Source organism: Patella vulgata, chromosome 7 (assembly GCF_932274485.2).
Source record: "Patella vulgata chromosome 7, xgPatVulg1.2, whole genome shotgun sequence".
Taxonomy (NCBI): domain Eukaryota; kingdom Metazoa; phylum Mollusca; class Gastropoda; family Patellidae; genus Patella; species Patella vulgata.
The window spans coordinates 41,752,171-41,813,265 of NC_065885.2; the positions used below are offsets into that span (position 1 = coordinate 41,752,171).

Below are 61,095 nucleotides of genomic sequence, written 5' to 3' on the forward strand. Positions count from 1 at the left end.
ATAAGAATATTATTATTATGATACATAATATCACTCTGATCCGCAGTGAAAATTCGCTAGGCCGCAACAATCACTGATAAGGATGACATCGATGCGACTTAATGAGCTCCAAATATTAACTTTTTTCCTCCGACAAATTAAATTCTAAAACATTTTTTTTATGTATTAGAAAAATAAATAAAAACGTTTGAAGTATTTGTACGTAAAATTTTTTCCTGTTTTACTGTAAATAGGTATTAAAATGAGTAAAGGCGCCATTTTGCTCGAATCAGTAACGTCTTATGTAAACAATGCACGCGCCATTGAGCCAATGATTGACGCCGCGTGATATGACGTCATGTGTTGAAGGCAGTCATCTTTTACAGAGATATTAGAAGACTTTCATAATACTCTGTGAAACAGTTTGACATAATATAAGTAAGTTTACATGACCATTTCATTCTCGTAGATTATTACTAGCTAGTTTTTAATTGGCAACTTGATTTGCTTTGTCTGCCTTCTCTTTTTTTTTGTTTTTTTTTGTTAACGTCTTAATCAAACTAGAAATTAAGGCCCATGCCCGAAATGAAATGAAATGGGGTTTAACGTCCTACTGTTCTGCTCTGAACTGGGCTAATGAAGACGGGTATACGCCATACAGTGTGTTATGAGTGAAATTTTGCCCGGACACCTATGTGTACACGGGCCCTCGGTTTTTCATCCCATCCAAACGACTAGACAGTTGTCTTTGTCGGGTCCTGCGCACATGCCCAAACTATTTAGCCTGCAGACATGTAGCATAGTCCTATATATAAGTTACAATCAAATAAGATCAATAGTAAAACAGTAATACAAACAGTAATCATCAATTTATTACAACAACAATATCAATTTGATTAAAACAACAATATCAATTTTATTAAGATAACAAAATCAGATTGGTTTTGGTCTGAGTGGTCTTCAAAGAAAGCAATTGTATTAAAACAAGCACTTATATTATTTGTTGGGATGAGTTGTCTTATAACTTGAGTCTCTACCCATGTTTTTAAAGTTGGGATGAGTTGTCTTTTATATTGGGATGAGTTGTCTTTTATATTGGGATGAGTTGTCTATTATATTGGGATGAGTTGTCTTATATTGGGATGAGTTGTCTCTTAGTTTAACTGGTCGTCCGCATCAACCTATCCATCGTCAGGTATCGCGTGTTCTTCCAAGCCTTGGGAAAGGAATAAAGGTTACCCTCCGTCAGTCTCTCCGGACTGTCCGAATTACACGCACGCCAAGCACATCTCTTTACCATTATGACAGGTTGGTGGTTTACGTTGTTGTTGATTATTACAAAGTTAACGTCCAATACATAATGCATGATATTATGGACAGGTTGATTTAATTAAGTTATTTACATCTGAATGAGTAAAATATAGAAGATAGGTAAAAACACTAAATAATAAAAAGTTCTTGTATATCTAAAAGTCACTTTAAAACAGATTTAAAATAATAAAAAGTTCTTGTATATCTAAAAATCACTTTAAAACACGGTTTTAAAATCGTTGTCGTGGGAAGAGAGGGCGGGTCATCTTCTCACTTTGAATAACGAATAACGAATAACAAGGTGGATCACCTCGTTATTCGTTATTCAGCTTTTTATTCGTGATGCAAATATGCAGCTAGCCATGACTAGAATGATGGATGTCAAGTATCCCCCAGTAGTATAAAAGACAGTAAAACGACTTCTAAACGAAAACAGTCCACATTTTTATTCAAGCAGCGAATAACGAGATGTTTCTTATTCGTTTTTCACCTCGTTATATGGGATTCACATATGAAGGGGTTTACGCATCTTTAATGAGGATAATTCAGGATTTAATTCAAAACGATCACTATACAACAATAAAATAATGGATTGTAAACTATCCCCTAGAAGTGGAAAACTCATTAGTAGACGTATAGTCGGTAAATAAACCAGATTGTTATTCAAGCTGTGAATAACGAATCACGAGCTGTTTGTTATTCGTTTTTCACCTCGTTATTCGGGATTCACATATGAAGGGGTTCATGCATCATTAATGAGGATAATTCAGGATTTAATTCAAAACGATCACTATACAACAAAAGAATAATGGATTGTAAAATATACCCTAGCAGTGGAAAACTCATTAGTTGACGTATAGTCGGTAAATAAACCAGATTGTTATTCAAGCGGTGAATAACGAGCTGTTATTCGGGATTCACTTATGAAGTGGTTTATGCATCTTTAATGAGGATAATTCAGGATTTAATTCAAAACGATCATTATACATCGATAGAATAATGGATTGCAAAGTATCCCCTAGCAGTAGAAAACATATTAAATGACGTATAGTCGATAAATAAACCATTTTATTTTTCAAGCGGTAAATAACGAAACACGATCAATTGTTCCCCTTGGGACATAATTAGAGTATGTCAAAGGCAACTTTTCAAACACGATATCAAAGTAGATCTACAGTTGTAAGCGTATTTTGTAAAATAAATTGCTACCCGAAAATTAACCGATTGGTTGAAAGAAAACAGTTATTTAAAAATAAGGATTTGTTAAAATACTCTGTGAAGTGTTGGAATGTCGGTCTGCTGGGACGTCCGGATTGACAAATAAATTAGAAACGGAGAATGAAGAAATTGTATGTTTTTATAACCGCTAAAAAGGGGCATTGAAAGTTTGGTAGGATCAACCAGGTCAATTAAATTTTGTAAATTTTCTTTTAAAACTGGAATCGGGTGATCCTTACCGGCGACAGAAAAATAAAACATAGACTTATTGGAAAGTTGCTGATTTAAAACATGCCTATGAAACCGGAGCTGTGCCTTCCGTACCTCTTTCATTTCCCTATCTGTTAGTTGTAAAAGCCCATTTTCCATACCCTCTTTACTTTTCCAAAGACCCACCCCGATAATTTCTTTTTTAATTCATTCTTTTTCGCAAAAAGAACCGCTAGCTTTTTTCTTTCGATTTCTTCGTTTAAGCATCCATTAAGACCAAATTACGTTGATCAGGTGAAAGATTTTTTAGCCATTCATCAGATTTATTCATTTTATATAAAATGGACGCTTCCTTGCCAAAAATATTAGACGAGGGTGCGATCGAGATGACTGAACACGGTTTCTGGTAATTTGTTGTGAGGCATGGCAGAACTCGAACACGAAAGATTAAAGTCAAATTATGGCATTCTGAAGTGTATCTTTGATTTTCGACATCATACAAATTTACTTCTTCCCCACGAGGTTGGGACTTACAACCAGTTTTTTTATTTGTCAAAACTTTATTATTATTAGCCTTCGCGCGAATCAATTCTTTTGAGGTCTTCCTTAGTCGATTTTTTAAACGCAAAATTGTTAATGTATACCTATTGATCCTTCTTAATAAATTCTTATTTTTCCTATTTAACTTGGTCAAAGTCACAGCATCGACAGATGTCTGCGTCCCTCTATTTATTAAATGTATCGTGCTGGTATCTGCCGATGGTGTCTTATCCACTATCTCCACTATCCCGGGGAAAAAGAGGCTGTCGAGATAATCGTCATATAATTTTAATGATTTATTACAATTTGTCTTCAGTCTGACCATCCTACTTCGAATACCGTTGTCATCAAACGTCACGCTGTCGTCATGTAAAGCAGTAATTATAGACTGGTGCTCTGTATTGGTCGGAAATTTATTAATGATGCCTACCTAGTACCAGCCTATTTTTAATTTTTGCAAAGGGAAGTTTAGTTATTGTACCAAGATCATAGTGATCGCCCAAACAAATGCTGGATAGTAATTCATCTTTGGATATCATGCCTGCTAATTGAATCGATTGACAACAAATTAAAAAGAGTCCGACGGTCAATTCCTGAACAAAATAAAAAGAACTGTTTACCCTGAACCCTAAAAGCTAATAGTCTCGAACAGTAAATCTGGTCAATCGAGGCTACCCTTCGTTTCGATTAATTCCCGGTAGCAAATTTAAAATACGAAACAATTTGTTAAATTTCTTAACTTGGGAAAACTCGTCTTGGGCAATTTAACGACTATTTCACGAACCTTGCAAATTTAAAAGAAAAATACCGGTTGTACTCTTTTATTGCCTTACCTCTCCAGGTAAGACCAAATTTCTTAGAGCTGCTCGGGGCACCCTACTTTTAACAGATATCGATCCCCTTTAAAGGCGCACAAAATGTTGGGCTCGGTTTTTTTAATTTCGATTTCATTTTCGAGCAAATTCGATTAAGAGGTGAAAAAAGGTGTAAAATTGACCTATTTACAACCTATTCAGGCTTTTCAGATTTTAAAATATTTCTACGTAACATTTATAAACTTGTAGCTATAATCCATACGAAGAAAATGTATGTTAAAATTAGTTTGTAATATAAGAAGTTACCTAGAAATGGATAATTTTGCATAAGTCACTGTTTTCGTTATTTTGCCTGTAAAATAGTCAATTATTATTGGATTTTCACAAAAGTGACTCCATTTGATTCAAAAAGCAAGTATGCGTCTTATCAAATTGATTACAATTTAAAATTGAAACGGAAGTGACGCCATTTTGTAAAAAAAATGCATTTTTAACTTTTAAAATCAATATTTTTTTCAACCAAGAATTATTTAATATGTATTAATAATTTTAACTTTTGGTTTACATTCACATATTAATAAAATTCATACGGTCATATAGGTTTCACATAATTGTTTCTAACTTGGTCAGTTGCGGAGAAATAAGCGATTTTCAACAGGTCACTTTTCAAGGTTTTTGGTCCATAAAAGTGTCAATTATTATTCGTTTTTTATAAAATTTTCACTGTGTGATACCTAATGCCATTTACAATTTCATACAAGTAATTTAAGATTTTCATTATCACCGGAAGTAACGTCATTTTGGCAAAAACTGTATTTTTAGCCTTCAAAACAGATATTTTATTCAAATGAGTCTGATTTGTAATGTTTTTAAAATTATGATATTTGATTCCAATCACCAAATAGATTGAACCCATACGATCATACAGATACCAGAAAATGGTTCCTAACTTGTACGGTTGCAGAGAAATAGACGGTTTGCTACAAGTCACTTTTCAAGGTTTTTGGTCTATAAAAGTGGCAATTATTATTCGATTTACATAAAATTTTCACCATGTGATGCCTTATGCCATTTCTGATTTCATAAAACTAATTGAACATTTTCATTATCACCGGAAGTACTGTACACTTACATGTAACAAATGCATAAAATGAATTGATATTTCTGGATTTGGTTGATTCGGCGTCCATTTTATTTGATGTGTGCAATGCTTATAGACAAAATATTAACAAAAAAGTGGCTGTGGCACCATCCAAAGAGAGAGAGAGAAAGAAATGGGGTTAAATGTCCACTTGACACAAACTAGGTCATTTCAGAACTAACATGCAATCTGATTAAAACACAGATCCTATTTCGTTTCGTTTTTATAGTTCAAAATTTTGTTTTACTTGTCTTTACTACACTGGGATCTGGAAGAGTTGTTATCATTGGCGTGTTCTGAATGATGTGAGGGTTTAGCCAATGAAACGGTCTGTTGCGGCGAGCTTTAGGCGTGTTTTGCACGGAACTGTGGGTAATCCACTAGTAACATCAGTGCTGATTGGTTAATCAAATGTCTGACGTCATAGGTAGAAGGCCACTCGTATGACCTCTGACGCGACCTATCGCTACAACCGGTCAGATCTTCATGTAGTGTAGAACATCGAAAGTATAAAAAAACAAAACGAAATATAGATCTGTTTTTCAATCAGATTGGACTAACATATGGTTAAATTTTATTTCAATTATTCGCTAGCCCGTAAGGTTCTTTAGCAGTAGGAGGAAACCGGAGGACCTGGATAAAACCTATGAAGTTTGACAGGCGACCCTACTCCTTGTCACGTACAACCAGGTAATCAAAACCACACCAGTTGACTAAATGACATACCTTATGATACAAAGCGTATGCACTAACCATTTGGCCATCCACCCCCCCCCCCCCCCACACACACACACACAGTGCGCTACAAGGGACCAAATTTGATAAAAAAAAACAACCCAAAACAACCTATAGCCTCACGTTTGCTCAAGGTTTTCAAATTAGGTGGGATCATACTGGAAAGAAAATTTGTGGTATACTGAATATCTATGCTTCACACCAATTTTGAAACAAATGCGAAAAACTATGCACGTGCACGTAGGGGTCATTTGCAGTTGGAGGAAACCGGAGGACCCGGATAAAACCCATGAAGTTTGACAGGCGACCCTACTCCTTGTCACGTACAACCAGGAAATCAAAACCACACCAGTTGGCATACTTTATGATACAAATCGCACACGCTAACCATTTGGTCATCCAACTCCCCGCCAGTGTGCTACAAGGGAGTTTTATCCGGACAGCTGTGCTAAGGCCTACTCTTATATTGAATTCCAACTGCAGGGGATCTTTTACGTGCATGCCAATGTGTACATGGGACCTCAGTTTTTTGTAACATCCGAATGACTAGACAGCTGTCCTTGTCCTGCACCACTGACAAGCAAAAACCACGTCGGAAAATCCTGATTAAATTTCTCAGCCAACATTGGGAATGAGCCTGTGACCCCCAGTTCACTAGTCCACTAGTCTGCCACTATATAAAATACTATAAATATGAGTATTAAAGAAACCCAGTAGGTATGGTGACTGATATCACCCTTCGAAAGGCGATAACCCAACATCACGGCATTTTAACCCGAAATCACAACATTTTAACCATTATAGCATATGCCCTTCTTCATTAGCCCACTTGGAACAGAATAGTAGGATGTACAACCCATTTTAAATTCATTTTCATACTTTTCTGCACCAATCGGACTATTGAAGATAGTCATACGCGATGCAGAGTGCTATGACTAAAATTGTCTATGGACTGTGGCAGGGCGGAGGATCTGGCAAGGGATAAGGTATAGTTGTTCGGGTCGTACGAAAAATCAAGTCCCCATGTACATATTGGCATGCTCGTAAAAGACACTCCGATAGTTGTAATTTAATATCAGAGTAGGCCATAGTGCCGCTATCCGGCCAAAGTTTCCGTCAAAGTACACTGTATATAGTGTATGCCTGTCTTCATTAGTTCACTCTGACCAAAACAGTAGGATGTTCAATCTTATTTAATTTCATTTAATTTTCCTACTTTTCTGCACCAATGGGACTATAAAAGATAGGCTGGCAGGCGGATGAGTGCATTCGTTGACTATTGAGCATCATTTGCTTGAAAACGTTTAGAGACCCTCAACGAAACATCGCTTTAATTAAATGTAGTACCTTGCACCAGTAAATATAAAATTAATGATCCTTGCACCAGTAAATATAAAATTCATGATCATTATTTATATAAGGCCTTCATGTATGTTTGTACAAGTGTACATTCTTGGAATTGTATTACCATTAACAATATGGAGATCAATTATAATAACCTTTTGCCTCGTTCATGAATCCTTACATTTTTGAAGATTTAGTTCTTAATATGAAACTATCTAAATAAATATATATACAATATATAAAATAGGTCATGAGTCGATTGTTGCCGTTTTATTTTATTTCGAATTTCAAAGTTCAACACTTAATTATATAAGTTGTAAAACCATATAAAAATAAAGGTAGGGCCAAGACTAGTTCCATTTATTTTTTAAGTTATGAGTCTGAACAAATAGATAATAATGACCCAGTTAATTAACATAGAGATCTACTCTAGCCATGACTGAGTCCATATATTTATCGTCTCTCGATAAAAGACCTCTCTCTGAAAATTAAAATTCCCCGATTTGATTATTCTTTTAATATTACGTAATTATGTAACCTCGTATAAAATATGGTAGAGCGTATACAAACAGAATTATATGAATAGATTCATTATCAGAAATACACAGGCCTTTCGATTGAACAGCCGCCATTTTTAGACCTAGATGCATGTACAAGATATATTATTATCGTCTCGATCACGATCTTTTCACGGCTGATGACTGTGTTTAAATCTGTTTATATCATATTATTTCTATTCACATTACAATATTTTTTTATAGATAACGGTTATTGTTGATATTTATCTAAATTGCTTCAATTATTTATTAAATATTTTTTTGTTTGTTCGTTTGACCGGAACGTACGGAATTCTGGGATCATTTAAAATGGCGGACGATTTTTTACTTATCCCATAGAAGAAATGATGCCATGATTTAAAGTTAAATAAAGCTATTCCACACACACACACACACGATTTGAGGTTCAGCGAAGTAAAGTTGAAGGTAAGTGCAATTTTTATGCGAACTTCCGTTGACAGTATACGGTCGATAGATCCACTGTTGATTAAAAATAATCTGGCCGTGGAAAAAGTTTTAGTTTGCACGCAACTTTGTATATCTGATAGTCAGTATTGTTTTTTAACACGATGCAGTTACATTGTCCGTAAACCATACGATTTATAAACAAAATCAACATTGCTTTAAAGCGGAAATTGCAAATTTTCTAAGAAAGTCAAAACGTAATTATTTCTATGTCTTTTGCTCAATAGGTTGTCAACTTTCAATTATACGATCATAGGTGTCATTCTCACACCTACAAGTCATTTACACAGGAAATAATAACACAATTACCTCCCAATTACCTCCCTTGTTTTCTATTCTCCACCGTGGAGTAGCTTTTTTCAACGTTTGAAAATGAAGAGAAAAATGATATTTTTGCCAATTTCTCAGCTGCCAATAGTGAATTATAGGATTAATAGGATTATTCTTTAACAAGGTAGGACTGTTTATGAATACCATCTATTTTCAGGCTTTATTTTAATAAATTTTAAAAATATAACTTAAAAATTTGCCATTTCCGCTTTAAGTTATCGAAAGTAATACTGGTTCCAAAATTGTTTTTCAAAAATCTGGATCCAAAAATTATCAAACACATAACGAATTTATTAATGATGTAGACTGTTAAAATTCAGGCTATGCTAATTATGATATAAGTAGTATTTTCTGAACATTTTAAGGGGTGTTTCAGGGGTTTTGTTTTTTTGTTGTTGTATTGATATTTTTGCAAATTTAATAATGCATAATGATCTACATATTGTATGTACGTAGGTTAAGTAGGTATTTCTTGAGACTGTAAATGTTATTTTTTTTAATAAGACATTTAATGTATTAACTTGCCATGTCCATAATCAACTCTCAACACCATCGAGTGCTCGAGATGTTCACGGATTCAAACACTGGCGGTTAATTTTAATGATTTAATTTAATTGAAAAATGGTTAATCAAGACTTTAAGCTTATACATAGGCCTATTTATATGATATAACATTAAATAACAAGTTTGCCTGTACATACTTGTACATAAAGGTTTCAGTCCTACTCCCCAGCTTATTTTTTTCTTGCGGTGGCCAAACTGGGTGTGAAACATTGCGATCATGAGAGGACGAACCGTATCGATATTCAGCTTTTTATGACTTTCCCGTTCAGAGTTACCATATTTTTTACAGGGTATAAGTTGATACCTTTTTCCGCCTAAATACGACCTTCGTCTTGTTCTCCGCTTCGACTTATGGTCGGAAAAACAGTAAAATATGGCGATTCAACTTATATATGGCCCAACTTTTCTTCAGCGTTAACAGGCACGGTAAATATAAAATTCATGATCATTATTTATATGGCCCAACTTTTCTTCGGCGTACACGGTATTACACTAGGATAACAGTTCCGAAACACGATAATAGATTGGTACCGTGGAGTTGAAAAACATTCGTCTTATATACCGCTTCTACTTAATTATGGATGTAGTTCGGAAAAATGTAAAATATGGCAAGGTGACTTATACTCAACATCAACTTATACCCTGTATGGTAATGTGATGATGCCCCCTCTTCTAGACAAGACATATGCTATAACTGTTCTTAATGGATATTTTTCAAATGACAAGTGCTAAATGAAGTATTTATGTGGTCTTTGGTGAAAGAAATGAAATGGGGTTTAACGTCCTACTGTTCTGCTCCTAACCTGGGCTCATGAAGACGGGTATAGCCATACAGTGTGCTATGAGGGAAATTTTGCCTGGGCAGCGGCGCTACAGCCTACTCTTATGTGAAATTCAAACTGCCAAGGGATCTTTAACATGCACGCCAATGTGTACACGGGACCTCGGTTTTTCGTCCCATAAAGACTAGACAGGTGTCCTTGTCAGGCCCTTGGTCCTGCATCACTGACAAGGGGAAACCACGCCAGAAAATTGGGATGAACTTTCTCGGCCAATGCAGGGATCGAACACCCGACCTCCAGGCTAGCGAGCCAGCGTCTTACCCACTTAGCCACTTGATCACCCCCTTTGGTGAAAAAGAACAGAGCTGTGGCTAGCGAAATGAAATGAAACGGGGTTTAACGTCCTATTGTTTTGCTCTGAACTGGGCTAATGAAGATGGGCATACGCCATACAGTGTGCTATGTGGGAAATATTGCCCGGACAGTGGCACTACGGCCTTCTCTTATATCGAATTCTAACTTCAAGGGCTCTTGTACGTGCACGCCAATGTGTACATGGGACCTCATTTTTTTTTTGTCCCATTTTAATGACTAGACAGCTGTCTTGTCTAGCCCTCCGCCCTGCATCACTGACAAGGGAAAACCACGCCGGAAAATCTGGAGTAACTTTCTCGGCCAATGCAGGGATCGAACACCAGACCTCCAGATTAGCTAGCCAGTGTCTTACCCACTTAGCCACCGTTTCTGCTGCTAGAGTTATGGTGGGGTGGGTTGTTTCGATTATCGGGTGTAAAATTGTGAGCCCCATGATTCCAAGCGTCATTATTGGGTGGCTGATTGTTGTCTATAATACCATTGACTGGGCTAATATTCCTACAGTAGAGTGGTTCAATGGTCACTTATTTGTCCTTATATAAACATGCACAGGTCTCTGCCTGACTGCATCATCGGGGATATTTTCTGAAGTGAGCAATGTTTAGTCCCGCGAACGTGATTTTGGAGGTCGCAGCAAATATACGTCACAGATAGCTTTCCACGTGGTATTATACAAACATGTATTGGTATATGAATCCAAGTAAAAATACACGCATTACGCGCTTCGACTTTCGTGTTTATTTAATAGCGAACGTGAGCAAAAATTTCGATTACAACTCTTTGGTTTAATTTTTGATTTTGGGGTTTTTGGCGATTTCGGTACAGAGCTAGCTGTAATAGCTTCGTTTCATTTCTAACTTTTAAATCCATAAGATAAACTCATTACAGCATTTTGGGATTTTCTTTTATTTGGTCGTTACAACCTTCGTTTACGTGGCGCTCTATTTACTTTTGGAAATAAATATTTGATAGCTCTAAATACGCAGAACTATTTGAGACCGGAAAATAACCGAAACAAACTTTTTAGTGGTAGTCTTTATTTTCCAGACACTTTTCGGTAACTTGGTGTAAATTACTTTCATAATCATAGTATCTTATTTAATTATTCTGTAGCCATAAATAAACTAATAACTGCTCCACTGTGGCGCATATTAGAAAGCGGTGTTAATGCTCTTGATATGAAACATATTTATAAAAAATTACATGATTTTTTTGAAACAGCAAATTTAGATGACTTTGCAGAAGGTAAATCACACCCGTTTGAATCTCTGATTAAAATTGAAAACGATCCGGTCCTTGATCACTTAAAAAAATTAGATTTTAATTCCGATATTAATTCAATCCTCATCCATTTTTTTTAAATCCTCTTTGTCGAGTTTAAAAAGTACATTTCAAATATTTTACTTGAGTATCGAGATGACTTTAATCCTTCATGTTCGGGTTCTGCCATGCGTCACAACAAATTGCCGGAAACCCTGTTCAGTCATCTCGATAGATTAATGAGGATCGCGCCCTCGTCTAATACTTTTGGCAAGGAAGCATCCATTTTATATAAAATGAATAAATCTAACGAATGGCTTAAAACTCTTTCTCCTGATAGACGTAATTTGGTCATAATGGATGCTCGAATTATAACGAAAAACCAACTTTCTAAATTTAGACACAGGCGCGAAGAGATTGAGAGAAAACGGTTAGAGGTTCTTTTGGCGAAAAGGGATAAATTAAAAGAAAGGGGACAACTTGAGATTAGGAAAAAAGAGCGCCTAACAGCAGAAATTGCTGGGATGGGACTTTGGATAAATAATGAAGGAATGGGTGATGGGCTTTCAAAGTTTTCGTCACTCGGGGAAACAAAAGGGGCATTGAAAGCACAGCCCCGATTTCGTAGATACGTCATGAATCAGCCAGTTTCTGATAAATCACTTTTTTATTTTTCTTCGGCGGGTAAGGAACGTTCTGTTCCAAATTTAAAGGCAAATTTAGAAAAAAATATTTGTATGGCTCACCCTACTTAATCGGAAGAAGTTTACAATGCCTCTTTCTTAGCGGTAATGAAATACAGTTAATTGATTTTTTTTTATTTCTATGTCCTTTTTATTCTTCATTCCAGATGTCCCAGCAGACAGACAAAGTGAATACGTTTTAATCATTTAATACCCTCTATTTACAGTTTCGTTGTTTTCTGGTTCATTTTAACTGTGCATATTTATTAATTTATTAGTTTGTTGTAAATCCTTTTGTTTCAGGAAATATTGTGAACAATAGCTGACATGATAACATTGATTGTTATAAAAAATATCTGAACAGACAGATATATGGTTATACTGTATAAGTACATGTATATGATTTAATGATGTTGCAAAAGACAACATTCGGTAACAAATGCAGCTCTAACATACAGACATATTCATTCAGGGGGCGTTGGTCACGATGAAATGTGTTTTGGTAAATGTTACTGAGCGCTTTGTACGAAATAGAACAGATAACAGCATAAATATTCGTGTGTAAATGCTAGCATACCACACGAGAGAACGTGGTCCTAATTTTGAATTTGTTGTTAATATATTATCTTTTATGTTGCATTTACCCCTCCCCACTATACCAAATTCGAATTCAAATCTCCCTGAATCTCGATCTTTATTGTATTTGTAATACTTATAGAATATCGTCCCCATACTTTATCCGGCAATGTGTTTTTTTTTTCAAAACAAACATCATACGGCACAATATATTTATTTATCTGTGGGACAAAAAATAAAGTGTTAAATTAATAGATTTATAGAGGTCTTTATCCCTCACTCTCCGTATTACATGCCATTATATTTTCCTCGTACTTTATCCGACAATTTATTTTTCATAACAAATATCATGCTGCCCAATATATTTATTTATCTTTGGGATTAACATTAAAGTGTTATATTATTAGATTTATAGACGTCTCTCTCTCTCTCGCTCCGTCTGTATATAACATGCCATTTTAAACAGACCCGGTGTCTGTGGGTATACAGAAATGAAAGCACTGTTCTTTTTAATACATATGTTTGGCTAATCTTTAAACAATTCATGTCAAACGTCGATCGTTTCATATCCAGCTAAACGTGTATTTTAATTTTCACTGTAGCATTATAAACAGTTAATATTAAGACATGTGAAGGCGTGGATATATTGTTAAAACAACTAAGCGTTTGCGCATGCGTACACATGTTAAATTCAATCGTCTCGTAGTGTGTATTCCGTTACTTCGCAGCAAGGAAATAAACGATGTTTTCCGACTGCGATAATGAAATTTCGTTTCAGGGGCTTCCGTACCATTTTTACCGCGACCAAGGGACATAACTCTTATTCTCACTAAGAGTTATCTGCCTTGATTATGGAAGACGGGTAGATTTTGAGGCATTTATAACATATTTGCAAATGGTTATATCCTCAAAAATCAAATGTTGTCAGACTTCCATTGTAGAAAATGAAGTTTTTATGTTAAGTCTTATCATATAATGTTAAAATAATCCCGAAATAGTGTGTGTTTGTTGTTAAAAAAATTGAGTATGAACCACTCTACCTACAGCCTCTGTTAAGCCTCTGCCTATAGTAAGGAAGCCTTCAGTTAATTTTTCAAAGGCATTAACTGAGGCAGCCGATGATTCCCTTATGACATTTACCAAATCCCCTCTTCCTGACATATCTTCTTTACTTTGCTGCAGTAATAGACTGTCTCGTTGTGCAGCAGACAATCTGCGCTCCATATGTCGCCTCTTGTCATCAATAAGCTTTGGAACAAGGATACATCTTCTAAATTTATTGTACCAGCATCATCACTGATCTATTTTGGCCAGTATTTACAAACAACTGGAATATGTCTTCCTCGGTAGCATCGGTATCAATTCCACAGGTCAATGACTCTGCAGATGGCGAACCTTTGTAAATTTTGGCTAAAACATCGTAATACTCAATTACTATTCTGCCACTTCCAGATCGAGTACCCTTCTCAACAACTCAATTAAAACTTTGTCTAATTTCTTTTACTTTCTCCATGATTCTGTTATAGCCAACTTTAATTTTATTTTTCAATTCTGTCGGCTTACTTTCAAAAGTTACATTGTCATCCGATACATTTGGATGCGGCAAATCGCGGGGTCCAAATGCCTGATATTCGTTCTCAAGCAACAAATCAGTCATTGATTTTCTCAAACTTTCGTATTGCTGTGGTTTGTCTGCGTTGAAATCTTTCCCTTCGTATTCCATTTGTACCTTATAGTCAGTAAGGCTGTCAATTAGTGATTTTATCATATCTTGTGACCAAACAAAACGCCCTGCCTTGTTAGATGTTAAACAATCCCCGCTTGAAAACTTTCGCTTTTGTTTGTTAGTCGCCATATTTATTGTAATAGTGCCGTGCGCATGCGCCAGTGATGAAAAGTTTAGTTAAGATCGGAACCGAGATGAAAATATTTCCCATGCGCATGCGCCCGCCCTGCTTGTAACACACAATTTTGTTTATATGAAAGAAAGACTAGCCTGGTTAAACAGTGTTTTGCTTTTTTCATTTGGTTGCATTGCAATGACGTCATACCCAAGGCCCCCGTTTAGAGAAGACGATTCGCCCAACCGGGTTAGCCCTCTCCATGTAACCAGGCCCTTAGTTTGTATATCAGGGGAACCCTTCATTGCTATATTTGCTGCCATACTAAATAAACGTATTTTTAAAGACTGGTTTCTATCTCTCTGTGTGGAATATAGGCAATTAAATCTAACATTTAAGACTCGAACCCTCTATTTTGGGAAGTACAGTAAACTGAGCCAAGAATCGTGTACTTATTATTACAAGTAAGTGAACTGTTTTTGCTGTTTTGAAGATGGTTTAGAAATATAGGAAATTTATCGGAAAAGACATTTTTTAAAACCTGTCATGGGCCGTCCAGAAAGAAGACAAAGGGAAAAGAAACGGGCAGAGTGGATATAAGTGTAGGCCTACTGTTCTTTAGTTTTAAATATATTAAACACTTTATTAAATGTTTTTTTCTATTAAAAAATTGCTGTTATTGGTAAAAACTCCTCAGAATCGCTGAGATTGCATATTTAGACACCATTTTGTAACAAAAATTCAAAAAATTGTAAAAGCCCAATCCCCCGCACCCCACCTCTAGCAGCTCACGCCAGCGGCGTTCGATTATATAGTCGGTCCTTTTATTTCACAAACGAACCCGCCCACCTTGCTTCCAGCCTACGGACCCGACTCTGTATGAACACATAAATTTCTAAAGAAAATATTCTTTAAATTATTATTGGGATCGAACACTACTGGGAATGGAGGCGGAGCTGGAATCTCAGTAGTGTAAATATTTCTAGTTCTTGTAGTGTACATGAGAGAATATATCGTGAACGGTGGCTTGAAGATTTGTCTTTAGATTAGATTTCGTTATCATTTGCTGCCTCAGGGATTAGAATTGTTTGCCAGAAAATGATCCTGAAAATACCCACAGAGTGCGTTTTAGAGCGTCTAGTTTTCAAACAATTTCGGGGGCGGACCCCCAACCCCCCTCTATACCAATAGTCGCCCGCGCATGGACTGTCCCCACCACTAATTTTTTGCCGATCTGCGCCCCTGGGTTGACGTATGGACCATGGACACTATTTTAGGTGAAAATAGAGCTAATTATTTGGGAGTTACATTCTTTTACTGCCGAAATCTTTCCCGTAGTGTATTTGACATTTGTTTAATGGTTTTTGTGTATATGAAAATTTAAATCTCTAATATTTTACTGTAAACTGTCTCAATTTTAGAAATGTTCTGAATCATCTATCGCAGCAAAGCAATTATGTAGGAATAATATCATACAAAATATATCTACCATAAACATTTAAATCTTGATACTTGAACTGCCTTTCCTTGAGATATTCATATATACAATTTCAAAATTCTAAACTGATAGCCGAACGAGTAGGAAATAGGTGTAAATGAGAAATTAGATTATCATACACCCAAAACAAGGAGATCATTTCGGGACTAACAATAAGCATAAAATCTTCTTTATATCCCAATGATTCAACTACTGATCGAACCCCCACCCATTCCTCCTGTCAATCGTCCGCCAACCTGTTTTCCGCCCATCGGTTGATCTTAGATATACAATTCTTACCACTCTTAACAGCATGTTCCAGGCATGTTCGCATGTATGTACTTAACACATCTACTGACAGAGAAATTAATAGTAAATTCTAAATATCCCCTAACCCACTGATGGGCGACTAAATATATACGCTGACCCTTGTTTTAATTCATTGGTTCCCTGGCCTGCAAGCAAATGAACTCCAACAAAGATATGGACCGTATCACTCGGTTTTAAACGGATTACTGCATTAAAGCGTCCATTTGATATCACCCCATCTGTTTTTAACATCTTTCAATTTCACTAAAGCCCAGTACACACTATCAACATGTATAACTACAAATGTTTAATCGTGAGTATGTCTTTGTTAAGCAAGGCTGACACTTGCACGATTCCGTGGCACGCATTGCCACGACTCGAGTCGTAAACTGGCGTGAAGTGTGCGTAAACCCGTCGTGACTGTGTGCCATGTCGGGACGAGAATTTTGAAATGTTCAAAATTTTGGTCACGACAAAATTTAGCGACCGGTCGTGAACTATGCGCAAACTGTTCGTGAACTCGTCGGGACGATTCGGGAGGATGCGTGCCAGTTCGTGGCAGTGCGCGCCATGTCACGACTGTCACGAACTGCCACGACTAGTTCACGACTAGTTCACGAATAGTTCACGACTACTGCGCGACAGTGGCGTTCGCGTCGGTGTTTTTTTAGGGGGCGGGGGGATTCGAATAAATTCAATGTGCTGTCCTCTTGACTCCTTATAGTGGAATATGTTGAGGATAATATTTTTCTGTAAAGTAGTGTGGAATCTAGGACTACAGATAGAATTTTTATTTTTATTTTTTGAATGTTTATTTCAGAATTCATTGAATAATGCATTGTGCTGCTACAGAAAACTGGGAGGGCATACAAAGAATTTATAAAAGTAAAAAAAACCCACAACTCTTGAATGGATTATCAGATTCAACTCAAATTCAAATAATGTTTTAATATTCCTTGGCATTCTCATCTGAACTTACAATAATACATGGGTAATGCTGTCTTTAACAAGATTTGATGATTTCGGATTTCGAAAGTGGTGGATCTCTGGAACAAGAGACTAGGAATTCATGTGGATGTCTTATTAGATCTGCCCCCCCCCCTTATTTTTCACATGTACAGTTTGGGACGTCTTTTGCCTTTTTACTTCCATCTTAATAGATCCGACAGGTCAGTCTGAGTTTCAAAAATGAAACAACAACTGTGGATGCAGCTCATGGAGCTACTACCATTCTTTCTTGCCAAGGGACAGCACCAGCAGGGGACATGTAGTAATGTGACAGGTAGTCTCGCTGATCCTTTGCATCCGTCTGGGTATGATGGCCGGTTAGAGGCAGCACCCCCTGCAGGTGTCGGTCAGTCCTCCATCCACCAGGGATCAGATCATGTGTGTCCGGATCTTCGCGGTCCACTTCTGAAATTGCGTGTGGGTATCTGATGAGGATAAGGTTGTGCAGGACACAGGCGCACATGCTGATCAGGTTGATAATTTCGGGGTGCTGATGCATCGTCGTCAAGAAGCAACGAAACCTTTGAATTCTCCACGACACGTCGGGCACGAGACAACCTGTAGCTGTAAATGCGTTCTCGTAGGACCTGTGACCGATGGGAGAATGGTTTCATCATCCAGGTTCGGAGAGCAAAGGCGTCATCCCCTACGAAGTGATAGGACACTGGCTGGTCATCATTAGGGAGTGGTTCTGGTTGAGGCACCCCAGCTCTGTTCTCTTCTACAGCATCATGCAGGGAACAGTTACTCCATGTCCCTCCATCCGACGCACCACCCTCTGCCCCAACATCCACATAGAGAGGAACGTGTAGGTAGCATCTGCCACTGCAATCAGGACAATGCCGTGGAAGCCCTTGTAGTTGTAGTAGTAAGAGCCAGCACTGGGGGGCTTCTTCATGGCGACGTGCTTGCCGTCCACAGCCCCCAGACAGTTGTGGTAGTTCCATCTGGAGCTGAACCTGGCAGTAACTTCCTTCCACTCCTCTTCAGTTTTGGGGCAGCGCAGCCCCTCGTCCTTGTAGACTGCGATGATGGCTTTACACATCTCGGGTATGAACTTGCAGATGGTACTTGCTTCAACCCTGAAGCTGTATTTCAGAGTTGGATAGGAATTTCGTAAAGTGCGGGAAGTGCGTAAACAATGCGCAAACTATGCGTGAACTCGTCGTGCCAGTTCATGTCAATGTGGACACTGATGGGTACGCATTCGTGAACTTGTCGTGAACTCGTCGTGAACTATGCGTGAACTAGTCGTGAACAGTGCGGGAGCCTCCCAGTTCATGCCCCAAAATGGCACGACTTGCCACGACAAAATCGTGGCCAAAAGTCGTGCAAGTGTCAGCCTGGCTTAACCAGGTCCCCACTGTCACGATTCGAGCTACGATTGAATCGTGGTTTTAATCGTGGAGTAGTCGTAGTGATCTTATCAGGTCTTATCATATATTGTGGTCAGTCGTAGCAATCGTGTTGATCGTATCGAAACGTATCCGAACGTATCTGCACGTACCAGATCGTGGACTCAATAGGGACAATCCTATTGTAACGCATCGCACGACAGTGGAAACCTAGCACGACAAATCCCTAAAGATTTGGAAAAAAAATAAAAACAATATTTGTTGCTAGATTGCCAATGTTAGCCAATGATAAATGTCAATCTGGTGGTTAAAAATGAAAGACCACTATGCCCAATAATCACGCATAATGAAAAAATGTTGAAATAGTTTGTATACTATTCAAAAAAAGTAGGGGATATTTGATTTTTAAGTGTTATTAAAGTCACCTAATGAAACTGACGAAGAAACAAATGACAAAATGAAATGAAGTTCACATTCATCGATTTATTCCAAATGATCGTTAGACTAAGTAAGGCACAGACTGACCATTATAAGGGTAAAATGATACCCGGGGTCAAACAGCAAAGTTACCACAGCATCACAACCAAGTCAGTAACGGGTAAATCCTCCTCTGTTTGCCAAACAAGCATTGATCCGACGTGGCATACTCCTAATGAGACGTCTAAGGTCATTTTGGTCCAGATTGTCCCATTCCTGTTGCAACGCAGCAGCAAGTTCTTGGACATTGGCAGGACGTTGTTGACGTTGACGTAACCTCTGTCCAAGCATGTCCCAGACATGCTCGATGGGGGAGAGGTCGGGACTCAGTGCTGGCCAAGGTAATGTGGTGATGTTCTGTTGTTGGAGGTAACCTGTAACGATCCTGGCCCTGTGACATCTTGCGTTGTCATCCTGGAAGATGAAACGGCGGCCATGACGTCGTGCGAACGGCACAACATGGACTGCCAAGATGTTGTCCCGGTAGTACTGGCCTGTAACACCCCCTGCAACAACATGTAAAGCCGTTCTTCCAGCAACAGTGATGCCTCCCCACACCATAACAGAACCACCCCCAAATCGATCATGTCTGATGACGTTAACGTCTTGGAAGCGCTCGTTTCGACGACGCCACACCCTCCTACGTCTGTCCAAAAAATCAACAGTGAACCTTGACTCATCTGAAAACATCACATTGCTCCAGCGTCGATTATCCCAGTGTTGACGATCCCTACACCAACGACGTCTTGCCTGAATGTGATGATCTCTCAAACAAGGGATCACGCGAGGACGTCGGGCGCGAAGGTGACCCCTATGCAGTCGATTCCGAATCGTCTGGCCACTCACTCTCACACCAGTGTCTGCTTGAAGACGAGCGCTGATCTGATTTGCTGTGATGACACGATTTCTCAAGGCCAAGGTACGGATAAATCGATCCTGGGCTTGAGTTGTCGCCCTTGGTCGACCTGAGCGTGGTCTGTCCTGTACAGATTGTGTATCACGGTATCTGGACCATAGCCTGCTTATGACAGACTGAGAAACATTCATCGTCCGCGCCACAACCGCCTGTGTTGTGCCGATCTGTAGCATGCCAAGGGCACGTAACCTTTCATTTTGGGTAAGCTGACGCATATCAAAATTTGTTTTCTGGTCACTAAAACAATTAAACTGATGTTTCCACCCTCGATTTCAATGCCACAATGACTGTAACATTCAAAGTCAGAGTCGTGCAAATCTTGGGTTGGACCCCCATGATGATCCCAAGCATCACCTGCATTCCATGCGGTAGCTATTGGTGCGTTTGGGCGTCACATGTAACTGGAAATGTTTCTTCTGTTAGGTTCTATAGTGACTTTTTTCGTAGTCATTTGCATATTTTAGTATTATGCCCCCAAAATCAAATATCCCCTACTTTTTTTGAATAGTATATTTGTATGTGAATAAAAAAAAAAGTTGCACAAAGATCGACCAAAATTTGTGACCACGACGGTGTGCTGTCGTTTGACCTCTTGTCGGTCGGTTTGGGCTTCCCAGCGAAATTTTGGGTATTCGGGCAGTCGGGGAGTGACATAGGCGAGGGTGTGTGTGTGTTAAACTAACACTTCCGGTTTGGAGTTATAGTAATTTTGGTTCAGGAACATACCCGTGCAATGCCTGGCACATCTAGCACATTCCTCCCCTTCTCAATATTTGATATGTTTTGGTAGTTTTATGCATTTATTTACAATGTTATTCTAATTTACATGTATATTCATTGGTAAATATAAAAAAAAACGTATATCTGATCTGATATATTTATAGGACGGAATAATATTAAGTAATATATGAGTAAAGTCTTTTGAGAAAAAAAGAAATGTATCTCACCCTATGAGCGACACCCTTCTCTGTTAAACATACATTATGCAAGAGCTAAATCTGCCTATTGCAAGTCTTTATTTAGGCTTCAGATGCTATGGAAATTAGTAATTAAACCTTTATTTACACGATAATCTCAAAATCAACTCCGTAGACCCACGGATGGCTTGGAAACAGTTTGGATTTAAACAGTCGTCCATTTAAAATTAAATCAATAAATGGCGGACCAAGCTAACGTTTACCATTAGTCGATGATGTCACTACCGGAAACTGGTGATGAAAGGCCTGCCAAGCGAGGCTACCATAGCCATTGAGCATGTTACTCGATAATTGAGAATATGTGGGTGGAGTTATCGTCTGTCAATCAAACGATCGCCAATTCTCATAGACGGTGCAGACACAATTGATGCCTATATCTAGTCCAAACTTCCAACAGTGACATTTCCGTTCAGAACAAAGTAATTTGACTGAAATTTTCAACATTTACTTTTTTTTATCATCTATTTTTGAATTATTATAGCAAGAATGGCCAATTCTTTATAATATAAAACTCTTAAAGTTGCAATTTCATATTTTTAAGTTATATTTTTGAAAAAATATTAAATTAAAGCCTTAAAATAGATGGTATCTATAAACAGTCATACCTTGTTAAAGAATAATCCTATTAATCCTATAATTCACTATTGTCAGTTGAGAAATTGGCAAAAATATCATTTTCAACTTCAAATACAAACGTTTTAAGATAGCTATTCCATGATGGGAATAGAAAAACAAGGGAGGTAATTGTGTTATTATTTCCGGGGTCAAAGTGGAAGAATAATACCTATGATCGTATAATAGTGAGTTGACAACCTTTTGAGCAAAAGACATAGAAATAATTATGTTTTTTGACCTTAGAAAATATGAAATTATTGCTTTAACTAATGTATCTTAAATATTATTATAGCTTAAAGGGAAAATATGCTAAAAAAAAAAACTATCACACGAAACTCCATCTTAAAGACCGTTTAACTTTTTTGTGTAATATGCAATTTATAAGACAGATATAGAGGATAAGATCAAACTCAAAGGTACCGTGCCAGCAGTATTTAAATCATTAATTTCTAAATCAAGCTATATGACCGTCTTTAACTGTGTGACTTTATTAAACATACATTAGGCCTATGCAAGAGCTAAATCTGATTATTGCAAGTCTTTATTTAGGCTTCAGATGTCATAGAAATTATAAATTAGATCTTTATTTACACAACAAGCCCAAAATCAACTCTGTAGGCCCACGGATGGCTTGGATTCGGCTTGGATTTAAACAGGATTTCATTGACTGATTAAATTTTTAAATGGCGTCGTAACCGGAGATTAACCGTTATGTTGACGTCATACTCCCGGAAATTTTACATCGAGGCCAAATGATAGTGTACGAAGCGGGGCCGCATATCAGTCAATTTGATTGAAAGTTCGATATATACGGCCTTGATATTATGTTTAGTGGTGGTTAAAATGAGAGTTTGGATGTAGGTATTTATTATACGCGCTTTTGTCACTTGCGTTTACAGAAAAATTATGGAAATTGATAAACATCGCATCACCCTAGTTGAATTGCAGCCCCATTGGATCACTGTTTCCTATGTGTCTGCTTCGGGAGTTACACGTGTACAGGCCTACCAATTACAGTACAAGAGTACATGGGCGTCGCACATGGGGGGGGGGGGGGGTCTGAATATACTTGGACCCCCCCCCCCCAAAAAAAAAAAAAAAAAAAATTTACATAGTAGGCCCTAACTCTTATTTATTTACAACAATTATTAGGATCAGTTAAGATTCTATCTGTATAAAACAATGTACAAATTAAAACACAAACACTTATGTTTACTTTTTGAAATCCATTTATAATACACAAAATGTACAAAATACTTTAAATATCTATACAACTTTCTTGTAAATGTCAATGTGTATATGTATATAGTATTCTAGTTAACAAGGTGATTGTCAAATATGCATCCTCATAAACTAAAGTTATGTGATCAAGTTTTGTTTCATTTGGGTCCTCCTCATAAAAATTCCCCTACTAAACTCTCTTTGTCGTGTTGTTCATAACTCAAGCGCAACATTTAATATGTTATTTCAATGGGTACTTGTATTATTTTCTCTGTACGGATTCTTGTGGGGCATCCACATTCCTAAATCTTTGTTGTTTCTTTTATCAACAGTATGTTTTTCCGAACTTGGTGAGTTACTGGAACGAAAAGTATGTACAGGCTGCGTACGAGTCTTTTTGTTTGGCGGACCTGGCATATATCCAGAGTTCGGCTTAAAAAAAGTTGAAATGAAAGTACATTAGTGAAGTTACTGGTGTCTATAATGTCATAGATTTGATATTACCAGTCTAGCTATCAGATTGCTCATACTTCAGACATGTTTAGGTGTTTCAGACTGCCTGTCTCTGATATAATGTTTTGGAGAGTAGTATGCAAGGCACCCTAGAATGCTTAGGTCACCCTGAGGTATTTGATCTCGGGGGCACCCTGAGGTATTTGATATCGGGTCACCCTGAGGTATTTGGGCTTACGGCACCCCGAGGTATTGAGCGTACGGCACCCTGAGGTATTTGGCTGCGGCACCAGTAGTATGCAGACCACCCTAGGTTGGTTAGGTCACCCTGAGGTATTTGATCTCGGGGCACCCTGGGGTATTTGAGCTTACGGCACCCTGATGTATTTGAGCTTATGGCACCCTGGGGTATTTGGCTGCGGCACCCTAAGGTATTTGATGTCGGGGGTACTTTGAGGTATTTGGCTGCGGTACTTTGGAAGATGCGGGACTTTGATTGCTGCGGGCAGTTCAGGCGATTTACAAATGATCACGTGACAACTACTTAATTTGAATGATTGATAGAGGTCATCGGTTGTACTTGTTCATATGAATATGGGTTTGAATGGTGTGGTGGTTCGCGAAATGTCTTATTTGTTTTCATTAATTAATTATTTTTTTTTTCATTAATTAATTTTTTTTCATTAATTTTTTTTCAATATTTCTTTTTTATAATTATTTGGGATTTTTTTGTTTTAAAAAAATCTATTTTGATTTATTTTAATTTGGTGAAATTATTTACCGATCTGGTGACAGATTTTAATTTGAGTTTTTAATTTCACGACCGAAATAGGGTTCTTAATTAGAGAAATGAAACGAGGTTTAAATATCCAGCACATACTGGCTAATAGATCTAGATTAATACGTTGGAACTTGAATATTCTCAGATTTAACCAATCAAATAATTGTAGTCATTTTAGTATTAAATAATATGTTAATTAGTATATTAATTGTTTTATATTGATTGAGGTTGTTAAAAAAAAATACAAGCTGTATGTCGTTAAGGTATGAGAAATTTTTTTTTTTAAACTAATTGAAGTCATTATCGTATTAATTAATATATTAATAAGTATATTAATTGTTTTATATTAATTTAGGGTAGTTAAACCCCAATGTTGCTTTTTTATTCTAGCATTCGAAATATATTCAAGAAAAATAAAAGTGGTTAGTTCTTTAGAAACAAGGTTAATATTACATTATGTATTTAACAGATGTTTTTCGGGGTCGAAGGAGAACTTTTGACCGATATACTAAAAAAATACTATGGACCTATCTAATTATGTCAATACCCTCTGTATTCTTTCTATGCCAGTTTTTAATTTGAGTTTTTAGTTTCTATGACTAAAATTGGGTTTTATATACCACCAGTGAAACGAGGTTTAACGTCCATACTGGCTAATAGGGACTAGATTGATATACATGCTTTTTTTTCTTTGTTATTATCGGGACTAAAAAAATATATATCCTGGGTGGCAAAAAATTAAAAGGTATTAGAAATGTTTTTAAAAAGTAAACAGATTACTAGATAATTGTAGTCATTATAGTATCAATTAATATGTTAATTAGTATATTAATTGTTTTGATAAATTAAAGTTAGTTAAACCCCAGCGCACTTCACTAGAATGTTGGTTTTTTATTCTAGCATTTGAAATATATTTACGAAAAATAAAAATAGTTAGTTCTTTTAAAACGAAGCCAACATTGCATAATGTACTTAACAGATGTTTTAATAGATGGGTTTTTTCGGGGATCGTAGGTGAACTTTTGACCGATATACAAAAATACCATGGATCTATTTAAATACGTCAATAACATCTGCATCGCTTCTATCATTATATATTTTTCATTAATTTTTTTTTTCATTAAGTATTTATTTTATATATATATACTATTCAAAAAAAGTAGGGGATATTTGATTTTTAAGTGTTATTAAAGTCACCTAATGAAACTGACGAAGAAACAAATGACAAAATGAAATGAAGTTCACATTCATCGATTTATTCCAAATGATCGTTAGACTAAGTAAGGCACAGACTGACCATTATAAGGGTAAAATGATACCCGGGGTCAAACAGCAAAGTTACCACAGCATCACAACCAAGTCAGTAACGGGTAAATCCTCCTCTGTTTGCCAAACAAGCATTGATCCGACGTGGCATACTCCTAATGAGACGTCTAAGGTCATTTTGGTCCAGATTGTCCCATTCCTGTTGCAACGCAGCAGCAAGTTCTTGGACATTGGCAGGACGTTGTTGACGTTGACGTAACCTCTGTCCAAGCATGTCCCAGAAATGCTCGATGGGGGAGAGGTCGGGACTCAGTGCTGGCCAAGGTAATGTGGTGATGTTCTGTTGTTGGAGGTAACCTGTAACGATCCTGGCCCTGTGACATCTTGCGTTGTCATCCTGGAAGATGAAACAGCGGCCATGACGTCGTGCGAACGGCACAACATGGACTGCCAAGATGTTGTCCCGGTAGTACTGGCCTGTAACACGCCCTGCAACAACATGTAAAGCCGTTCTTCCAGCAACAGTGATGCCTCCCCACACCATAACAGAACCACCCCCAAATCGATCATGTCTGATGACGTTAACGTTTGGAAGCGCTCGTTTCGACGACGTCACACCCTCCTACGTCTGTCCAAAAAATCAACAGTGAACCTTGACTCATCTGAAAACATCACATTGCTCCAGCGTCGATTACCCCAGTGTTGACGATCCCTACACCAACGACGTCTTGCCTGAATGTGATGATCTCTCAAACAAGGGATCACGCGAGGACGTCGGGCGCGAAGGTGACCCCTATGCAGTCGATTCCGAATCGTCTGGCCACTCACTCTCACACCAGTGTCTGTTTGAAGACGAGCGCTGATCTGATTTGCTGTGATGACACGATTTCTCAAGGCCAAGGTACGGATAAATCGATCCTGGGCTTGAGTTGTCGCCCTTGGTCGACCTGAGCGTGGTCTGTCCTGTACAGATTGTGTATCACGGTATCTGGACCATAGCCTGCTTATGACAGACTGAGAAACATTCATCGTCCGCGCCACAACCGCCTGTGTTGTGCCGATCTGTAGCATGCCAAGGGCACGTAACCTTTCATTTTGGGTAAGCCGACGCATATCAAAATTTGTTTTCTGGTCACTAAAACAATTAAACTGATGTTTCCACCCTGGAATTCAATGCCACAATGACTGTAACATTCAAAGTCAGAGTCGTGCAAATCTTGGGTTGGACCCCCATGATGATCCCAAGCATCACCTGCATTCCATGCGGTAGCTATTGGGCGTCACATGTAACTGGAAATGTTTCTTCTGTTAGGTTCTATAGTGACTTTTTTCGTAGTCATTTGCATATTTTAGTATTATGCCCCCAAAATCAAATATCCCCTACTTTTTTTGAATAGTATATATACTTTTTTAAAAAATATATTTTGATTTATTTTAATTTGGTAAAATCATTTACCGATTATTTGTTGGAAATTTGATGGAAAGTTTGCTTCTGTAATCAACTGTTTGAATTTGGAACAATATTTTATCTTATGAAAGTTTTATATTTAATGAAAGGTTTTGATAAAATGTGGTGGTATGATGAATCTGTTTCAATATTTGAATTATGAAAACAGTATGACCAATATGTTCTTTATATAAATGGGTTTTATTTTCGTAACACAGTATTTTAGATATGATTTATATATTATAGCGGTGGTCACTGTTATCTTGTACGGATGACATGTTTTAGCTATCAAATTGCAGCACACGTGTTTATAACCATTCCATTTAATTTAATATCTGTGAGAACTAAAGAAAATGTCTTCTGCGAAGGAAATTTGGGGACTATTAGTTGTGAAATATGTTTTAATCATTAAATTAAAGTCAAGCCTCTTTGAAGTCAAATGATATTCTTGAGAACCAAAGAATATGTCTTTGGTGTAGGAAGGTTTGGTATGTGTTTTATAACCAGTTTCTTAGCTGTGTCAGATGGTTTAGCTATCAAATTACAAGGAAACAACACTTGGGTGTCATTAGACATTCTTGAGAACCAACGAATATGTCTTTGGCGTGGGTAAGCTTGGAATGTGTTTTATAACCAGTGTCTTAGCTGTGTCAGACGGTTTAGCTATCAAATTACAGGGCAACACCACTTTGGGATTATCTGATATTCTTGAGAATTGAAGAATTTGTCTTTTGCGTGAGAAAGTTTGACAGGCGTTTATATTACCTGTACCTTCGCTGTGCCAGATGTTTTAAAAGTTTTTGCTTTATTTTGTGACAATCAATGATTTATTTCGCCAAGTATCAAAATATTTATTTTATTTTGGGAGATGAAATCAAAATATTTTGGACAAAGAAAATTTGATTTTGTTAAAGTAAATCCAACTTAATGAATGATGACACCCACACACACAACCCTCCCAGCACACACATACCCACACACCCACACACACACACAGACAAAAACAAACACACTGCTACACCAACGCACAAATGCTGGCACATCATTTTTATCGTCAAATATAGAGAAATATATCGACGTTTTACAGTCAAATACATTTCCACAAATACATATAAATTTACGGGACGGCACAATGTATGCTGCACCAAACATGTAAAACTTATTTAGAGTGTCTACCGGTGGTATATTCATGTTATAAGGGAGCGAGAATCTTTACCAACTGACCCCAACACAACACATGGCACGAATCATATCGTTTGATATTACCCGTCACAAAATTTACACATGTGTCACTGCTTTGAAATATCTAACCAATCATAGACATGTACCCTGCACGGATTATACGAATTACATGTTATCTTTACATGTATACATTTTCTGTAATTTTGAAATATGTAACCAATCATACATTTTCCTCGCAAATATGGATATATTAACTCAATCAATAAAATCTACAAATTAGTTCAAGTCGACAATTAGTATAATTCAAAAAGTTAGATGTCTTTTAGGACTTACATACGTAATTGATGATGACATGTTGAATATAACTTTGCTTAAACGTAGCATAGTTCGTATCACTAAATCGACTAATGATGATATACACCCCTTCACATACACACGCACAAATATACATACACGCACCCACACACACACACAAACACGCACACCAGTCAACCAAAATATATAGCTTCACACACATCAACCCACATCGCAGTGCACATATTCACACATTATTTGTACATTTCAATCATAAATTAACCTATTCTTACACACAGAATATTCTGAATTTTAATGTATTGATAACTTTAAAAGGCGCTTACGTATACAATCGTTTACGTCCGCAGATGCTATAGATTTGCATTAGTTGCTTACCTTATAAACAGACGACTTTCAATGGTTTGTTTACTCACTGTTTGAGATTTTGACAGTTAGAAAGATCGCCTGGTTTCTTCTTGAGTGATTATAGTAAAACGGTGATATGTCAATGTGAAAATGTTCTGCTAATGATGGATTACCGTCCATATTGAAAGACAGTGCTTCAGATGTTATCGCGGGTATATATTTTGATGGCTTTGTGTTAGAACGTGATAGAAATAGACCTACACATTATTTGGTGGTACTTTTGTAGTCTAGATAATTAAAAGGGATTCCCGATGAATGATTTTTAGTAAAAATACAAAAATGGAAACCACCATTACTGGAACTCCAATGACTTCCAGTTCGAGCGAGGGTTCAATTTAAAAGCCCTGGGAATGGTTTAATTCGATTTATTCTGACAACTTACCTGAGTATTTAAAAGAACTCTTTGATTTCTATGCTCCCCGGCGATCCAACCTTTGTACTTCAAGTGATGGCAGCTTATCGAGGATTCCGAAATGTAATAAGCTTTCTGGTGAATATGTTGTATCTGTCAGTGCAGCTAAGATATGGAATAATGTTCTAAAACCACTTCCATCCAGGGCTTTAAGATTCACTCAAAAACACATTTTTGTGATTTAGTCGTGCACCTTGATCCCGGCCAGATACAAATTATATGATCGATCACGACTATGAACAAGATTGCTGTACCATTTCCGTTACTGTGAAAAGCACAACTCTCGTCAATCACATTTTTTCAGATTTAAGTTACATGTATATCAGAATCATTGGGTTTGATAATTACCACTGTTGTCTCATAAGTGTCTAAGAGGTTTGACTTTATTAAAAACACCCACGTCATAATGGCCAATAGTGTTAAAATATAGATATGCATTTTAAAATCATCTCATTTTTTAAAAAAAAAAAAAAGAAAGACAACTGTTGATAGACCTTTCATGTAAATGGATAAAATGATCTAGATTTCATGATATTTTCATAAATATGGATTTTGTACCACAAATTACTATGACAAATACTCTAATCCAGATATTTCATGCAAACGTGATGTATATCATTAGTACTATTATTGTTCGATGTTAATAGAGCTTCATTACACACGAGTGTTTCTAGGAGCATTCGCAACAAAAACGTTCAAAAACATTTTTTAAATAAATATGCTTTTAAAGGAATCTTAAAGCCCTGGATGGAAGCGGTTTTAGAATATTATTCCATATCTTAGCTGCACTGACAGATAAAACATATTCACCAGAAAGCTTATTACATTTCGGAATCCTTGATAAGCTGCCGGGGAGTTCTTTTAAATACTCAGGTAAGCAGAACATTTTCACATTGACATATCACCGTTTTACTATAATCACTCAAGAAGAAACCATACGATTTTTTTAACTGTCAAAATGTCAAACTGTGAGTAAACAACCCATTGAAAGTCGTCTGTTTATAAGGTAAGCAACTAATGCAAATCTATAGCATCTGAGGACGTAAACGGTTGTATACGTAAGCGCCTTTTAAAGATATCAATACATTAAAATTCAGAATATTCTGTGTGTAAGAATGGGTTAATTTACGATTGAAATGTACAAATAATGTGTGAATATGTGCACTGCGATGTGGGTGGATGTGTGTGCAGCTGTATATTTTGGTTGGCTGGTGTACGTGTTTGTGTGTGTGGGTGGGTGCGTGTGAAGGGGGTGTATGTCATCATTAGTCGATTTGGTGATACGAACTATGCTACGTTTAAGCAAAGATATATTCAACATGTCATCATCAATTGCGTATGTAAGTCCTAAAAGACTTTTAACATTTTGAATTATACTAATTGTCGACTTGAACTAATTTGTAGATTTTATTGATTGAGTTAATATATTCATATTTATGAGAAAAATGTATGATTGGTTACATATTTCAAAATTACAGAACATGTAATTCGTATAATCCGTGCAGGGTACATGTTTATGATTGGTTACATATTTCAAAGCAGTGGCACATGTGTAAATTTTGTGACGGGTAATATCAAACGATATGATTCGTGCCATGTGTTGTGTTGGCGTCAGTTGGTAAGGATTCTCGCTCCCTTATAACATGTATATACCACCGGTAGACACTCTAGATAAGGGTTACATGTTTGGTGCAGCATACATTGTGCCGTCCCGTAAATTTATATGTATTTGTGGAAATGTATTTGACTGTAAAACGTCGATAGAAAAGAAAGCAAAAGTTAGTACATTTTGTTCAAATTAAATTACCTTATCTATATTTGACGATAAAAATGATGAACCAGCATTTGTGCGTTGGTGTAGCAGTGTGTTTGTTTTTGTGTGTGTGTGTGGGGGGGGGGGTATGTGTGTGTGCCTGTGTATGTATGCATGCCGGAGACCCAGTGAGTGTTTGAGCGTGTGTGTGGTGGGAGGGTTGTGTGTGGGTGTGGCAGTCCATGAGGATGGTGGGTGTGTCTTTGTATGTGTGCATGTTGGGGACCGAGTGTGTCTTGAACATGCGTGTGTGCGCGTGTGTGTGTGTGTATGTGTGCATGGGAGAGGTTGAGTATGAATATACAGTCCATATTGACATATTTAAATAGGTCACAGGTATTTTTAGTATATCATTTAAAAGATCACCCACGACACGATAAAAAAACATCTGTTAAAACATCTGTTAAGTACATAATGTAATGTCAGCCTTGTTTTCAAAGAGCTAACCACTTTTGTGTTTACTTAAATATATTTCAAATACTAGAACAGAAACATCCCTAATCAAGTACGTTGTGGTCTTACTAACCTCCATTAATGTAAGGCAATTAATATGCTAATAACATATTATTTAATACAAAATTGGCTATAATTATCTTTTTTTTAAAATAACATTTCTTACACGTTAACGGCAAATCACATATGTTATAGTATGTATTAGATATTTCAAAGCGCTGGGAAATGTGTAAATTTTATGACGGGTATATAATTCGTGCCAAGTATAGGGAAGTACGTGTGTGTTAACATTGAATTACATTCTGACAGTTAACTGTCAAAATGTCAAACTGTGAGTAAACAACCCATCGAAAGTCGTCTGATTATAAGGTAAGCAACTAATGCAAATCTATAGCATCTGAGGACGTAAACGATTGTATACGTAAGCGCCCTTTAAAGATATAAATACATTAAAATTCAGAATATTCTGTGTGTAAGAATAGGTTAATTTACGATTGAAATGTACAAATAATGTGTGAATATGTGCACTGCGATGTGGGTGGGTGTGTGTGCAGCTGTATATTTTGGTTGGCTGGTGTACGTGTTTGTGTGTGTGGGTGGGTGCGTGTGAAGGGGGTGTATGTCATCATTAGTCGATTTGGTGATACGAACTATGCTACGTTTAAGCAAAGATATATTCAACATGTCATCATCAATTACGTATGTAAGTCCTAAAAGACTTTTAACATTTTGAATTATACTAATTGTCGACTTGAACTAATTTGTAGATTTTATTGATTGAGTTAATATATTCATATTTATGAGAAAAATGTATGATTGGTTACATATTTCAAAATTACAGAACATGTAATTCGTATAATCCGTGCAGGGTACATGTTTATGTTTGGTTACATATTTCAAAGCAGTGGCACATGTGTAAATTTTGTGACGGGTAATATCAAACGATATGATTCGTGCCATGTGTTGTGTTGGCGTCAGTTGGTAAGGATTCTCGCTCCCTTATAACATGTATATACCACCGGTAGACACTCTAGATAAGGGTTACATGTTTGGTGCAGCATACATTGTGCCGTCCCGTAAATTTATATGTATTTGTGGAAATGTATTTGACTGTAAAACGTCGATAGAAAAGAAAGCAAAAGTTAGTACATTTTGTTCAAATTAAATTACCTTATCTATATTTGACGATAAAAATGATGAACCAGCATTTGTGCGTTGGTGTAGCAGTGTGTTTGTTTTTGTGTGTGTGTGTGTGTGGGGGGGGGGGTATGTGTGTGTGTGCCTGTGTATGTATGCATGCCGGAGACCCAGTGAGTGTTTGAGCGTGTGTGTGGTGGGAGGGTTGTGTGTGGGTGTGGCAGTCCATGAGGATGGTGGGTGTGTCTTTGTATGTGTGCATGTTGGTGACCGAGTGTGTCTTGAACATGCGTGTGTGCGCGTGTGTGTGTGTATGTGTGCATGGGAGAGGTTGAGTATGAATATACAGTCCATATTGACATATTTAAATAGGTCACAGGTATTTTTAGTATATCATTTAAAAGATCACCCACGACACGATAAAAAAAACATCTGTTAAAACATCTGTTAAGTACATAATGTAATGTCAGCCTTGTTTTCAAAGAGCTAACCACTTTTGTGTTTACTTAAATATATTTCAAATACTAGAACAGAAACATCCCTATTCATGTACGTTGTGGTCTTACTAACCTCCATTAATGTAAGGCAATTAATATGCTAATAACATATTATTTAATACAAAATTGGCTATAATTATCTTTTTTTTAAAATAACATTTCTTACACGTTAACGGCAAATCACATATGTTATAGTATGTATTAGATATTTCAAAGCGCTGGGAAATGTGTAAATTTTATGACGGGTATATAATTCGTGCCAAGTATAGGGAAGTACGTGTGTGTTAACATTGAATTACATTCTGACAGTTAACTGTCAAAATGTCAAACTGTGAGTAAACAACCCATCGAAAGTCGTCTGATTATAAGGTAAGCAACTAATGCAAATCTATAGCATCTGAGGACGTAAACGATTGTATACGTAAGCGCCCTTTAAAGATATAAATACATTAAAATTCAGAATATTCTGTGTGTAAGAATAGGTTAATTTACGATTGAAATGTACAAATAATGTGTGAATATGTGCACTGCGATGTGGGTGGATGTGTGTGGAGCTGTATATTTTGGTTAGCTGGTGTGCGTGTGTGTGGGTTGGTGCGTGTATGTGTGTGTGTGTGTGTGAGGGGGGGGGGGTGTCATCATTTATTAAGTTGGATTTACTTTAACAAAATCAAATTTTCTGTGTCCAAAATATTTTGTCAACAAGTAAAATTTCATCTCCCAAAATAAAATAAATACTTTGATTAGATTAATAAATGGCAAAAATAAATCATTGATTGTCACAAAATAAAGCAAAAACTTTGAAAACATTTAAAACATCTGGCACAGCGAAGGCACGGGTAATATAAACGCCTGTCAAACTTTTCTATGCAAAAGACACATTCTTCAATTCTCAAGAATATCAGATGACTCCAAAGTGGTTTGCCTTGTAATTTGATAGCTAAACCATCTGGCACAGCTCAGACACTGGTTATAAAACACATTCCAAATCGGTAAAAAGTTCACCTATTAAAATATCTGTTAAGTACATTATACAATGTTGGCTTTGTTTTAAAAGAACTAACCATTTTTATTTTTCGTAAATATATTTCAAATGCTAGAAATAAATGAAATGAAATGGGGTTTAACGTCCTACTGTTCTGCCCCTATGCTGGGCTAATGAAGACGGGTCAAATGCTAGAATAAAAAAAAAAAAAAAAAACATTCTTAGTGAACTAACTTCAATTAATCAAAACAATTAATATACTAATTAACAGATACTATAATGACTACAGTTATCTAGTAATCTGTTTTCTTTTTAAAAACATTTCTAATACCTTAACTATCTACAGTTTTTTTTTTAATTTTTTGCTTCTCAGGAAAAAAAACCCAAAACCAAATCCTATTTGGTAAAGTATGATCTACCCTTATTGACATCTCTGTTCCTCCCGCTCTATTTTTAGATTTTGATTGGTTAAATCTGAGAATATTCAAGTTAGGAAATATAACAGACGTACTCTATTCTGTCGCACACGACTTTAATCAGCTAGAAGTAAAGATATATATATTTTTAGTCCCGATAATAAGAAAGAAAAAAGCGTGTATATCAATCTAGTCCTTATTACCCAGTATGGACGTTAAACCTCGTTTCACTAGTGGTATATAAAACCCAATTTTAGTCATAAAAACTAAAAACTCAAATTAAAAACTGGCATAGAAAGAATACAGAGGGTATTGACATAATCAAATAGGTCCATAGTTTTTTAGTATTTTAGTATATCGGTCAAAAGTTCACCTACGACCCCGAAAAACATCTGTTAAATACATAATGTAATATTAACCTTGTTTCTAAAGAACTAACCACTTTTTTTTTTCTTGAATATATTTCGAATGCTAGAATAAAAAGCAGCATTCTTAGTGAACTAACCTAAATTAATATAAAACAGTTAATATACTAATTAACATATTAATTAATACGATAATGACTACAATTATTTTTTAAAAAAAAAACAACATTTCTCATACTTTAACGACATTCAGCTTGTATTTTTTTTAACAATTACGCGAGTTTAATTAACCTCAATCAATATAAAACAATTAATTTCCTAATTAACATATTACTTAATACTACAAATGACTACAATTATTTGATTGGTTAAATCTGGGAATATTCAAGTTCCAAAATAGTAATCAGTCCCTATTAGCCAGTATGTGCTGGATAGTTAAACCTCGTTTCATTTCTCTTATATAAAACCCTATTTCAGTCGTGAAATTCAAAAACTCAAATATGCCACCAGATCGGTAAATGATTTCACCAAATTAAAATAAATCAAAATAATTTAAAAATAAAAACAAATAAAAAAAAGAAATATTGAAAAAAAAATAATAAAAAAAACTAATTAATAAAAAAAACTAATTAATGAAAAAAAAAATTAATTATTGAAAAAAATAAATTAATTATTGAAAAAAATAATTATTGAAAAAAATAATTATTGAAAAAAATAATTAATGAAAAAAAATTATGAATAATTCATGAAAAAGAATTCATGAAAAAAAAAAGTAATTAGATTATGAATAATTAGATTATAGATAATTAACTTAATTATAAATAATCAACTAAATGAGGAAATAACAAAACTAAATGAACAAATACAATTAACTATAATTAGAATTTAAGACGTGTTGGTCTTTGGGGTGGTGTGACGACAAAAAAACACGCGGCGTCGTGGCGACGCGGGGTCGTGGCGACGCGGGGTCCATGCGCGGTACAAATAAAACATTTCGCGAACCCCCACACCATTCAAACTCATATTCATATGAACAAGTACAACCGATGACCTCTATCAATCATTCAAATTACGTATTTGTCACATGATCATTTGTAAATCGCCTGAACTGCCGCAACCGTCAAAGGCCCGCATCCTCCAAAGTACCGCAGCCAAATACCTCAAATAATTCAAATTCTGTCTCATCATTTGTTTCAAGCTTGATTAAAAACGACCATATTATTCCACAGTACTTTTATATTGGAGATAGAAAAAATCAAATAATACATAGTAAACTGAGATTAGGCCGCAGCGATTTAAATGGTCATAAGTTTTTGAGACTTTTAACGGATAACACCGCCTGCGCGTGTGGTCACCATTTTGAAGATTGTTATCATTATCTACTAGTATGCTCCTTGCATTCGGGTGCCCGAGGTCAAACTATTGGTTTACTAAAGCAGCAATTTCAAGATATTAGTATTTTTTTAAATGGTGGGGGGGTTGGATGGCTGAATGGTTAGCGTGCGCGCGCTGTATCATAAAGTCTGTCATTGAGTCGACTGGCGTGGTTTCGAATCCCCGGGTCCTCCGGTTTCCTCCCACTGCTAAAGACCCCTACGCGCAAGCGAATTATTGAAATAAAATTAAAAACCATATGTTAGTCCCGAAATGACCTAGTTTGTGTCGAGTGGACGTTAAACCCCATTTCTCTCTCTCTCCCTCTCTCTCTCTCTCTCTCTCTCTTTAAATGGTCAGATTGTCCTCTCAGTTGATCAAAATCAGTTCATTTTTAACTCTGTTCATAATTTCTTAAAATTGTCAAAACGTTTCTAACGTCCAAATCATCCCGTCTGTTATTAATTTATTTACTCTATACAATATACCAAATAATACTTCACGATTAGATACGTCTTATATAGAGGGGAGGGGGTTTGCAACACTACTACATTAGTACCATGTTAATATAAAGTAACGGAACGGACAACATATGTATAAATGTTTATTTTATATTTAAATCTCAAATAATTTTATATTTTGTATTTTTATATGTTCTTGTTGTATATATGGATGTTCTGTATGTACATAAATTAAACTTACTTTTGTAAATTCTGGAGAGGAGTCAACATAGGCCCAGCCTGTTCTCCAATCCATTTTCGAATGAAATAAAATGTTGTTTACAAAAAAAAATACCTCAAAGTACCCCCGACATCAAATACCTTAGGGTGCCGCTGCCAAATACCTCAGGTTGCCGTAAGCTCAAATACCCCAGTGTGCCATAAGCTCAAATACCTCAGGGTGCCCCGAGATCAAATACCTCAGGGTGCCCTAACCACCCTAGGGTGCCCTACATACTATTTTGGGGTTATAACAGTCTGTCTAATTTGTATTTGTTTTGAAATATTACCACATAATCTAATTGCATATACTTTAGTTGTATTAAGGTAAGCGTTCTAGTTTTGAAAGGGTCTCTGAAAAAAGGGTCGTATAAGTATGCAAAACAAATGCCAAAATATGAAGAAACAGCTTATTTACAAATAGCCCGAGAATGTTAAGTCTAAATATTAAGCCATTTGAAAATGACGCCAAAATAGTGCTTGACTCTAACAGACCTGTAAACTTTTTCAAATGGCGATTAAGACAAAGTAGCAAAAGTTTCAAATACAATTTCTCGCTGGAAATCAATATGCATTTGACATAGAATTAGCCAGTTTGATTTACCTCATATGATTGTACTGGTACCAACAAAACACCATCACTTGTAGTATAAACACCTTTAGGACGTTGATTCAATTGATAAATATCGTTCTGTTGATGATCTGTAACACGAGCTGTAGTAACGTTATGATGAGTTACATTGTCCTCTATGTTACGCTCACTTCTCCTATTTGATGCTTTATATTCAGCATTGTGCATCCTTTTATTTCTGGCATACTGTGATTGACCAACACTTCCTCTACAACACTGACATAAGCCACCTCTGGCACCACTACCTGCCGGATAAACGGTTGTTCCCCATGGTTTACTATAAATGGAAAAACCATAAACTATCATTTGTTTGTAATTGGACATACGTGGTTTCGTTAAATGGTGTACAGTATTTCCTTGGCATATTGTACATTTCACCACTGAGCAGCTATTAATTTAACTGCTATTTAGATATATATATATATATATCAATAGATGTATGAAGTTAAAACCGTAGTAGTGTTAATATAGAAAAAAATAACGGTTAAAAAGCTCAGGCGAAACATGTAGACAATTAAACAATAGTATACTTTCTTTAGGCATTTTTAACCTTTATTTTTTCTATATTGCTTTAAAAAGTCGTATACGTGTAGTCAGTATGCTGCACGAAACCCGCCAGGGAGTTCTATGTTTGATTTCATAGGCTTGATGTATACTTACCAACAGCAATACCATAAAAGACCAGCAATACAAGCTAATGTTAATAAGCTAAATAAAAAACCCAGTAATATCAACAACCATTCTGGAGCTTAAAAATAAAAATATGTCCAATCAAAATAAATATATTTTCATCTTAACACGGTTCGAAGGAGAAAAACAATCTTATGATTCTGCTGTTGATCCTCATAATTGTATTTATTTATTTATTTGATGTGACGTGGAACTTTAAGTGAATGTGAATGATATTATACCTTTGCATTAGGTTAAAACACTGTCTGAAAACAATGAAATAATGCCAGAATGAATATTAAATGTAAAATCGCGTTACTTTGTGGTTAATCGCATAAACAAGTACAATTTACCAAATGATGTATAAAAAGTGTTATTTGTTTCAATCACTGTACAAGATGGCAAGGATCCCCAACCCGAAGTGCTGTCGCAGCTAACAACAGATGATCCAGACATCTTGAAACCTGATGAACATTGAAACTCCACCGTCGTGTTGGATACAGATGTTGATTTGCCATTAGTCAGCGCTGGAGGAGTATCACATGCAGACATCTCTATAGATAAAGTAAAGTAAATTTCTGAAGAGGTAAATTACGGCAAGTTCTGAAAATAAAGCAAAACATTATTGGAAATCGAACGGGGGTGAGTTTCTGGGCCAGTCGTAAAATGACTCTAATACTTTGGACCTTACATTTTGACAAATGATATGGACCTTTGAAATTGGAATGATGCTAATATTCCCCGTACATATATTAATTTCAATAATCTCAGGTAGACTAAATACGTTCACTTAATTTTGACAGTAGTCAGAATCATCGTGGAATCATAATTTACAGAATATAGCAAACTATGCTAAAATAACTTTTCTATGAGAAATGTCATGAGGTGTTTAGACCATAGTCTGTCTCCTTTATACCAACCTTTACTATTTGTAGTTATCTGAAGCGATCTTTTGAAATCAGATTTCAGAACTCGAAATCGTGAGGCAAAAGGCGATGGCTAGCATCAGTTGTTGTTACGAATTTAAAAATGCAAGTAATAAATCTGAACAAATATGATTCCTTAAGTAAGCAAAACGTTTGAGTACTTACATGTAAAAAGGTTTAGTTAAAAGTGATAGTACTTCTGATTATCTTTTTTATGTTTTGAAGACTATCAAATTTCTTTTTTCAATTGAGTCAAGTAAATATCGAAGGATTATATTTATCGTCAGTACATATATATCCACCTTAATACAATACAATACTAACCAGCCAAACGTAGTAACTGAACTATTCTCTTTATTAACTGTCACGTTTTTTATCGTATGTACAACGAATAATATATATTTGATTTGTATTATGTGCAGAAGTTTTGTTCAGGGAATGTAACTTAGTAAAATTCCTATGAAACAACATAAACACTCTTATCGTCTAACTTATAATATAAATAAACATAATACAACGCAAATATTCATGCGTTTTACATACACAAACAACACTATTTATCAAGTTAACTAATTTTAAAATCGAACATAACTTATAGAAATGTTTAAATTTCAGTGGCTAGGTGGGTAAGACGCTGGTTCGCTACCCTGGAGGGCGGGTGTTCGATCCTTGCATTGGCCGAGAAAGTTCATCCAGATTTTCCGGCGTGGTTCCCCCTTGTCCGTGATGCAGGACGGAGGGCCTGACAAGGACAGTTGTCTAGTCGTTCGGATGGGACGAAAAACCGAGGTCCCGTGTACACATTGGCGATATGTATTACGTAATTATAGTTAACACGCATTAATGCACTGTCCATATTATAATTAGTATTACAGCATATTTATACTGCGCCATTTCATATAACGTGTTTAGGGGCACTTTAAAAAGTGACAATGTAATCATAAAAAAAACAAGATGGACATGTTAACAGTTGTATACAGAGCCAGATAAAAGCTTGTTTAAATAAATGTGTTTTTAAAAGTTTTTTTTTTTTTGTCAAAAGAATATAGAAATTTTCAACATCTTAAACTAAATGGTGGATTATTTTTAAAAACAGGGGCTTGAAAACTAAAAGAGCGCTAACCATAAGAGACTAGGTGAACAGTTTCGTATGTGCAATTTAACATTCATTTCTTATCAAATATTATTCCTAGAAGCTAGTATATATGTTCTATTTTCTACTGTAAGTTTAGTCTGGTGATCGGCTCGCCCTAGCGATGCCTACCTCGTTATTGTGACACTCGTTTATTAAAAGTACAATTTTAACTAGTTATCTAATTATCGTAGTTAGTGTGTGTGTGTGAGAGAGAGAGAGAGAGAGAGAGAGAGAGAAATGGGGGTTTAACGTCCACTCGACACAAACTAGGTCATTTCGGGACTAACATGGTTCATTTTTATTTCAATATTTCAATAATTCGCTTCCGCGTAGGGGTCTTTAGCAGTGAGAGGAAACCGGAGGACCCGGAGAAAACCCACGAGGTTGGACAGGCGACCTTATTCCTTGTCAGGTACAACTGGGGAATCGAAACCACGCCAGTTGACCCAATGACAGACCTAATGATACAACGCGCACGTGTTAACCCTTCAGCCATCCAACCCCCCCGTGTTGAAATAAGCTACAACACCCATAAAACAGCACTACAACAGCTTTATAAGCTGTGTAATGTAACAGCAAGATGGAACTATGTCCTACAAAACATACCAGTATCACGTCTGATACTCATAATGTCTATGGGCGAATTACTTAAAACTTTATCAGAGAGATATGTTAAACATTCATTATGCAAGAGCTAAATCTGCCTACTGCAGGACTTTCTTTAGGCCTGAAATATTTTCTAAATTATTAATTAGAAATTAATTAACTGATCCAGGCCATAATCAACTCTTGATGGCATCGGATTTCTCCGATATTAAATAGATTAGAACGGTTTAGCCATATTTTAATTTAATTTAAAAATGGAGGAGCGAGACTTAGCTTCGAACAACCAGTACGTTGGTTGCAAGTATTGCACTCGTCTTGTCAAACCTTCAGCTTTGTCAAATGTTAATATCTTCGCTCGCAATAAAGTAATTGGAATGAAATTTTCAAATTATTCATTTTACATTATCTATTTTCGAACTATTATAGCAAGAATGGCTAGCTCTTTATCTAAATCTTGCATAATGTATATAAGCTAAATAATTTCAGAATGTAATGTTGAAACCAACAGATAACAATGGGGTTTACTGGCTCCTGGAAAAAGACCTATTGGAAGTACACACTGTGGGCATAGACAGATGATGAAAGAAAGTATCCTGGATTATTTTTAAAACTTTTCAAAAGAGACAACAATTTATTTTTTGAACGACAATATTGTAGATAAATATACACGTTAACTGTAATTTAAACACCAATGGCGAATGTTACGATACGAGAAAAATAAGGAAGCCACAATTCTATTATTTACAGACGAAGGAGATGAATTATGTGAATCTGATATTTTTCTATGAAGTATAATATTGTATACCATATTCACGAATAATGAGTAAGAGCATAAACGAATTGACCATTCAGACAATTATTAGAATTAATATCAATTCCTTTGCCACTTTGACTTTATCGTGACCCGTTTCACACCGGTAAATGTAATAGAGTTAGGGTGCCCCGTGCAGCGAAAAGTTTCTCTACTGAAAGTTGAACTCGACACAGCGAATGTGCAAGCTTCAGTGGCTTGTCAAGTGATTTCTGGCTAGTCACGCAGTACGATAACACTCGTATGAGTCTATAAATAGCCATCGCACGTGAAATTCTCTACACATCTATCAACTATTACCGCCGTAAAAAAAAATCTATTTGGCGATTCTGAATAGCAGTAATATTTAACCTTTTGATTATTACAACAGCTTTAGAAATTACGTTCGTTTTATTTTTAAATTGCTTCATCATCAACTATACCGTTAGCAGCGGAATCTTTTGGTTTAGTACAAATAATATCTCTGAAACACTCAGGTTAGGCAAGAACATGATACTAGTTTTGATTATCCCAGCCAGTCAATCAGGCGGAAAATGGTTGGTAGACTGGTTAAGCGAGACTAATTTCAAAACAAGATCACGTAACCTATTTTTTTAACTCAAAAGTGCCCGGATGTTATGGCCGTAACCAATGATGCCTATACTAACTAGACCGCGTACAGACGCTAAACTGGTGGAGAACGGCTTCTGACATCCAGTGGTGGGTGAAACGGGACCCGACTAAACACCGGAATTCATTTACAATCACCGGAATTCACATATAATCTCTGGATTTCACTTCGAAAACCCCCGATTCTTCCCACAAAACTAATTTATTTTAAATGCATAATACATTATAATATAACGAATAACCATTTCGATCTCTCCACAGGCCAGATGAAGGCGCCGTAGGTGTATTTATTTGAACGACTACCGGAATTCATTTCAAAACATATGCATCATGATTATGATAACAACACAAAGAAACTGTTGACTGTGGAAACACAAAACAACAATTACGTTGAGTTTAAGAAGCCTCACTGCTTTGGGCCCAAATCGGAAGTTCATGAGAGATAACTCGTTTATGTGATTTTTGTTGACAAGAAACTATGTATACTTTGGTTGCAATTCGTTGTAATGTATTGTAATTAGTGATTGATTACTAGTTTATTAAAACTGTAATTATATGCATGAAACATATTATGGTATATATAGTGCAATAAACAATTCAATATTATAGCTATATTTCTTTATTTTGCAAATAGTGTCGATTGTCACTTTCGGTCATCGACAATGACAATATTTAAATTTAATATGATTTGTAAATCCGATATTTTGATCATTAAACTGCAGAGGAGCAGATCGGCAAAAATTAGTGTTGGGGACAGTCCATGCGCGGGCGACTATTGGTAAAGAGGGGGGTTGGGGGTCCTCCCCCGAAATTTTTTGAAAACTAGACTCTCTAAAACGCACTCTGTGGGTATTTTCAGGATCATTTTCTGGCAAACAATTCTAATCCCTGAGGCAGCAAATGATACGAAATCTAATCTAAAGACAAATCTTCAAGCCACTGTTCACGATTTATTCTCTCATGTACACTACAAGAACTAGAAATATTTACACTACTGAGATTCCAGCTCCGGCTCCATTCCCAGTAGTGTTCGATCCCAATAATAATTTAAAGACTATTTTCTTTAGAAATTTGTAAGTGTTCATACAGAGGCTGGAAGCAAGTTGTTCGGGTTCGTTTGTGAAATAAAAGGACCGACTATATAATCGAACGCCGCTGGCGTGAGCTGCTAGAGGTGGGGATTGAGCTTTTACAATTTTTTGAATTTTTGTTACAAAATGGTGTCTAAATATGCATTCTCAGCGATTCTGAGGAGTTTTTACCAATAACAAAATAGTTCAGAGAGCAATTTTTTAATAGAAAAAAACATTTAATAAAGTGTTTAATAAATTTAAAACTAAAGAACAGTAGGCCTACACTTATATCCACTCTGCCCATTTCTTTTCCCTTTGTCTTCTTTCTGGACGGCCCATGACAGGTTTTAAAAAATGTCTTTTCCGATAAATTTCCTATATTTCTAAACCATCTTCAAAACAGCAAAAACAGTTCACTTACTTGTAATAATAAGTACACGATTCTTGGCTCGGCTTACTGTACTTCAAAAAATAGAGGGTTTGAGTCTTAAATTTTAGATTTAATTGCCTATATTCCACACGGAGAGATAGAAACCAGTTTATTTAGTATGGTAGCAAATATAGCAATGAAGGGTTCCCCTGATATACAAACTAAGGGCCTGGTTACATGGAGAGGGCTAACCCGGATGGGCGAATCGTCGTCTCTAAACGGGTGGCCTCGGGTATGACCTCATTGCAATGCAACCAAATGAAAAAATAAAAGACTGTTTATATCTAAACCAGGCTAGCCCGCTTAACCGGGGCACCCGTTTATGAAACCGGGAAGCCCGGCAAAACGAGCCAGCCCTTCTTTCATATAAACAAAATTGTGTGTTTCACGCAGGTCGGGCGCATGCGCATAGGAGATATTTTCATCTCGGTTCCAATCTTAACCAAACTTTTCATCACTGGCGCATGCGCACGGCACTATTACAATAAACATGGCGACAAACAAACAAAAGCGAAAGTTGTCAAACGGGGATTGTTTAACATCTAACAAGGCAGGGCGTTTTGTTTGGTCACAAGATATGACAAAATCACTAATTGACAGCCTTACTGACTATAAGGTACAGATGGACTACGAAGGGAAAGATTTCAACGCAGACAAACCACAGCAATACGAAAGTTTGAGAAAATCAATGACTGATTTGTTTCCTGAGAACGAATATCAGGCATTTGGACCCCCGATTTGCCGCATCCAAATGTATCAGATGACATTGATGTCAATGTAACATTTGAAAGTAAGCCGACAGAATTGAAAAATAAAATTAAAGTTGGCTATAACAGAATCATGGAGAAAGTAAAAGAAATTAGACAAAGTTTTAATTCGGTTGTTGAGAAGGGTACTCGATTTGGAAGTGGCAGAATAGAAATTGAGTATTACGATGTTTTAGCCAAAATTTACAAAGGTTCGCCATCTGCAGAGTCATTAACCTGTGGAATTGATACCGATGCTACCGAGGAAGACATATTCCAGTTGTTTGGAAATACTGGCCAAAATAGATCAGATGATGATGCTGGTACAATAAATTTAGAAGATGTATCCTTGAGTAGCACAAGTAGTGTTACCTCCTTTGTTAAATCAAAAATACCCGAAAATATTGTTCCAAAGCTTATTGATGACAAGAGGCGACATATGGTGCGCAGATTGTCTGCTGCACAACGAGACAGTCTATTACTGCAGCAAAGTAAATAAGATATGTCAGGAAGAAGGGATTTGATAAATGTCAAAAGGGAATCATCGACTGCCCCAGTTAATGCCTTTGAAAAATTAACTGAAGGCTTCCTTACTATAGGCAGAGGCTGTAGGAATATTAGCCCAGTCAATGGTATAAGACATGGTATGGAATCATGGGGCTCACAATTTTACACCCGATAATCGAAACAACCCATCGCACCATAACTCTAGCAGCAGAAACTCACAGTCCAACTATAGAGGACAAAATATGTTTGAAGAAAAAAATTATCATGACCTTGATAGCGGTGGAAGATATTCCTATGATCAATCAACGTGTAACACAAATTCCTATCCTGGGCCAGATTAGAGTTTATTAGGTTAAACTACAATGCGCAAACTACATGTATTACAAAAAACAAAAACAACAAGTGTTCTTTTGTTTTATTTCTGGACTGACATTGTATAACTATACAAGTTTACAAATAGTAGACATTAAAGTTTATATTTTATTTGTGTAATGTAAATGTCTGTAAATAAAGATACAAGAAAATAATGTTGTGTTCTTGTCGATATTTTCTAATTTACTAGATGGCCATGAAGGTTGTGCTTGATATATGACATTAAAACGTGTCTAGCGGCTTCTCCTTCCCCAGTGTTGCATGAATACACTCTCGTGCTACGATTATCCTAGCCAGCTTCCAATACGAGCATCTGATTTCTGACCAAATCCTCATCTAAATCCACCCGATTAATCTCACAAAAATTATGAAAAACAAAACAGGTATACACAATAATGGGCACTGTTTCTAGCTTGTGATTGATTGGCTTTGTTAGAATTGACCACCTTGCCTTCAGTCTGCCAAAGGCACATTCTATTGGATTTCTTGCAGGACGTAACATGTTATTGAAGACAACATCTTCATTTGATGTACAGGTTAAATATTCCTTCATACAATATGGTGTCAATGCATAAGCAGGATCCCCTATCAAATATTAATTTGGAATTTTGTTTCGACCGGGTAAGATATTCCTAAAGGTCACGGGAAGTGTGTTATCATTCAGTTTCTTGTTAATACTGGAGTTTACGAAGACCTTGGCATCGTGGACGCTCCTTGGCCATCTACAATCCACATCCATGAAAAGTCCATTACTATCACAAACTGCTTGAACGTTCAACGAAAAGAAATTCTTATAACAGAAATAGTCTTGAGAATTCTCAACTGGCCGTTTTATGGGAATGTGGGTACCATCAACACATCCAAAAGCCTGTACCATACCAAATTTTACTTTGAAACCAGTTATTTTCGTTTGCATCTCTGGAACATTTTTCGGCAGTTTTACGTACACTTTACCAAGATTCGAAACAATGGCTTTGCAAACTTGTACAACAACAACTGAGGCCGTGCTTAACGAAATTCCAAAAGTATTTGAAGTCATCGCAAATGAACCTGTGTCTTTTAAAGTGTAGAGAGTAATGGCTAGTTTTTTCTCTGCACTCAATGCTGTATAACTTGGTGAGTTTGGTTTGAGCTCAATAAAGGGCCGCAGTTCATTTACAAGTTGTTGAAAATGAACTTTTGACATTCGAAAATTTTTCTTCCAATCATCTTCAGAAAGTTTGCCAGAAATCATATTTCGCCACCATTCTTCTGTTCGTCCATGTTTCTGCCATGTTATTCTTTTCCTTCTACGCGTGATTCGTCTTCGATGCAACTTTGTACTACTGGAGCTAATAGCATTCAAATATAGCACAATAAGGCGGTTTTTTGCTTGTTCATTACATAGGAAGCATGACACTAACAAATTGAACTGCGAAACCAACCAAATACTCAAAGTTAATAAAACAATAAAAAGTTTTAATTTGATATTCAATGTGTCGCCATTTTGTTTCCTATATTACACCACGTGATATGTTCCAGCCCACCTATCACTTCCATATAAAGGACACCCGGGGAGCCTCTTGTTCATGTAAACTTTTAGACGAGATAGTCTCCCTTATAACAGTTAAAATTACGTTTTCAACCCGACGTCATATAAATAGTTTGGACGAGATAGACCGTTGATTTCATCGCAGCTCGAGAATATGGCCCGCTGTCATATAAAAACTACAGTACAAGGCTGAACTTGGCAGGCTAGCCCGTCTATCCGAGCTAGCCCTTCCCATGTAACCAGGCCCTAAATCCTTTAGTTAGGTGATTTATCATCCAGTATACCAGATAAAAACAAAATCTCAGTTATTCCTTAACCCTTTAATACCCAGCGTATCAGATATGCACACCTACATGGTTTAAACAATATTTTATTTCTATTATTTCATGATTATTTACAATACTCATATTGTGGATCTGAAAACAAGCCATAGCTTATATAAATTCAACTCCATGTAAATTGTAAAATTCAATAACATTACTAAAATGTACAAATTTCAAAGGTATTATATCTTACATTTTTATAAATAAAAAAATAAATAAATAAATATATAAATAATTAAATTAATATAAATAAACATATAAATAAATAAATCATCTTCAAGGTCATCATCATCGTCATCATCACCATCATCACCATTATTTAACATTAATCGCCGTCGCCTGCCATTCTATTCAAAACGCTTGGTTAGTCTTAAATACTTGTGAACTTTACTAAAAATCATTTCGTTGTACGAGTTACTTTCGTTGGGATCGCCATATAGGAACGCTTTTGTATGTATGGATTTAAATGGAAGGGTATTTAATGTTGATATACGCTGAGACAAATAATTTGGGCAGTGCAAAAAGTAATGGTCGCTGTCTTCTTGAGTATGTCCACATCTGCATGTCGGATTTTGTGAAATATGCATTAAAAATCTATGGAAGTTTAGAGCACTTTTACAATTACGAAGTCTGGAATGTATAATCTGAAATTTACGATCTCCATAGTAATAATATTTAGGTATTTTATGATCGTTCACACTTATCTTAATTTTAAAATTTTGAATAGTGGAGGCGTTTTGCGTATCGTAAGAAAGGCTGTTCCAAAGGTCAATTGTTGAAGGTAAAAATGAGTTTTTATAGTAATTAGTGTTAGAAGATATATTTTTTAATTTATTGTTATTACGAACAGGGTAAGGATTTACTTCGGAGATTTTAGGTGGTACTAGAAGACTTAAGAAAGGGGGAACCAATTTATTAACCATTTTATACATAAGGATAAGCTTGTGCCTTATACGTCTTGTTGATAGTGGGTTATATCCGGATTCATAGTAAAGTGCATTATGGGAAGTGCCTCGAACAAGACCTGTTATCGTTCTCAATGCATCTAGATGGAGATTTTCTAATTTTAATGACTCAAATTTGTTACAGTTGTCCCAAACCACGTCAGCGTAGTCGAATAAGGGCAAAATAAATGTATTGTAAATAATCTCTAAAGACTTACGAGAAATACGATATTTTAAGCCACGGAGACAGTCAATAGAGCGTTTGACTTTAGATATTACATATTCAATATGGTTATCCCACTGACAATTACTTTGTAAAATAAGACCAAGGTGTTTGTGGTATATCGATTCCTTAATTCTTACATTGTTAAAATTTAATTCAAAAGAGGTTTGGAATTGTTTTCTAGAGAATGTCATGGAAACTGTTTTTAGGGGGTTAAATCTTACTTTCCATTTAGTCGACCAGCTGTTAATCAAATTCAGATCTAAATTCATTACATTTTCACATTCGCCTGGGTTTTCAATAGTTAGATACAACGACATATCGTCTGCAAATAAACGTATATTAGAATTGATATTTTCAGTAATGTCATTGATATATATAAGGAAAAGAAGTGGACCCAATACTGATCCTTTGGGAACACCTGCGGTTATATTATTTAAATTAGAGCTTTCAGCTTTAATAACTACTGATTGTTTTCTATTCGTCAAATAATCTGATATAAGAGTTAAAAGTTTACCTCGGATACCGATGCAACTCAGTTTGTGAATCAGACCCTTATGCCACACACGGTCGAACGCTTTACTAATATCACAAAATATGGCTTTTACTTCTTTACCGTTATCGAGAGCCGACGAAATATAATCATATATGTCAATTAATTGATAAATAGTACAGTCATTTATTCTGAATCCCGATTGCAGAGGGCTTAATAAATGATTGGTTAATAGAAAATTGTGTATATCTTTGTAAATTAGTCTTTCAAAGACTTTTCTAAGTAAACTTAATAATGATATAGGTCTATAATTCGCGGGATCGTGAGTATCCCCTTGTTTAAAGATTGGAACAACGATAGCCTGTTTCCATATATTCGGAAATACAGTTGTATTGTGTAGGAAATTAAACAATGCAGAAAGGGGCTGGCTTAATGACGTAGCTCAATTTTTCAAAATAATGTTGTTAATTCTGTCAGGTCCACTGGCTTTATTTGTCGATAGTGAGATCAGCTGATCGCGTACCTTAGCCGTTGTGTAAACTGGCTGCTCAATTTCAATCGGATTAACATAAAGTTCCGGTGGCTCATCGTTAGCATTCTCAAGATGAGATTGACTCGAAAAATAATCGTTTAAAATATTAGTTTTTTCACAATCACCATAAAATAGTATATCATTGACTTTCAGGGAAGGGATTTCCGTGGAGGATTTGCCGGTATGAAAAGCATGACTTTTAATAAGTGTCCACCAAGCCCGTTTATCAAATCTATCAGAGTTAATTTTATTATCAATGTTATCTCACTTCAGATATGACAAAATTTCTGTATTCACGAAATAATTTCCATGTATCAGGACAATTTTGGACTTTGGCACTGTTATGAATTCTATTACGTTTGCGTATTATACGTCTCAGGTAACCGTTCATCCAAGGAACGTCACGTGGTCTTATAACAACATCTTTATGAGGTACAAATTTATAAACTCCTTCAATAATTTTATTTGAGACACACTCTGCTACTGAGTTTGGAGAACTGACATTATTAAATAAAATATCCCAATCAGTTTCAAGATAGAATTTGTTCAAACATGTAAAATTTGTATGCTCATAATTCCAAATAGTACGCCTAAAACTTTTACATGATTTTATGTTGAAAGCTACATCTAGTTTTACTGGACAATGGTCACTTAAGTTGCATTCAAGAACTTCAGTTTGTTTTATAAAGGCAGGACACGTAACAATAGCAAGATCTAAGAGTGTTGCCGAATTAGGAGTAATACGTGTGGCATTTTTAACTGTTTGTGTAAGATTGAACCGATGTATGATATCATGGATTTTACTGGTATTATTGGTTAAGAAATCAATGTTAAAATCACCAAGAATAATACATGGTTTATTTGAGTCAATAGCTAAAACTAAACTTTCTTCTAATAATTTCCAGTATGACGTAGTCGACGTTGGTTTTCTATAAAATGTGCCTATTAAAAATGAATTTTGGTCTTTTGTTATTTCTACCCACGTGGCTTCAAGATCCAAGACTTCAAGGTCTTTACGATGTTTAAAATAAATAGATTCTTTAATATAAATAGCAACTCCGCCGCCAGTACCTATGTTACGATTGCATAATACGGGTGGGTGGTAACCTTTTAATTTCAGCAATTCGATATTGTACGAATTAGGAATCCAAGTTTCTGAAAAAGTTAGAATATCTGTTCCTAAAAATTCAGTTAGGATAAGGTCTAGTTTATTTGGGAGACTACGCACATTAAGATGGATGATAGAGAATGGCGGACCCGGATTGCTTTCCACGTCACAACACCTTGGGATAAGTGAGCGCATTTTAGTTATCTTGTAATGTAATAAGGTATAAACAAAAATTTTCAAATATAAATAGTTAAACCGTACGGTTTCAGTCGTAAACGTATTATACTTAGATAAAAAAAAATAGGCGAAAACTATACGATTAAATGTATATGATATATAACTAGTAAACAATAAAATATATGAGTTATTAGTGATTTCATGGTAAATAAGACTAACTGGGGCGACGGTGATGAAAGGCAATACAAAAATAATGATTATGACGATGACGATAATGAAAATACTGCTGAAAATAATAATAATAATAGAGATTATATTAATAGAAATGAGCCTATATACATATAATGATGGGAAGTATATACAAATTGTAGTAAGGGAATGCACTGTGAGCATATATTCATGGGCATGGCAAGGGTGGGGCATTAATTGACCTAGTTCAGATCTAGAATGGGGGGGGGGGGGCTGACCAAACTTATACTTCAAAGCTTTCTATTGATTACAGATTTTAGAATCATCAATCATAGCGTGAGCACGCGACCACAGTTTACGTACATTTCGCACGACTAGGTGCTGTCCTAGAATATGTGGGCTTCCTTTAATTATGAGGTAGTCAATCTTATCAATGGCATATACATGTACTACAATAATATTATGTAGAGATGCATTTGATTGTGAAGTAATTCATCTTATCTATGGGTGATTCCATATTCTAAAAATATATAGATTTTCTTTCTTATACTTTATGAAATAAACAATGATATCAATGGATCAATCATATAACTCCATGTACTAGGTTACATCGACTTTCTTACATTTATGCTAGAAGAATCATATCATTGGATGGCTCCTCATACTAGGATGTGCACACTGTCTTATAATTAATGAGAAGATCAGTAGTATCTATGGATAACTATATATATAAGAATATATGAGTTTTCTTTTTTAATTCGTGCATTAATCAATCATATAAACTTTCTTTTGAATTTGGAAATAGTCTAGTAAAACCAGTGGGCGATTCCATATGCTAGGGTGTGTAAGCTTTGAAATTTTGAAAGGGACTCCGTGTGATGTAATAAATAAAATTTCTTATCATTATGAAATAGTTAATCATATCATTGGGTGGCTCTTTGTACTGGAATACATGAATTTTCTTTCATTTATGAAATAATCATATATCAATAAATCAGTTATGCAACAGGATACATAAACTATCTTTAACTTATGACACAATCGGATAGAGTGCATAAACGTATATAATAAGTGTGGTAATTAATCTATACTTTGTGATCAACTGTAGATAATGTATGACATTGATGGAATGGAATGAAATATTTCAAACCAATATGAGATAGTGGGTAATTTTTATGTGCTTTGTGATCAACTGTAGATCATGTATAATAATATTCATAGAATAGAGTGAAAAATTCCAAATAAATATTTGATGTGAAGGTAATAAGTCTATACTTTGTGATCAACTATAAACAATGTATAACATTTATAGAATCGGGTGAAATAATTCAATCCAATATATAATAAGTGTGATAATTAATCTATACTTTGTGATCAACTACAGACAGTGTATAACATGCACACGATGAAGTGGAATATTTCATACTAATATACATGTATGATAAATGAGTTAATTAATCTCAAACCAATATATGTTTAGGATAAGGGAGATAATCTATAACAGATTTCATCTAACATCCCTATTTTTGACAGATGTCATCAAACAATCCTTTTTGTTATTTCATATGATTTAGAGATGGATAGTTATATAATATGCTATACCATAGGAATAGGATGAAATATCTCGAACCATATATTTGATATGGTGAATGTATCTATGATTATTGATCAGCAAAAGATGATATATGATAATATCAAGAAAATAATGCAAAGATCTCAAACCAAATATATAATTAGGTAAATTAATCAATAATTATTGATCAACTACAGATGATGTGTGGTAATATCCTAGAATAGAATGAAATATCTCAAAAGCAAGTGCGTGTATAAGATAAATTAAAATTATCAACAATTATTGATCAGCTATGGATAGTATGTGGTAATATCACGGAATAGAGTGAAAACATCTCAAACCAAGTATATAATAAGGTAAATTAATCTATAATTATTGATCAGCTACAGATAATGTATGGTAATATCATAGAATAAACATCTCAAGTCAAATATATGATAAGGTAAGTAGTATCTAGTCAGTGAAATATTTCAAATCAATACATGATAAATGAGGTCATTTTAATACTGTATGACCAACTATAGACAATGTATAACATTCATAGGATAGAGTGAAATACTTCAAACCAATATATAGTAAGTGAGATAACTAATCTGTACTTTGTGATCAACTGTAGATGCTGTATAACATTCATCGGATAGAGTGAAATGTTTCAAACCAATATATAAGGGAGGTAATCTATAACAGATTTCATCAAATATCCCAAACCTAATATAAGTAAGCTATGTTTGTGATCTACTAAAGTTAATGTAATGTAGTGTCACGGATAAGGTAATCAGTCTATAGTTTAGTCTATAATTGTTGATCAGAATATAGTATACTATTTTAAAAAAAAAAAAGAAAAAAAAAGTGTATCTGTCTTTTCATCTGACATAGAAATTTAGACTTTTGTTCATCAATGGTAAATATTTTAAAATATTTTGTGATCAACTGTAGATCATATATAATAGTATTCATAGAATAGAGAGAAGTATTTCAAACCAATATCTGATAAGTGTGGTAATCAATGTATAATTTGTGATCAACTGTAGATAATGTATAACATTCATGGATTAGAGTATAATATGTCAAACCACGTAAACTAACTTTTAATTGTGAATATTCATGCCAATGAACCGATAATGTAACATGATACATAAACTTTCTTTCTTTTTTCTTTTTAAAAAAGCAAAAAAAAAAAAATTAAATGATCAATCAAATCAATGGATGGCTCCGTATACTAGATACATTAAATATATTTTAATTTGAACTGATCAATCAGGTCTATGACTGACTGCATATACTAGGATATATAAACTTTCATTTAATTATACGATAACCAATCATACCTTTTGATAGCTATATATACTAGAATATATAAACTTTCTTTTTATTTTGAAATGATCAATTATATCTATGGAGAACTCCGTATGCAGGTACAAGAATGTACAAACTTTCTTTAAGTTTTGAAATAGTCAACCATATCAGTGGCTGCATTCTATATACTATAGTATTTAAGCTTTCTGATAATCAATTATATAGATGGATGAATCCATGATCTAGAATGTATAATCTGCATTTAATTATGAAATAATCACATATGACAGTTGATGACTTCACATTATATATATATACCCTTCTTTTAATTATGCAATAATCAATCTTATCGTTGGATGTCTCACTGTGAAATAATAGTAGTGTACATGCACTGTTTATGAAAGAAGAAAAGATAAGTTTCATATTACTTGTGAAGTCACCAGCATATGACTAGCAACTTTCATGTATTTCTAATAAGGATCCAGCTCTCAATTATGTTTTTTTTTATTTTAGTAGGAAACTGTTCAATTCTGATACGAATTTACTTATAATTAGCCAAGCTTGAAAAAGTTATCGACTTTTTAATAAATGTTCAAATTATTATCAATCAAATACTTTGTAAATAGGTTTTCTTTTTTAGACTATAATCGACCTGACATAAAGACTAGGACAGGAAAGCTCAGAACCGTTATGTGCACGTGCTGCGTTTTCAGCTGCAATGTATAAACAACATACGTTCTGCCGTGTATAATCTTAGAGGTATTTTAAAGCGGGCCTATGAGGTTTTGTCACGTTTGGTTGATACTATGCTAGCCATAACTATCTATTTTAAAGGGCGTTCAATCTATGCTAATAATAATATGAATAATAATAATATAACGTACTGATATTCATTTAGGTTAATACGATTTTAAAGTTCCATTGACGAGATATTTAGATAGGAATCTTCGCCTGTCGGTGGATCTGTGGTAACGTCGCCAGCTTTAGTAAACCTCATTTTTATTTTTCTTGCTTCGCAGACTGCTTCAAAATCTTCTATGTTCCTCACTAACTTAGTTGACCCATCGCGGTTTTTTACGAAGATGATCCCATCACTGCACCATGTTTGTGAGATTTTCTTTTCTTTTAATAATTGACGGGCTTTGAAAGCGAGAGTAGCTCTAAGTTTTGTCAGGTCATCATTGATAAAAATGCTATTTCGTTTCATTACATCAGATATGTGTGACAAATCTGTATCAACAGCATCAGTAGTTTCATGGGACTTTAACAATGTTTCATCACTTGCGTTACTCTTTACATCTGCTTTTGACTTAGGGGGGGGGGGGGGGGCGTATATCTTTAAGTCTTTTGGCGTTCTTCATAAAGGCTTGTTTCGTATAGTAACCCCGGAACCTCACTATAATAGATCTTGGTTTCGACACAGGATGATATGCTTCAGGGGGGCCTACCCTATGACTCCTGTTTATGTCATGTTTGGTAATTGGGACATTAATGATTTTTCCTACCTCAATCACCAATTGGTCAGTGTCCTCATCTTGTTTTTCAACGATTCCCGATATGCGCACCCCTTCTCTCCTACCATACTGTTCTAACTCGTCACATTTATTATAGATTTCTCTTATTTGGGCGTTCTTCTCTTGAACTTCTTTCTCTAAATGATCTACTTTGGCCTGTAGCTTTACGACAGCATCAGCAACCTGGGGGCTTATGATTTTTGCCAGCGTATTAGCGATCTTAAATACTGCTCTCTCATCTTGTAAAACAACGAGAAATCTATCTATCAATGTGTCCTCCATTTCAAAGTCCAGTTCGTTTTCAGAATCGAGCTCAAAGTCAAAAGTTTTCGTCTTTTTCGGGTTGGCAATACTGGGGGCTGAAGTAAGTCTCTTCCTCAATTTTTCAAGTGACATAATAACATTTATGATGCATAAACCTATCGATGGTTAAATTACTAAACACAAAAAGTTTATAAACACAAAACACATTCAACAGCCGAGAGCCTGCACGTGAGAAGTAGTTATGATGGTAGCGACATTGATGATAGCGTCCCTAGTTACAGACTCCAACACAAGATCAACAAAGCATATTAGACAACAATCAGCAAATATGTGTTTTCAAAAGCTAGATCATCTTCATATCTCCAACTTCGTACTTAAAACATACAAAGTACACTTATATAATATGTTCAACCCCCATTCAAGAAACGTGTTGAAAGCTGGTCAGAGAGACTCACACACACAGCCTCCCACTTGCCGCCATCTTTGACTTGTATTGGTCAATATTGTTCTCTATCCTATGAAATTGAATGTTACCAGTGTAGCTTTGCAAACCTACCATTTTTTCATGATAACATTGAAACCCAGGAAAACGTAAAACAACCGAGTTCCAGTACCACGGATATTTCCAGTGATTTATTCCAATGCTTTTCGAATAAAGGACTACACTTTCTTCATGTAAATGTTCGATCATTACTACCCAAATTATCTGAACTGCGACTAATTGCGTCATATTCTAAGGCAGCAGTTATATCAATTTCTGAAACATGGCTGGATAACAGTGTTACTGACACCGAAGTTAGTATTAACAATTATGACATAGTACGAAAAGATAGGAATAGACAGCGCGGGGGAGTATGTTTATATGTTAGATCAGACTTGGCCACAACCAACAGAGCAGATCTACAACATAATGATGTTGAATCCGTGTTTATTGAACTCTTATTACCTAAAACCAAACCAATACTTGTTGGAACTATTTATAGGCCACCTAAGCAAAATAACTTTCTGGAATACTTTGAAACACTTATCTCGAATTTGAACATTGACAATGAAACCATACTCCTAGGTGATATTAACATATGCTTGTCAAAAAAGTGTAGCCCATTGTATAAACTGTATACTAACATTAAAAAGCTTTATAACTTTCAACAGATAATCGTGGACTTTACAAGAGTGACAGGAACCACTAAAAGTATTATTGATCACATATTGTGTAATTTTGGTGAAAAAATTTGTAATTCTGGGGTAATAAATATAGGTCTCAGTGATCATTACACATATATTTACTGAAGTATTGAATTCTGTGGCACCCATTAAACACATTAGATTAAAACAAAGGACTGAACCATGGATAAATAGTGAAATTCTAGAATTGATATCAGTCTGCCAAAGGCACATTCTATTGGTTTTCTTGCAGGACGTAACATGTTATTGAAGACAACATCTTCATTTGATGTACAGGTTAAATATTCCTTCATACAATATGGTGTCAATGCATAAGCAGGATCCCCTATCAAATATTAATTTGGAATTTTGTTTCGACCGGGTAAGATATTCCTAAAGGTCACGGGAAGTGTGTTATCATTCAGTTTCTTGTTAATACTGGAGTTTACGAAGACCTTGGCATCGTGGACGCCACGAAAGTTTGCCAGAAATCATATTTCGCCACCATTCTTCTGTTCGTCCATGTTTCTGCCATGTTATTCTTTTCCTTCTACGCGTGATTCGTCTTCCATGCAACTTTGTACTACTGGAGTTAATAGCATTCACATATAGCACAATAAGGCGGTTTTTTGCTTGTTCATTACATAGGAAGCATGACACTAACAAATTGAACTGCGAAACCAACCAAATACTCAAAGTTAATAAAACAATAAAAAGTTTTAATTTGATATTCAATGTGTCGCCATTTTGTTTCCTATATTACACCACGCGATATGTTCCAGCCCACCTATCACTTCCATATAAAGGACACCCGGGGAGCCTCTTGTTCATGTAAACTTTTAGACGAGATAGTCCCCCTTATAACAGTTAAAATTACGTTTTCAACCCGACGTCATATAAATAGTTTGGACGAGATAGCCCGTTGATTTCATCGCAGCTCGAGTATATGGCCCGCTGTCATATAAAAACTACAGTACAAGGCTGAACTTGGCAGGCTAGCCCGTCTATCCGAGCTAGCCCTTCCCATGTAACCAGGCCCTAAATCCTTTAGTTAGGTGATTTATCAGCCAGTATACCAGATAAAAACAAAATCTCAGTTATTCCTTAACCCTTTAATACCCAGCGTATCAGATATGCACACCTACATGATATACATATTATTATAATCCCTATGGAATATTTTAATTATTTACTGTTATAATATGAATTATCACTTATTCCCTGTTGATAAAAATCGGTCACCGGGTGCAGCTGTACAACTTCAAGGACCCTGTCCTCAAGTGCCTAGGACCAACTCTACACTTTCTGAAATGTCAATAAAAGCTCTGGAATGATTTCAATTTCAAAAAATAAACATTAAGCAAATCATCGGAAATAGGGAATAAGTGGTGGGGACACAGTATATCATGTCCCCACCACTAAAAATATTGTTGGGGACGCGTCCCGGTGTCCACACCGGGATCTGCGCCCATGCATTAAAGGGAGATTATGTGGAGAAAATCTTGTAACTCGTCAAATTTGAGATGTTTTAAAACAGTTATGTGTAGAACCTATTTGTAATTCTTCAAAAAGCCTCTTATATCAGTATTTCAGTCATAATTTAACATACAATTTTATGTGACCAAATCCATACACTGGAATTCATTTACAATCACCGGAATTCACTTATAACTATTAACGGAATTCACATTGAAGATATCAGAATTCACCCGTAAAATCTTCTTATTTACATACTTATATTTTCCATTAATATTGAATTACTTTAAAACAAATAAAATCACCGGAATTCACATTGAAAACATATAAACACCGGAATTCACTTTCAACATATCGGAATTCGAACTGAAGACCTTCGTATTTACTAATATTTTACATTAATAATCAATTACTTTAAATCACCGGGATTCACTTTGAAAACATATAAACATCGGAATTCACTTTCAACATATCGGAAATCGTACTTAAGACCTTCGTATTTACTAATATTTTACATTAATATTAAATTACTTTTAAACGCCGAAATTCACATTGAAAACATATAAACACCGGAATTCACTTTCAAAATATCGGAATTCGCACTTGTTTACATGGAACTTTTATAAGGTCCATGGTATTTACTAATATTTTACATTAATAATAAATTACTTTAAAACACCGGAATTCACTTTGAGAAAATCGGACATTGAAAACATATAAACACCGGAATTCACTTTGAAAACATATAAACATCGGAATTCACTTTCAACATATCGGAATTCGCACCTAAGACCTTCGTATTTACTAATATTTTACATGAATAATAAATTACTTTAAAACACTACAATGACCGGAATTCACATTGAAAACATAAACACCGGAATTCACTTTCAAAATATCGAAATTCGCACTTCGGAACTTCGTACTTAATAATATATTACACTAATAATAAATTGATTTAAAACACCGGAATTCACTTACAAAATATCTGAATTTGCACTAAGACCTTCGCATTTACTAATATTTTACATTAATAATAAATTACTTTAAAACACCGGAAATCACTTTGAGAAAATGGGAATTTGCCCCAAGACAAAGGTATTTACTTATATTTTGCATTAATATTAAACTAGAATGTATCGGCCGTAAAACGATATTTCCAGATGGTCAACTCGGGGAAACACAATATGATAAGAACACAGCAGTAATCCATGTAAAATGTCAAACCTAACTTCTTGACTGTGGAGCAAAACGTTCTCAGTGTAGATGAGCTAAGTTTATTCGTTGTTCTTAGTCTTTAACGTCCGCTTCTTAGCGCACGCGCAGGGGTCTTTCCTGTGGGAGGAAACCGGAGTACCCGGAGTAAACCCACGAGGTTGAAAAGGCGCCCCTATCTCCAAGCCATGCACATACTCTCACACCAGGAATCGAAACTACAGCCGCAAGCCAGAGGTGATTATTCCTTAAATCAACACTGACGTGTTTAGTACTAGTAGTTATTAAATTGAAATCATTCCAGAGCTTTTATTGACATTTCAGAAAGTGTAGAGTTGGTCCTAGGCACTTGAGGACAGGGTCCTTGAAGTTGTACAGCTGCACCCGGTGACCGATTTTTATCAACAGGGAATAAGTGATAATTCATATTATAACAGTAAATAATTAAAATATTCCATAGGGATTATAATAATATGTATATCATGTAGGTGTGCATATCTGATACGCTGGGTATTAAAGGGTTAAGGAATAACTGAGATTTTGTTTTTATCTGGTATACTGGCTGATAAATCACCTAACTAAAGGATTTAGGGCCTGGTTACATGGGAAGGGCTAGCTCGGATAGACGGGCTAGCCTGCCAAGTTCAGCCTTGTACTGTAGTTTTTATATGACAGCGGGCCATATACTCGAGCTGCGATGAAATCAACGGGCTATCTCGTCCAAACTATTTATATGACGTCGGGTTGAAAACGTAATTTTAACTGTTATAAGGGGGACTATCTCGTCTAAAAGTTTACATGAACAAGAGGCTCCCCGGGTGTCCTTTATATGGAAGTGATAGGTGGGCTGGAACATATCGCGTGGTGTAATATAGGAAACAAAATGGCGACACATTGAATATCAAATTAAAACTTTTTATTGTTTTATTAACTTTGAGTATTTGGTTGGTTTCGCAGTTCAATTTGTTAGTGTCATGCTTCCTATGTAATGAACAAGCAAAAAACCGCCTTATTGTGCTATATTTGAATGCTATTAGCTCCAGTAGTACAAAGTTGCATCGAAGACGAATCACGCGTAGAAGGAAAAGAATAACATGGCAGAAACATGGACGAACAGAAGAACGGTGGCGAAATATGATTTCTGGCAAACTTTCTGAAGATGATTGGAAGAAAAATTTTCGAATGTCAAAAGTTCATTTTCAACAACTTGTAAATGAACTGCGGCCCTTTATTGAGCTCAAACCAAACTCGCCAAGTTATACAGCATTGAGTGCAGAGAAAAAACTAGCCATTACTCTCTACACTTTAAAAGACACAGGTTCATTTGCGATGACTTCAAATACTTTTGGAATTTCGTTAAGCACGGTCTCAGTTGTTGTTGTACAAGTTTGCAAAGCCATTGTTTCGAATCTTGGTAAAGTGTACGTAAAACTGCCGAAAAATGTTCCAGATATGCA

At 35.6% G+C, this 61,095-nt stretch overlaps 1 long non-coding RNA gene and 1 pseudogene across 1 annotated transcript; both read right to left on the bottom strand.

Annotated features, from left to right (window-relative positions):
- Positions 1 to 17,725: 17,725 nt before the first annotated feature.
- LOC130013574 (uncharacterized) lies at positions 17,726 to 18,200 on the bottom strand (annotated as a pseudogene).
- Positions 18,201 to 23,161: 4,961 nt separating this feature from the next.
- LOC126828443 (uncharacterized) lies at positions 23,162 to 39,077 on the bottom strand. The gene is made up of 4 exons (XR_007683069.2): positions 38,755 to 39,077; positions 38,393 to 38,480; positions 37,706 to 38,009; positions 23,162 to 23,513 (listed from the first exon to the last, which is right to left on the bottom strand). It is a non-coding gene; the product is annotated as an uncharacterized LOC126828443 (long non-coding RNA).
- Positions 39,078 to 61,095: the final 22,018 nt, after the last annotated feature.